Source organism: Microtus oregoni, unplaced genomic scaffold (genome assembly GCF_018167655.1).
Source record: "Microtus oregoni isolate MIOR12 unplaced genomic scaffold, Mior012 000028F_ref0000031, whole genome shotgun sequence".
NCBI classification, from domain to species: Eukaryota; Metazoa; Chordata; class Mammalia; order Rodentia; family Cricetidae; genus Microtus; species Microtus oregoni.
In genome coordinates, this window is record NW_024543087.1 from 27,255,273 (window position 1) to 27,326,002 (window position 70,730).

General features: G+C 46.2%; 2 protein-coding genes across 3 annotated transcripts; both read left to right on the forward strand.

Annotated features, from left to right (window-relative positions):
* Positions 1-1,215: 1,215 nt before the first annotated feature.
* On the forward strand, positions 1,216-28,577 carry LOC121464209. Its single transcript, XM_041676933.1, has 9 exons — positions 1,216-1,395; positions 3,059-3,211; positions 8,717-8,865; positions 10,474-10,614; positions 11,617-11,762; positions 14,530-14,625; positions 21,074-21,206; positions 25,732-25,838; positions 28,402-28,577. The coding sequence occupies exons 1-9, from the start codon at positions 1,216-1,218 to the stop codon at positions 28,575-28,577; spliced, it is 1,281 nt and encodes a 426-aa protein (XP_041532867.1).
* A 12,745-nt stretch (positions 28,578-41,322) lies between these two features.
* On the forward strand, positions 41,323-48,524 carry Rnf7 (ring finger protein 7). 2 transcript variants are annotated; one of them, XM_041677317.1, is made up of 3 exons: positions 41,323-41,571; positions 45,400-45,447; positions 47,996-48,052. In XM_041677317.1, exons 1-3 carry the CDS (start codon positions 41,404-41,406, stop codon positions 48,050-48,052), a joined length of 273 nt encoding a protein of 90 aa, XP_041533251.1. In that variant the 5' UTR covers positions 41,323-41,403. The 2 variants fall into 2 exon arrangements, with proteins under 2 accessions (XP_041533251.1, XP_041533250.1); XM_041677316.1 differs by having other exon boundaries at positions 41,369-41,578; positions 47,996-48,524.
* The last annotated feature ends 22,206 nt before the right edge of the window (positions 48,525-70,730 follow it).

A 70,730-nucleotide genomic window follows, 5' to 3' on the forward strand; every position in this document is an offset into this window, starting at 1 on the left:
TTAACTCCGTAGCCATTGCCTACAGCAAGATTCTTTCAGTCCTCTTTGCCTTCAGCTTGTCCGGAGTCCCCGTCTCTATGGCAACAGAGGACGCAAGAAGCAGGATTGCAACACTTGGGTGGTGTTCAGCGCCTGCACCAGGCTGGAGTGGAGTGGCCAGGATTTCAAAGGTCCCCAAGAGGACACCGCTCTCACACTCCATCCCCACCCCAGGACCTGCTCTATACTCCCCCCACCTCTGGGGTAACTGGGATTCTCCGATGCTTCCTCAGGCTCTGATTGGCACCGCCTCAGACTGTGTCCTGTTTGCCTCAGACTGTGTCCTGTTTCTTGAGTGAGATACAGTTGCAGAGTGGGAGCTGCCTTCAGATAAGATGATAAAGCCTGGCTGCACAGGTAAGAGAACTCAGTAAGAGTTCACCCATGGTTGATTGTGACTGACTCTAGAGCACCCAGGCCCCAACTGTTGTAATTTATTTAAAAATACTGTGAAGAAAAGTCCTGCCATGCAACAAAGCTCACATTGGGCTTATTGTGAGTTGTCTCTGTCATTTCTAGAGTTTTGGAAGTTGCTTACTTGTTTACTTAGGTAATAGTATATCCCTCTGGAGGCTTTGATGGAGGCCACCTGACATAAATGAGCTTAGCTCTGAAGGGAGGGGGCCTTGCAGAACCATCTTCACAGTAAACTTAAATGGCATATGACAATTTACCAATATAATGTACATTCTTAATGCCTGGGGTTTTTTTTCAGTATCGAACCCAGGGCCTCATGCACACTAGACACACACTTTACAGCTACACTATATTTCCAGCTTGAAGCCCACATTCTGAACGGTGTCAGTAGGCACAGTCTGGCAGGAACTGAATCAGTAAAGAGAACTAGGCCACTTTAAAGCCAGTGTATCTGCATTGATAGATACTAAATAGTACCATGAATTAATAGTATCGCCCTCCTCATAACTGAGTCCATGGGCACTGCACTCAATATAAAGAAAGAAACAAAAATATGTACGCGTGACTATGGACATTGGAGATTGAACGACTCTGTAGTGGCTCTAACTCCACTCGCTAGGGCCGCTTAGGATAAGCGAAGCCTTTAAGGTTCTTGGAGAAGAGCGCACAACAGTGTTTTCTGGATTTCAAGGGTGAGGCACGACTTCAGCTTACGTTATTGTTTTCAGAAGCCAAGTGGAATCAATCGCTGTAAAAACAATGCCAAGAGCAAAGAAAAGAAAAGAAAAACCCCAAGGGGCTCCTCCCTCGGTGGTTCCCGTTCTTCAGCAGTTCCTGAAGACATACCAGAAGCACTGCGCGCAGTCTGGGACGTCCCTGTGTCCCACCATCCAAAGGGACCTGAAGAACAGCATTGACAGAGAGCAGATCCTCAGGAAGGTGAGTGGGGGATCGGTCCCTGGGGTTCAGTCCAAAGCTGACTCGCCACCAACTCGGCACTGCCCAACGGAGTGACGTACACAGCTTTGCTCATTGGAGACCGAGGGCCTGGCCACTGTTCTGCCCCCTCCCCCAAACCATGCACCTGCCCCTCTTTGACAGCCAGAATGTGTTTGTGGGGGGATTCAGGAGTTCCTCTTTAAGCCCCCCTCTTTCCTGACTCTGGCCCCCCTGAGGTGTACCCTCCTTCCCTCTATCCTCTCTGCCAACCTCATCGGCCCTCTGGGATTTTCTAGTCCCTTCTTTTTTTCAGCCCCTGTTCCAGTGAGGGGCTTCCCACAACCATTCTTTTAAAAATTCATGTGTACAGCTGGGTGGTGGTGGCGCAGACTAATCCCAGCACTCGGCAGGCAGAGGTAGTCGGATCTGATGGAGGAAGGTCATTGGCTAATAAAGGAACTGCCTTGGCCCATTTTATTGGTTAGAACATAGGTAGGTGGAGTAAACAGAACAGAGTGCTGGGAGGAAGAGGAAGTGAGCTCAGACTCCATAGCTCTCTTCTCGGGAGCAGACGCCTCAGAGAGACGCCATGCTCCCCGCTCCGGGGAAGATGCACGCGATGAAGCTCTAACCCAGGATGGACGTAGGCTAGAATCTTTCCGGTAAGACCAGCGCTACAGAGATGATAAGAAATGGGCTAGTCCAGGTGCAAGAGTTAGCCTAGAAGAGGCTAGATAGAAATGGGCCAAGCAGTGTTTAAAAGAATACAGTTTCCGTGTAATTATTTCGGGGCATAAGCTAGAGCTAGCCATGTGAGCGGCCGGGTGCTGGGGACACAGCCCTGCCGCTCCGTATTTCAACACGGATCTCTGAGTTCAAGGCCAGCCTGTTCTACAGAGTAAGTCCAGGACAGCCAGGGCTACACAGAGAAACCCTGTCTCAAAAACAAAACAACCTTGCTGCTTGAACAGAGTGCCAAGATTGGTTCCCAGCACCAACGTGGAGGCTCCTATTAACTCCAGTTCCAGGAAATCTGACGCCCTCTTCCAGCCTCCCAGGGCACTGCACACATGCTCACAGACACACACACACAGTCAGAACACGCAGACACATAAAATTAGAATAGATAAGTCTTAAATAAAAACCTGGGCTGGAGAGATGGTTCAGTGGTTAAGAGCACTGGCTGCTCTTCCAGAGGTCGTGAGTTCAATTCCCAGAAACCACATGGTGGCTCACAACCATCTGTAATGAGATCTGGCGCCCTCTTCTGGCCTGCAGGCATACATGGAGGCAGAATGTTGTATACATAATAAATAAATAAATAAATCTTTTTTAAAAATAATAAATAAATAAATACCTTATGAATCAGCCATTCTTATCCTTGCCATATAAGATGCAATCCAATGTTCCTAAGAGAAAAAGAAAAAGCTGGCTGTACAAAGCTAAATTGGTTTTGTGACCTAATAGTGGGCAGTAACGCTGACCGACAGAACCGTGAGCTTGTCCATGGCAGGAATGCCATCAGCTGGGCCACCACCGTCCCGCTACACAGGTCGTCCCTCAAGCAGTCGTCCAGTCTTCTGGTGGCGCCATTCCTTCCCCACACACCCAGATGCGCGGGTGTCTCTTGTTGACGGCCACCTGTACTGTTCTTCCACTCCAGTTTACGCTCGTGAGAGCTGGTGACGCCACAGCGAAACACCCGCCTGTTTCCTTGGAGCCTTTGCTCATGGCAATTCGGGATGAGCGCTACATGCTGGGGAGGGAACTCTGCGTCTGGGGCCTTCAGCTGACCAACCCGGAGATCGCCAGGCTCGTGAGTGTGCTTTTGAGTTTCTTCAACCCTTAAGATCAAAACCAAGCTTGCAACATCCTGTATTCCAGATGTAGTTTATTTTATTTCTGACTCATTGATATTCTGCAAGATTTTCTTTCTTAAAAACATAGTTTTAGCGAGATTCTTCAAACATTTTAAATGAGTTCCTTATCTTAAATAAGTTTTAAATAAATTTTAAGTAAGTTCCACTTGTTTTTCTTTGAGGCAGAGTTTCTCTGTGTAGCCCTGGTGGTCCTCCAACTCTGTAGACTAGACTGACCTTAAACTCAGAAATCCTCCTGCCTCTGCCTCCTGAGTGCTGAGATTAAAGGTGTTTGCCACCACCACCCAGTAAGTTTCACTTTTTAAAGAAAATATGGAAAGTGACAGAACTAATATCCATAAATCCACCTCCCAATTGTAATATACTCCTTTTAGATTAATATTTATTTATTTACTATGTATGCATTGTTCTGTCTGCATGTGTACCTGCAGGTCAGAAGAGGGCGTCAGATCTCATTATGAATGGTTGTGAGACACCACGTGGTTATTGGGAATCGAATTCAGAACCTCTGCAAGAGCAGCCAGTACTCTTAACTGCTGAGCCACATCTCCAGCCCCAGACTAATTTTTTTAAGAATTTACTTACTTAACGCTGGGGGATGGTGGCGCATGCCTTTAATCCCAGCGCTCGGGAGGCAGAGGCAGGAGGATCTTTGTGAGTTCAAGACCAGCCTGATCTACAAGAGCTAGTTCCAGGACAGGCTCCAAAGCTACAGAGAAACCCTGTCTCAAAAAGACCAAAAAAAAAAAAAAAAAAAGAATTTACTTATTTAACTTTATGTGCATGAATGTTTCACCTGCCAGCATGTATGTGCTCCACATGGACCCCTGTTGGAGCCCCTAGAACTGTAGTTACAGATGGATGAGATCTGCCATGTACGTGCTGGGAATTGAACCCAAGTTTTCTGCAAGAGCAACAAGTGCTTTTAACCACTCTGCCATCTCTCCAGCCCTATAATATACTCTTTTAAATGAATAGAATGAGCAAATACTGACCAATATAATAGCCAAAGCTTCAGTCACCTCTTTTCCCCACCTGCTTCCTAGGTGGGATCTGCCCGAGGTAGCTGTGCAACCACCATGCATACACTGACCCTTGTAGCAATATTCATGCATGTTGTCTTGTAGCAATATTCATGCATGCTGTCTTGTAGCAATATGCATGCATGCTGTCTTGTAGCAATATTCATGCATGCTGTCTTGTAGCAATATTCATGCATGCTGTCTTGTAGCAATATTCATGTATGTTGTCTTGTAGCAATATGCATGCATGTTGTCTTGTAGCAATATGCATGTATGTTGTCTTGTAGCAATATGCATGCATGCTGTCTTGTAGCAATATGCATGCATGTTGTCTTGTAGCAATATGCATGCATGCTGTCTTGTAGCAATGTGCATGCATGCTGTCTTGTAGCAATGTGCATGCATGCTGTCTTGTAGCAATGTGCATGCATGCTGTCTTGTAGCAATGTGCATGCATGCTGTCTTGTAGCAATATGCATGCATGCTGTCTTGTAGCAATATGCATGCATGCTGTCTTGTAGCAATATGCATGCATGCTGTCTTGTAGCAATATTCATGCATGCTGTCTTGTAGCAATATGCATGCATGCTGTCTTGTAGCAATGTGCATGCATGCTGTCTTGTAGCAATATGCATGCATGCTGTCTTGTAGCAATATGCATGCATGCTGTCTTGTAGCAATATGCATGCATGCTGTCTTGTAGCAATGTGCATGCATGCTGTCTTGTAGCAATGTGCATGCATGCTGTCTTGTAGCAATGTGCATGCATGCTGTCTTGTAGCAAGGTGCATGCATGCTGTCTTGTAGCAATGTGCATGCATGCTGTCTTGTAGCAATATGCATGCATGCTGTCTTGTAGCAATATGCATGCATGCTGTCTTGTAGCAATATGCATGCATGCTGTCTTGTAGTAGTGTGCATGCATGTTGCCTACATAAGTATGATTCTGTAAATCAGACTTTCACTCTCATTCTGTTGCCAAGAATCACCCATGTTCAATCATTTTAACCGTCATTCTACATATAAACAATTTTTGATTAACCTGCATTAGAAATTGAACTTCCTTTATTGCAAATAAGAAGATTTTCACTTCCGGAAAAGGCGAATCAGATAATTAAGATGAACTCTCGCTGAGAACTAGATAAGCTAAACACACATGTGCACATGCGTACATGCACAACCTCACACGATTCAAAGAAGGGCAGAGGTGGAGGTGCCCCTGCGATATTTCATTTAAAAGAGGGTAGTTGAGGAACTTAGAAACATGATCAAGAAGCTGGGTGTCATGGCACACACCTTCAATCCCAGTACTTAGGAGGCAGAGGCAGGAAGTTCCCTGTGACTTCCAGGTCAGTCTGGTTTACATAACAAGTTCCAGGCTATCCCGAGCTATATAGCGTGACCCTGTGTCAACAAAGCAAAACCCAGAAAGAAAATTGAAAAGTTTGCCATTGGGCAAGGGAGAGATGAAGGAAAGAAGAAAGGGAGGGAGGGAGGGAGGGAGGGAGGGAGGGAGGGAGGGAGGAAAAAACTCTAGCAGCACCTTTAGGAAAGAAGTCCCTCATGTTCGTTTCCCTGCACTGAGGAGGAAGCGAGGGGGAGAAAGAATCAAAGCCGGTGAGAAGGAAGATGATTGACAACACGAAGTCAGAGGGAATGCAGACAGAACAACACAACAGCTACCACCGCAAGGCCACAGAAACAGTGAAATAGACGCCCATTACCAAGTCAGAGAGGATATGAAGCCGCTGAACTTCCCACACTGAGAGAGGGTCCATACACAACAGCTACGTTGGAAGACTATATTGCAGTATCTCGATTCCAACGTTTATTCTCCCTCTCTCTTGTTTTGTTTGTGCTGTTGGTGGTGGTGGGTAGCAGTTTTTTGCTTTTTATTTTTAAGACAGGATCTCTCTCCAGCACCCCGACCATTCCAGAACTTACTATGTAGACCAGGCTGGCTTCAAATCCAAAGGCATCTACCTGCCTCTGCCTCTCCAAGTGCTGGTTTTAAAGGTGTGAGCCGCCACACCTGGCTAGGGCCTCCAAATTGAGAGGTTCACATCTCTAAGCCTTGAGAACTAGGGACCTATGGCTCCACCTTTCAAAGCTAGAGGCCGACTGCTCTGGACGCTAATGGCAGAGACTACTGCTCTGGGCTTCCAGGGCATCACTGAGCCGCCAGTTACAGCCTCCGACTTTCAGCATCAGACTGTGAGCTCACTCAGACTCTGGCTTCTGCCCTCGGCTCCCACCTGTGGCTTCTCACAGCTTCTCCTCTCCCACTCTTAGCGTCTCTCCATCCTAACAGCTCACTTTTTGTAGATGTGGCTTGTTTTAGATTTACACGGGGGCTCTGAAGCTTCACCACCACCTGCTAGGAGTATAGCTCTGAGTTTTGGATGTTGGAGCCCTCAGCTCCTGGTAGCTTTCTGGAACTCTCAGCTCCCTTCTCACCACCACTTTCAGCCTATGCTGACTAATTTTATGTCAACTTGACACAGGCTGGAATCCCCTGAAAGGAAGAAACCTCAATTCAAAAACTGCCTCATAAGATGGGGCTGTAGGCAAACCTGTAAGACATTTTCTTAAATAGTGGTTGATGGTCCAGCCCATTGTGGGAGGTGGCATCCCTGGGCTTCTGGTCTATAAGAAAGCAGGTTAAGCATGCCATGAGGAGCAAGGCAGGAGGCAGCAGCTCTCCAGATTCCTGCCCTGACTTCCGTCACTGATGGACTGTGAGGTAGAAACATAAGCCAAGTAAATCTTCTCTCCCAAGTTGCTTTCGGTCAAGGTGTTTCAGCACAGCCCTAGTAACCGTAACTAGGACACAGGCTGGAAGCTCAGCCCACTCTAGCTAGCAGGTGGGGGAGATCGCACGTCATGCAGAGTTAGCACTGGCCCTGTGGCTATGGCTCAGCTTTGCAATCTCAGCCAAGACATAGTTGGAAACCCTAGATCTGATCCATATGTCACTACCTTAAAAGGCCCTTAGCCTTCCGAATCCACCCAAGCCCTCTCAAGGTTTCTGTTCTGAGCTGAACGAGTGTTCTCTGCTGGTTGTAATGGCTGAAAAGCAGCTCATGCAAGCCTCATGACTGGAGGCTTTAAATGCTCTTTTCTTTCAGGCAGGGATTTAACCATCACTGGTATCCTTGGCTACCACAAAATGACCTGTCTGTGGACCTCTCCACTCTGGAGCAGATGCTGTGGGGACCGTAGACGCTTGTGTACAGCCCAGTCCAGCAGCAGCTCCCATAGCAGCTGCACAGTCCACTTCTGAGCAGGCCTTGGAATGAGGACGCCTGGGCCTGGGAACGACAAAGACATTCTTAGGGTTTTTATCTCATGCCAGGGGGGCAGGGTCACACACCATACCTCTATTGAAAAGAGCACAGGCACAGGAGGCTGTGTTTCCTCGTTAAGAAATCAACATCTCGGGCTGGAGAGATGGCTCAGAGGTTAAGGGAACTGACTGCTGTTCCGGAGGTCCTGAGTTCAATTCCCAGCAACCACATGATGACACACACCCATCTATAATGAGATCTGGTGCCCAGAACACTATATACATAAGAAATTAAAAAAAAAAAGAAATCAACATCTCTGGCCAGTGAGATGCCTTGGCAGGTAAAGCACTTGCTGCTTAAGCTACATAAAGAAGGGAGGAGAGCACCAACTCCAACATACACGCCAACAAGTTAAAAAAAAAAAAATTCTTTTGACAAATCCAGACCTGGCAAGCTGGCTCAGTGGGGTAAAGGCACTCGCTGGGCAAGCCTGCGTTCCAGTCCCAGGACCTATGCAAAAATGAAAAGAGAATCCACTCCACCACGTCATTTTCTGACCTCCACATCCACAGCATAGCAGGCATGCGTCCCTCCCTCACTGAGAGTAACTAGTTTTTAAAAACTGACATCCGCCGTCATCTGAAGAGGCTGTCAGCATCATCGGCTGTGTGGCTGAAGCAACTGCTACTTCTGGAAGTTGAAGTCTAAAATCCAGGGGTCAGCAAGGTTTTCTTCCTGTGTCTTCTTAGGGTCCTCTTCTTGTGAGGACACTAGTCAAATCAAGTTAGGGATCATCTCAAGATCTCATCATAACACAGGCGCCTAAATCCATGATGCAGCCTTCCGAGAGGCCTGGGTTAGCACTTCAGTATACAATGGGGCAGTAATAGTCAAGTACTGTTTAGCCCACAACACGAGCAGTGTATCTCATCACAGGGCTTCGTGTTTCTCATAGGATTCCTCAATGAAGCTTTGTTTTTTAAAATGGAAAACTCCTTATTTTCATGCTACAAGATGTAGAAAAACATCTTGGAGGCAAAAATGTTGAGGTCCTTCATAGGCTTGGCTTGGGAATACATGAGACCGCGGAGCACACCGGTTGTCCTGATGGAAGTGTTTTTCAATCTCCCAGGCTTTGTTTCTGGAGTCGAAGGGGCACACCGCCTGCCCGGTTACCACCTTGGAGATCATTAACTGCAAGATGGATCTGTGGTCCCTGGGGCGACTGGGGAAAGCTTTGCAGTTCAGCAGTTTGTATTTCCTGGCCCTCGATTACTGCAAGTAAGGCTGAAGGTGGAGCTGTGGCAGGCTGGGCTGGAGACGGTGACAGCTGGAGGATGGGGGGTGGGGTAGGACCTCACACCCAGGTTCTTGAGCCTCCTCGAGACAAGAAAGAGAATCCTCCTCCTCCTGTGCCCAAGTGAATGGTAGTGTTCCCCTTTGTTCCTTTAGCAAATGTTTGTTGAAGGTGACCGTGTGTAGGATACAGAGCTAGGTGCTAAGGAAGATATAAAAATAAAGATGCTGTGCAGGCCAGTTTTGTCACCTTGACGCAGACAGGGTCATTTGGGAAGAGAATCTTAACTGAGGAAATGCCTGTAGTGCTCTTTATCAGTGATTGATGTGGGAGGGCCCAGTCTCCACATCAGTCATGAATGACACCATTCCTGAGAAAGTGGTCTTGGGTATTAATCCCAGCACTCGGGAGACAGAGGCAGGCAGATCTCTGTGAGTTCGAGGCCAGCCTAGTCTACAGGCTCCAAAACTACAGAGAAACCCTGTCTTGAAAAAAACTAAGGAAAGAAAGAAAGAAAGAGAGAAAGAAAGAAAGAGAGAAAGAAAGAAAGAAAGAAAGAAAGAAAGAAAGAAAGCTGAGCAAGCCATGAGGAACAAGCCAGGAAGCAGTGTTTCTCCACAGCCTCTGGATTAGTTCCTACCCTAACTTCCCTGGATGATGGACTATGGGCTGTTAAGATTAAACGAGTCCTTTTCTCCCCAAGTTGCTTTGGTCATGGTATTTTATTACAGCAATAGAAGAAACCCTAAGACAGATACCAAAAAAGATATCAATAAGAAAGATACCAACATGACCCACAGAATCAACTACCCGGAGCCCATAGGGGCTCACAGAGATGGAACAACAATCAGGGAGCCTGTATGGGTGTGACATATGTTCTCAGCATATATGTTACGGTTGTGTAGCTTAGTGTTCCTGTGGGACTCCTAACCGTGGGAGCAGGAACTGTCGCTCTGTTGCCTGCTTTGGGGACCCTTTTCCTCCTACTAGGTTGCCTCATCCAGCCTTAATATGAGAGTAAATTCCTAGTTTTATTATAACTTGATATGCCAAGTTTAGTTAATATCCCTGGGAGGCCTGTCCTCTTCTGAAGAGAAAGGAGGAGGAGGAGTGGATCTTGGAGAGAGGGGATATGGTGGATGGAGGAACTGGGAGGAGAGAAAAGGACGTAATATAAAAGAGAAGAAGAAAGAAGAAAAGAAGAAGAGGAGGAGGAGGAGAGATGCAAACAAGGTGATGCTGGCATTCAAAGCGTCTTCAGAGTGGTAGAGCAGACAGGCTCTTCACTATACACAGTGCAAGGTAGAAACTCTGAATGTCATAGAAGATGCCCCAGACATGGTCCGTGTTCAGTCAGGGAAAGCATGGCTCCTTGGGTGACAGGCCAGTCTTCACTGAGGTGCAAGGAAGGGACGAAGCAACTTCTGAGAGCAGGAGTTTAAGCACCTTCACTGACAGTCAGGGTGGGAATAACAACACCAGCAAAAGGTTCACACCTCTTCGTGCTTTATTTCCCTGCCATGACTAACCACAGTGTCCCCCTTGGCCTGTGATACAGTTTAAAAACCATGTGGTCTGTTCTGTCTTTTCAGGTTTGGAAATAAAGAACTTGAGAGTATCTTCTCGGGCCTGGAAAACAACCACAGGCTCCAAGGCCTCAGTCTGCGCTACTGTGGCCTCGGGCCTCAGAGTGGGCAGAGGCTGGGCTCTGTCATCAGCCAGAGTGCCGTTTGGTGAGCTGTCCCCGGGCCCTTGCTCACCTGCCTCATTGCACCCTGCATCCTAGTGGCTGGATTTGCTCCCCGCCCCCAACCTACGTGTGTATGTTTGTGAAGGTGCACACACATGTGCACATGGAGCCCAGAGGTCAGCTTCGTCAGCTGCCGTTCGTTCCTCAAGCGCTCTCCTCTGGTTTTCGAATCGGGGTCTCTCACCGGCTTGAAGCTCACCAAATAGGCTGAACGCAGAGAGCTCCAGGGATGCGCCTGTCCCTCCCCTTTCAACCCTGGGATAACAACCACACCACCATGTCCTGTGCTGTTGTTTTTCTCTAAATTTCATTAGAAATTTATCTCTATTTTGTTTGTATCGTGTGTGTGTGTGTGTGTGTGTGTGTGCATGCACGCACACACAGGCACATCTGGAGGTCAGAGTCCATCAAAGGATTCCTCTCTCCCACTCTCTACTTTTTGAGACAAGGTCTCTCACTTAACAGAAAGTTCCAGGGACCCAATGGTCTCTAACCTCCACCCCCCAATGCTGGGATCACAAGTATTTGGGGTATGCCTGGCTTTTAAGGGAGTGCTGGGGATTTGAACTCAGGCCCTCTTGGTTTCATAGCAAGCGCTTTACCCACTCGGTCATCCCACGGCCCAGTGTCCAGTGTTTTTCTCTGGGTTCTAGAGACTGAACGTGGGTCCTCACGCTCGCTTGGCAAGCACTTCACTTACTAAGCTATTTCCCTAGCACACCCCCCCCCCCACACACACACCCTTTATTTTTCTTACCCTGAGGAGAAAAGGCCTTTGAGAACCAAGGGTATCTGCTGAGGGCATGGTTTGTGACACTGGCATGGCCAGCTTTGGTGACATGGTGTAGTGTATGTTTACTGTGAGTATCCACTGACTATGTTATGTCATTTATGGCTTGTTATGTCCTGTCGGAGAAGGATTTTAAATTCAAAGTTGAAGTGAGCCTGACAGCCAAGGAGCAATGCTTTCTGCCCTCTTCCCCAGCGAGTTGCATCTGGATGGAAATGATCTGCAGTGTTCTGGGACCCTGGCCCTCCTCAGACCCATAGCAGAATATGCAGAGATACAGGGGAAGGACCAGCCCGCCTCGGCATCACCTCACACTGGAAATCTCCCTCTGCTTCCCCAAGGTGAGCCCTGGGTACCACTTCTAGGCTGCCCCTGTTGGTTCCTGAAGAGAGGATTCTGCTTTGTAAGCCGGTGGCTTCTTAGTGCTCACTGGAGACCTTCTGGAGGTGTCTCTGTCCTGACCTTCAGCACCTGCAATTTAATATTGAAAGTCTTAGGGGCCAGCAAGGTGGCTCGGCAGTAATGGCACCTGCTGCAGAGCCTGGAACATGGTGTAAAGAGACTGGCAAGTTGTCTTCTGACTGACAGAACTCACACATACCACACGCACATGCATGCATGGATTCACACGCATGCACACATGCGTTCATGCACACACTCGCAGACATAGACACTAGATAAACAAACAAAACATGATTTTAAAAAGAATAGCTATACATGGTGGCACACGCCTTTAATCCTAGTCCTTAGGAGGCAGCGGCAAGCAGATGTCTGTAAGTTCAAGGCCTACCTAGTTTATATAATGAGTTCCAGGCCAGCCAGGGCTATATAGTAAAACCCTATCTTTAAATAAATAAGTGAAATCTACATACACCGGCAACAACAACAAAAAAAGCAATTTTAAAAAATCAGATAAAAGTTCTGGAACTGTTTTGCCAAAGAGGCAAAAAACTAAAATAAAACAGAAACAAAAACAAAAAACCCCAGGTCAGAGAAGGTGGCAGACAGTGTCTGCAGCTGCTGTCCTCCCAGCAGCTCAGGATGGCCCGGAAATGCAACACATGTCTTGTATTCAGGATCTCAGCAACAACAACAGAACCACCACCACCACCCCCCCACCACCACCCCCACCACCCCCACCCCCGCACACGCTCAAGGGCTTTTCTAGGCCCCCTCCTCCCCTAGGCTGCCACTTCCGTTCTCCTGAGCCTTGCTCTTCATCCAGCTCAACCTGTTGCTTCAGCCACTCTCCATTCCTCTGCGTTAGTTTGCTCAGGTGGCCATAGCAAAATCCCACAGGCTTGCTGGCTAAACAAGAGAAAATTAATCATTAATCTCTCACAGTTCTAGAGGGTAAAATCCAAGATCAAGGTGTCAGCCAAGGGCTAGAGAGGCAGCTCCTCTAGTAGGATGCTAACTGAGCACACACAAAGTCCTGGGTCCACCCAAAACTACGGAAGAGTTTGAGTCTAGCCTAGAGTACGTGAAATCATGTGTGACTCTGTGTGTGTGTGTGTGTGTGTGCACGCGCCTGTGTATAAGAAGGGGGGTAGAGTTTGCCTGGCATGTGTGAGGCCTAGGTTCTAACCCCAGGACCGGCATGAGAGAGGAAGAATAAAGGAAAGCCCTTGACTGCAAGAGCTTATGCTGGCTTGCACTTGCAGAGAGTTTCGTGAGTGGTCCGGGCAGCAGACTGCTGGGAGTTTGGATCTGACCCACTGAAGGGAACGACATAACAGACTTCATTTTATTTCCTGGCATATTTGCCATATGCTGGGAGTCTCTACTTTTGAAAAAAATCTTAAAGTTATATTGAAAATTTTAAATATTAACTTTAAAATGTACCTGACAGGCCGGGCAGTGGTGGTGCACGCCTTTAATCTCAGCACTCGGGAGGCAGAGGCAGGCAGATCTCTGGGAGTTCGAGGCCAGCCTGGTCTACAAGAGCTAGTTCCGGGAAAGGCACCAAAGCTACAGAGAAACCCTGTCTCGAAAAACCAAAAAAAAAAATATACCTGACATCAGCACTGGGAAGGCAGAGGCAGGCGAATCTCTGTGAGTGAGTTTGAGGCCAGCCTGGTCTACAGAGTGAGTTCCAAAACATCCAGGGCTACACAGAAAAAACCCTGTCTCATAAAAACAACAACAATAAATAAACAAAACGTACTTTACAGTATAATAAGTTTTCAATATTCATATAGGCAGTCATGAGAGGATGTGTGTGCATGCCCTTACTGTTCTGGAACTCACTCTGTAGACCAGCTTGGCCTTCCTTGAACTCACAGATCCACCTGCCTCTAACTCCCAAGGGCTGGGATTAGAGGTGTGTGCCACCACCTTTTGCCAGCTTTTTTTTTTTTTTTTCTTTAAAGCTTTTACTTTGAGACATCATGGAAACCATACAGGGACACATGGAAAAGACATGATCACAAAACAATGGTAACATGAAAGCATCAATGACTGTCAGCTGGCGTTGAAGCTGAAGTTCTGGGAGTTGGACATGATTCAGGGGCTGAAAGAACAGATTAGTATTCCTCTCCTTCTTCCTCACCCTCTCCTTCAACAGAATCCACACCAACCTCCTCATAATCCTTCTCCAGGGCAGCCATGTCTTCACGGGCTTTTGAGTAAGCGTTTCTCTGTAGACCAGCCTGGCCTGGAACGCAGCGATTCACCTGCCTCTGCCTCCCGCGTGTGGCCTTTAAAGGCATGGGCCACCACAGCCCAACTCCTACACAGTTCTTAATGCATGCCAACAAAATGTATGCCTCCATAACTGTCCTTAGCAATCTCAGGAAGGTGGGGCCACGGTTATCGAAAGCAGCTGTGGCTGAGGGAGTCACCAGCAACCGCAGGATGACTCTGGGAGCCCCACTTGGCTCTCCTGGGTTGCATGTTAACCTCTAGCTTTGCAGCAGGGAAATACAAACAACAGAACCTAAGCGATTCTGATGCTGTTCTGCTAATTCTCTCCCAAGAGAAATACCCTTGCAGGAAGTGTCCATAAAACAAACCCAAACAATCACCAATATCAGAAGATGCTGAAAATCATTTCCTTGACTCTGACCCTGCACCATTGTTTTGTCTTTTTTTCTTTTTTATAACCAGTGTGTGGAGGCGGAAGCTTGACTTTGAGCCAGATTGCAAAATCTTCCGAAGCTATAACAATGAAAAGTACCTCCCGGAGGAAAAAAGGGGAAAGAGGTATTTTGGTTGTCGTTTCAATTATTCTTTCCACTCCCTTCACCTTCTAACTCACTCCCTGTGTGTTCCTGGTGCATAATTATCCCAAACAAAGACTTCAAATCCAATGGAGAACAAGCAGATTCAATGTCTTGTGACCTCACACAAAACACCCATCAACAGTTTTGCCATGCCTGCCAGAGAAATTCATTATGGCACAGTCAACATTCCAGAGGAGCATGGTTTGGAACAGTTCTTCTAGGAGCTGCCAGCAAGGCCTCAGAATCCTGGTTACTCAGAGTTAGAACCAGGGTAACGGTGAAGGGGCTTTGGGAGAGATGGGAAGTGGCAGAAATAGGGCGAAGGAGGGGGAAGGGGATCAAGGGGGAGGGAGACAGAAAGAGAAAGAAACGGAACTCGAGTGGGATTTACTACCCCAGGAGCCTCCCAAGGACTGAAGTTCACCATGTTGCTGCAGCCCCTGCTCCTGCGCTCCTACCCTGCCTAGCTCTCAGCATCCCACCCTGCAGAGGGCAGATTGGGCCCTACAGGCTCCTCTGCAGGCACTAATGCATTAAAGTTCTAAGGACGCAGAGCAGGGGAGCTGCTGGGTGTGTCATGAAACAGCCTTTGGGAAGTTCTCGTGGTGCAGCCTGTACTGCTGTGGTTTGAGCATTCGGTGGTTTGTGTTTTGCCTTTGTGGGGAAAACAACCAGCTGTTTAAGAGGAACCTAATCTCCTTGGCCTCTTTCCTTCTTCAATTTTAATCTGTTCTTGTGTGGTCGTTTTTTTTCTGCCCTTGAATTATCGTTAAGCCTTTTCTGTGAAATACGGCTACATTAGAAAATTACAGACTCTTGTTGTCCAAAAGCCGCATGAAAATGTAAAGCCGGGTACATGCCCCTCTTCTCATTGGCTGGAAGGACAGAAGGAGGATGATTGAGGAGGTCAAGGTTATCTTCAGCTACAAAACAAAGTTTGAGGCAAACCCGGGCTATAGGAGACCTTGGGGTAAGAGAGAGAAGTGGGGGAGATTATAAAGCATGAAGGCATTTCAGGCCCTGTTCTACTGTGTGTCTTGGATGCCGTTTTCCCATTTGGTAATGCTAATAGAGAAGGCAGTCAACGTTTCCAAGTCTAAAGAAGTGGCCTTTGGTGTGTTCTCTGGAGCAGCAGAAGGGCATTCTGCTCCAGAGTTGGGATCAGAGAAAAAGCTTTGGGGGCAAGATGACCTAGGGTGGGAACAAGAAAGAACTCGGACAAGGAAGGACGTAAGTAGGAAAGGCCTTCCCAGTACCATCCAGGAGCCCACAAGTTTGGCCAAGACAAGAGGACGCAGGCAGGAGACTGGCCCTTCTGAGGGAATGGACTACATTAAGGGACCTACAAGCCAAGACAAGGGTTTGGATTTGACCCAGGAGACAATTGAGGCCATTAATCTCCTCAGCCTGAACTCAATGGAACAATTTTCATTGTGTGTGTGTGTGTGTGTGTGTGTGTGTGTGTGTGTGTGTGTGTTTTCAGGGATAACAAAACTTCAAAACACCTTTCCAAAGGCAGGACATAATGCCACAAGTCTCATGAGGCACAGGGGAATTGAGTTATATGAGTTCAAGGTTAGCCTGGTCTGTATAGAGGGTCATAGGTTAGCCAAGGCTACATCTAAAAAGAAAACCTTCTCTTCTCACATTGGACAACTGCTTAACAGTCATGGGGGTTGGGGGAGAGAATCTGGTCTTTCGTAGGACTCTACCTGTTTCAAAGTGAGGGGCTGAGAGGAGCTGATTGTGCCCTGCTCCTGGGTGAGGAGGACAGGTGGTTTCCATTTGGTCCTGATTGGAAACAGCCAAAATATTTTCATGCACACCCATTGTGGAAGGAAGTTTTTGGCCTGCTGCTTGGATAGCCATCCCCACAGTACCTTCTGAGGCCAAGCGCCACTCAGAAGCCTGGTCCTTCCCCCGACTCTCCTCTTATTTGGAGTCCTGAGAACATTTACAGTGATAACCACAAAAACGAGACAACTGACATTGGGTGGCTGTCTATAGTTTGATGGCGGAGCTCAGTATCCTATGTGGCTACCTGCAGTTGTACACAGTATCCTATGTGGCTACCTGCAATTATACACATGCCTGTCCCGGCCATTCTGCATTGGTTGCACCACTGAACACAGAATCATTAAACCAGTGCTGTTCGATCCTGAGAGTTTGGGCACCATCCTGTGGGTGCCATCCTGTGGGACCCTGAGGAAAGGCTGAGGCTGCTGGTCCAGAGAGATCACTGGGAACCAATTCTTTAAACATGAAAACATTGACTGCCTCTCTTGGTTTATTTTGCTCAGTGAAGAAGATGAGAGAGCAGAGTGGGGCTCTCTGATGCCCCTTCTGTGCCTTGGGAACCTCAGAACAAGCAGGCCAAGCCCATCCTGCTGGGCTGCTCAGGTTCATCCAGCCTCTGTGGATCCAGCTCTGAGACCCAGGCTCTGTCTACACGAGGTTGTGTACAAGAGTTTAGAGGTTGGTCAGCCTTCAAACAGGTGACGCCCAGCTTTTCTACAGCCCGGTCACCAACTATGCAGCAGCAGGGGATGGTAAAGGCCAGGAGTCACAAAATGGTCGTGAGGAATAGCCACCTGAAGATAGCAAGGTTCTCCTGAGCCATTCTGCTGGTCCTGCCTTGTCACCTCAACACCCCTCACAGTCCCAGAAGATACAGTGGGAAGCAAGGAGTGTCTTGGAGCCTATTCTTTCCCCAGCTGAAGCTACACAGTATAGCCAGTGTAGCAGTCCTCAGGGCTGTTTAAATTCTGGAGGACTGAGGATGAGAAGGGTCAGCCTGTGACTTAGCTGTATGAACAGGGGCAATAGTCCTTCCTCCATCCTGATGAGATCAGAACTTGACTCCAGTAGCAAGCTGGCCAAGTCAGGTTCAGTTCTCCAAATAAGGCACTATTGTTGATATCAAAGCCACAGCCCACAGAAATACCAGTGGCAGTAAGGAATGCAAGAGCCCACTTTAAGAGTCAAGATGTAATCTTCAAAAGCTGTATTAATTCAAAAACAGGAAGCTACCAGTTACAATCTTGAAGTCACTGTACTCGTGATTTCATGCTAGAGACAGCTGATCATAGACTGGAAACCTCTACAGAAGGGATCAGGACCCTCGGTGTGAACCAGCCAACTCTCTTCACATTCTGTTTTCTGGAGTCCCAGGACCCTCGGTGTGAACCAGCCAACTCTCTTCACATTCTGTTTTCTGGAGTCCCAGGACCCTCGGTGTGAACCAGCCAGCTCTCTTCACATTCTGTTTTCTGGAGTCCCATCATCGAGCAGATGAAGTTCACTTTCATAAAATGGGGTGGTACATGGGAAATTGCATGTGTCCGTTATCAGTGGGAGGATGTTATATCTAAACAACTTTAAAAGAATTGTAGCCAGGCGGTGGTGGCACAGGCCTTTAATCCCAGCACTCAGGAGGCAGGGGCAGGCGGATCTCTGTGAGTTCGAGGCTAGCCTGGTCTACAGAGCTAGTTCCAGGATAGCTAGGATTGTTAAACAGAGAAAACCTGTCTCAACCAGGAAAAAAAAAAAATTCTACCTCAAGGAAGGCCTGGTGTCTACAGATAAGCACTGCAGGCTCTGGTGTCTACAGAATGTGTGGTGCCACCTGTCCTGCTGGACCAAAGGAGACCAGAGGGTGAGGGAGAAGATGAAGCTGTCTCAGCCCCCCACACACACCCCACCCATGAGAAATAGGCCCCTGCCTCATTGCTATGACAACATCTGACAGAAGCCATTCACGGAGGAAGGGCTTATTCTGACTCAAGTTTCAGAGAGGTCACAGTCCATCCTAGTGGGAAACACACAGCCGAAGGAGTGTGGGGCATATTTTCACACACAGCAGCCAGACAGGGAGCAGAGAACACAGGCCAGAACCGAAGTGGGAACAGCACTCAAGGCTGGCTTCTAGTGACAGGCGATTGCCAGGTGGTTTTGAGTATTTGTTTGTTTGGAGTTTCAGGGATTTTGTTTTTGAGTCTTGTTGTTGTTTGCTTTGTTGTTTATTTGTTTGGTTGATTTGTATTTGGTTTTTTGAGACAATTCTTAAGTATCCCAGGAGAGCCTTGAACTCATTATTAACTGAGGATGGCCTTGAACTCCTGATTCTCCTGTTCTGCTTCCTGAATGCCGAGGTTATGGTTTCAGAGTGGGACAGGAGCACAGTGGAACTGAGCTGTTGATCTTGGGCAGTTCTCCAAGACAGAGAGAATGGGCCACCAGGAAGACGGAAACTCATTCGGCTGGGTAGACCTGGATCCATCTGCAGAGTGGCTTCCAGGTTAGGTGTGCCAATGTCTGAAATAAATGTCAGACCCTTTGGTAGGGGGACACTTGTTAATAAGTTACCAGGTTGCTTGCATGCAGTGTTTTAGGAATTCAGGGAAGTCAAAAATGACACCAGGAAGCAAGGCACCACTGTGTGCCATGCACTATGGTCTTTCACAACTGGTCATTGAAAATGCTACTTGTCGCCCCTCAGAACGATGCCAGGAGATGGGTTAACGGCCTCTCTTATAATGAGGCTCAGAGATGTTTAGGTACTTTATAGGCGCCACAGGTCATTTTGTTTGTTTGGTTGGTTGGTTGGTTGGTTTTGGTTTTTTGAGACAGGGTTTCTCTGTGTAGTTTTGGACCCAGGTTCTCCATGACAGAAAAGTGCGTTCAGACAGTTATTGTTAGAGAACCCGTCTGTTTATTTTTTTGTGTGTGTATATGGGTATTTTTGTCTATGCTCCATGTGGATGCTTGGTGCCCAGAAGGGCCAGAAAAAAAGTATTGGATCCCCTGGAGCTGGAACTGTAGATATTTGTGATGAAAATGGAACCCAGGGCCTCTGGAACAACAGCGAGTGATCTCAACTGCTGAGTCATCTCTTCATCCCACACCTGGCTTGGTTTTAAACTAATAATAATTTTTTTAAAAAAAGGAGTAAAAATAGATTAGAGTGAGTGCAGCTGGGGCAGATCAAGGATGACCAGGGGCTGAGCGTGTCCTCATCTGTATCCTCAGGACTTGTTTTCCTCCCTGAAAGAAGAGCTTGGTGTTGCTTTGGTTAAAGCCCCAGACCAGCACCTGAGCGGCCGCTGTCTTCCTGCCTTCTTTGCAAGTTTATGAATCTCATGAGAGGTCCATCTTCCAATCTGGTCCATTTGTTGTGGGCAAAAAGTGATGTTTTCATTACTCCTTGATGCCAGTTTGGGAGCAGTTGAGACAGTTTGCCCATGGGGATGCCAGCTATACCCAGTCAATCACAGGCCGAGCAGGCTCCCTCTCCAAAGGCACAATTTACACCGAGCTGATACAGCAGGGTGCTGGATGCCTGACAGTGACTCTCCTTGCAAAGCTGAGCATCTATATAGGAATTTGGCCTTTAGTCCTCATCCCTGGCTGAGGATGGCTCAGGTTTTACCATTTGCTACTTTCTGGTGTGTGGAAATTAGGAGAAAGAAATGAGAACCGGTGTGGTCAGTGTCCACCTCGTCAGGGCAGGTACTCCACTCTCAAAGGCATTTTAGATTTGTGAAAAATTTTTATAAATGAAAAATCATACTCCATTCATGTTCATGAGTGGAATCAAGGCATTATAGTCAAAACCAATAGTGCATGGTATTAAGTTTGGCAATAAGTGCCTTTGCCTTCTGAGTCACCCCGCTGGCTCTTCCCTGCTTTAAATCAAGCCATTTACCCTTCAGTCCAGTCCCATCTGAAGCAGTTCACGGAATACTGAGCTCGGGAAGGCCTCAGGGAGCACTCTAGCTTGGGGAGCAGTGGTTCCGGTTTCCCACCTCTCCTGGCTGAGTGGATGAGCCTGACTTTTGCTGATGGCTGTTTTCTCTTCATGTTTTCTTCTTTCTCAAACTCCTAAGATTGAACTGGGGTGAATTAAATGTGTATGCTGTGCCCCTTGGTGGCCCTGACGGTGAACTCTGAGAGACCTCAGCAGGCCAATAATGAGGGTGAACCAGACGCAGGACTCCGGCCCTCAGTGATGCCGTCGCGAGTCACTGAGGCAGGCGGTCTTTTCTCCTTCTGATGTTTCCTAGAACCCAAAGCTTGAAAATGACTGCTTCTCAGACCTCTATAATGAGCTAAGCCCCTTCCAATAAAAACTGTTGACTCCCCAGGGTTAGCAGATAATTTTCCTCTTTAGGAGATTAACAGTGACGATCTGATTCCGAGATGGGATTGTCTGTCATGCAGTCTGGGGCCTCTGTTGTAAAGGATGACATGGAACAAATACAAAACCAGGACTCCCAAAATCACATATATTCTATTCATTGACTGTGTTGTGAAATAAGTCTATTCAGAAATCCAGTATGTGCAAACTCTGTTGGAAAATTGGCTTAGCTGGTAATAAATAGGGGAGCTATCATCTAAAAATAATACAGGTGTTCTGATTTTTCTTACAGGAATCAGGAAAAAAGTTAACCGCCTGATGGAAGCTGGTCCTTGGGTAGTGATGCTGCATCTGGCAGATAACAGCATCGACGGGACAGGAGTAGAGGGAGAGCAATTGCTGGAACTCACTAGAACTTTAACACGGTGGGGAGCAGTAAGAGCTTTGAATTCATTCACTCTCTAAAACTAAAGGGACGAAGCCAAACCAGACAGCTTATCACAGCTTTTCAGCAATTCTTGTGTGGCTTCTCAGCTCGGAGAGGGGCACTTACCAGTCCTGGTCTCAGTACTTGTGCCCCTCAGGAACCTCACAAGGAGCCTCATATGAAAAGCGTGGCAGTTGGGGCAATAGAGGAGGCAAGACTTAGACCATCCTCTACTGCTAAGGTCAGGATATAACTCAAACCCTGACTGATGTCATGAGGAGGAAGGGCAGCTTGCTTGGAGCACACATTCCTATATTTGGTTAGGAAGCTACCCACCCTGGACTCTTAAAGCAAAAGATGGAACTAAAATTCTCAGAAGCTTCTAGAAAGCACTGTTTCCTTGTCTTGCTTATTTTGACAACCCGAGGCATTCTCCCATCCATCTCTACTGAACCCACACCTTAAGCTGACCAATCATTGGCAGGGCTTGCAACCACTGCAGGAACTGCAGGGTAAAAAAGGGCTCTGGGCAGCACTGTCTCATGGCCACAGCACCACTGGCGGCCAAGATCGCTGGGCACGGCTGACGTCAGAACCTGAAGGCTGATGGGTAGCAGTTTTTATCTCGGCAGAAAGAGGTTCCTCCTTCCTTACTCAAGAAGGATGGCAAGGCTTCCCAGCTGGCGATCAGCGCTGCCCTTTCCCAGATAACTACATCAATAATTTCTATTTCGGTATCTTTTTGAACTTAATATATTGCTGAGGTAAACTGCTGAAGACGTGTTCAGGATTTTTGTGTTTACATCCATGAGCTTCGCGGATTCACACTCTCATTCTATATAATACATTTGCCTGCTTGGGATCAGAAGCCCTTGACGCCTGGCGCTTTCTCAGCAGGGGGTTTTGTGATTTTTTATACAAGTCTCACTATGCTGCCTGTGCTGGCCTCAAATTCATGGCCTTTCTGCCTCAGCCTCCTGAACACTGGGGTTACAGGCATCTGCCACCACACTTAGTTCAACCAAAACTCATTTTTCAAAGCAGTATATGTTAGGTTAAACCCAGGGTCTTGTGTGCCTCGATTTAACTCCCTACACTGAACCAACCAACCAACCAAACATTTAGTATAAGGCTCTTCTGGCTTTGAGGGATTTTGCCCGACATATTCTAGTTTGTTTCTTTCAAAGAATGTATTTATATACATTGTCAAATATATTAGAATAAAGTTATTCATATTTCTTTATTGTCCTTTTAGAAACTGTAGGTACAGCCGGGCAGTGGTGGCGCACGCCTTTAATCCCAGCACTCGGGAGGCAGAGGCAGGCGGATCTCTGTGAGTTCGAGGCCAGCCTGGTCTACAGAGCTAGTTTCAGGACAGGCTCCAAAGCCACAGAGAAACCCTGTCTCGAAAAAAAAAACCAAAAAAAAAAAAAAGAAAGAAAGAAAGAAAAGAAAAGAAACTGTAGGTGCTGTGGAAACATCTTTTTTATTGACATTGGTCATTGTGTTTTCTCTTTCTTCTTATATATTTGGTTAGAAACTTATCAATGTTACTGATCTCAGAGAATCGGCTCTTGGTTTTCTTTAATTTTTGTTTGTTTCGTTTTCTTTTTGTTTTTTGTTGTTGTTTGTTTGTTTGTTTTGTTTTTTGAGACAGGCTTTCTCTGTGTAGCTCTAACTGTTCAGGAGCTTGCTTTGTAGACCAGGCTAGCCTCAAACTCACAGAGATCCACCTGCCTCCCGAGTGCTGGGATTAAAGGCGTGCGCCACCACTACCTGGCCTAAGTTTTCTTTACTCTTACTGCTCTTAGGTTCACTTTTCTCCCTTCTTACCCCCTTTGTCTGCTTATCGTGGATTCCAGGGCTTTGATTCCCTCCTGTGGAATGTTAGTAGTGTCTAACACAGGAGACAGAAGTTAAATAAATCATTTATGCAAAGAGCTAAGCCGCGTTCAGGGATCTCGCTCCTCCTTTGTCCAAATAGGAGGGAAGGAGGCAGCGCCTCTGGCCAGTTGAGCAAATGAAGTCCCCTCTACGTCCAGGCTTCTGGGTTCAGCACTGGGCAGGAAACTGAAGCCTCTGGGGGGCAATTCTGTAGGGCAGAAGCCTTCAAGTCTGGGGATGGCCCTGGTGGTGGCCAAGGCACAGCAACACCAGTGAGGCTCAGCTCCCCAAACGTCACAGACACAGAACTGAGTTATCAAGTCGGTCTTCGGCATCCCTTCCTCTCCCGTAGGTCTCCTTTCCCTGGCAGCACCCCTTCCTTTACCTTTTAGTTCTTTTTAGATTCGTTTATTTTTATGTGTACAGATGTTTTACCTGCACGTATATGCACCACATATGACCCGGTATCCTTGGAGACCAGAGGAAGGATTAGATTACCCAGAACAAGTCTATGTGAGCTACCATGTGGGAGCTGGGAACTGAACCTGGGTCCTCGGCAAGAGCAAAAAGTGCTCTAACCACTGAGCCATCCCTCCAGCTGTGGTTCCCTGTTCTTACCCATCTTGTCTGAGGAACATGGACAGATCTGGGAGCTGAAACTGTTCAACTCCTAGGCAGATGCTTCCTTGAGATCTTTGATAAGCATAGGCCGACGGCTTCAGCTCTGGCTGCTGAATCAGTGGAAAGTGTGGGCATTGAGCAGCAGAGCCAATGAGACCACAAAGCCAGCAGTGACCTACGTGAAAGTTCAAGCCCCTCTATGTGATGATGATGTGGGACTGATCTCTTGATAATCACATCATAATTTACTTCTGAGCCAGAGACCATGAATTAACTTTCCTTGAGTCCCTGCTGTGCTGAGACTAACATGTACTCAGGAAAGAATCATTCTGTCTTCACTGCAACCTCATAAAAAAGACCACAAAGCCCCTTTCTGGCTAGTTTTGCAGATATGGAAAGTGAGACCCATGAGGGCACATGCCTTGCCCATGGTCAACGAAAGGGCAGAGCTGACCAGAAGTCCAGGTCTTTGCCTCAATGCCACCTCCACAAAACCAGCCAGCAGAACACTGCCAGGCCAAGAATTCTCAATAACCAACCAAGAGATAAGGAAAATGCACTGGTCACACCACCCTGAACATTCCTGGTCTCTACCGGTCTTATAAGTTGGGCCTAGAGTCCTTAGGCAGGACCAAAGTACAGTGGTTTTGTTCTCATAAAGCTAATTCATCTGATTTTAAAATTGTTATTCTAAAGCTGGCCTTTTTAAAATAATTTATTTGTATTTAATGTTCGTTAGTGTTTTGCATGCATGTATGTCTGTGTGAGGGTGTCAGATGCCCTGGAAGTGGAGTTACAGACGGCTGTGAGCTGCTATGCAGTTACTGGGAACTGAACCAAGGTCCTTTAGAAAAGCAGTCAGTGCTCTTACCCGCTGAGCCATCTCTCCAGACCCAAGGCTTGCTGTAGTTGGGTTTTTCTTTGGTCTGCCAGCTCACAAATAATGACACAGAGACTTATTATTAATTATGAAAACTCAGCCTATAGCTTGGGCTTATTCCTAACTAGCTCTTATAACTTAAATTAACCCATTTATATGAATCTATATGAATTCTATTATGTGGTGTTACCTCTCTTCCATCTTGCACCTCCCGTTTCCTCTCCGTGTCTCCTGGCATCTCCCATGTGCCTAAATTCCTCCTCCTCTTCCTTTCTCTCCCCAGAAATTCCGCTATACCTTCTGCCTAGCTATTAGCTGTTTATATTTTTATTACACCAAATCACAGCAAAATATCTTCATAGAGTATACAAATATCCCACAACAGCTTGCCTTTCTTAATTTTATGTGAAATTAATCCCAGTACTTGGGAGGCAGAGGCAGGTAAATTTCTGTGAGTTTGAGGCCAGCCTGGTCTACATGGCAAGTTCTAGGCAAGCCAGGGCTACACAGAGAGACCCTATCCAAAATAAATAAATTAAATTACATTAAAAAATCACCAGGTAAGAGTTATTATTTATTTGACATTCTAAAAGTCATCAAGCCATGGTCAATCTCTCAAATATTTTGATATTTTTCTGGTATATAATATATAAATGACTAAGAAGTCTTACATGGAAGCTTTTTGTTTGTTTGTTTTTCAAGACAGAGTTTCTCTATGTACCTTTTGAGCCTGTCCTGGAACTCACTCTGTAGACCATGCTGGTCTCGAACTCACGGAGATCCACCTGCCTCTGCCTCCAGAGTGCTGGGATTAAAGACATGCACCACCACTGCCCGGCACATGGAGCCTTTTTAAAGTAAATGAATAAAAGAAAGATTTATGGTGGGAAAAGCTTGCATTGGCTTTCCTAAGAGAAGCAGACTCTTCCAAAGTAGAGAGGCTCATCCAGGTTCAACAAGCGGGCTCAACACCTCTCCAGTCTCAAGCAGGGCCATCACATCAACTTGGAAAGGGGCAGGGAGGCTGAGGAGCCTGAAGAGAAGGGGTGTTCTCTGAAATTCTGAACTGACTTTCTCTGAGAGACCGTGAGCCACACAAGGTGCGAAGCCGTTTTGTTTCATTGTTTTCTCTATGCAGCCTGATCAAATACTCCCCTCACTTAAGGGAACTCGACCTTGGAAACAATGTCCTGGGAGAAACGGCTGCAGCGGACATCCTGGGAGCCCTGAGAGCCAGGAAGACAGGTCGGGTTTCATCTCCCCGGCCCCGAACTAGTCGCAACTGCCCCATTGTTTAAGACAAATCTGAACTGTGCAATGAGTCGTGTGTGTGTGTGTGTGTGTGTGTGTGTGTGTGTTGAATGAAGGCTAGCCTCCATTGGGTCAACATGCCAAGAGACTTGTGCAAACCTCAAGAACTTTTACAATGTTGTGTGTCCCCTGTGAGCCTCTGAGTGATGGTTTTCCTTTGTCTTTCTAGGCCAGTGTCGAGATAATTCTGTCTCTGAAGTAGCTTATGCTTGCAGCATATTCCCAGCCTGGATGGTTTTTTTTTTTAATTGTTGTTGTTGTTTGTTTGTTTAATATCTTTTTCTCTATCACTTTTGCTTTTTCTGTCTTCTCTTTCCTTCCTTTTTTTAAAAAAGGATTTATTTATTATGTATACAGTATTCTGTCTGCACACCAGAAGAGGGCACCAGATCTCGTTACAGGTGGTTGTGAGCCACCATGCAGTTGCTGGGAACTGAACTCAGCACCTCTGGAAGAGCAGCCAGTGCTCTTAACCTCTGAGCCATCTCTCTAGCCCTTCTTTTTCCTTTCTTACTCACCAAGAAAGTTTCTCCTGTTCTCTGTTCTCCTCTCAGCTCAACCTAATGTGGTTTGTACAGAAACTGACTGTAGAACTGAAGTAGCCACTGCCCTAAGACACAGCTGAGCCAGCCAGACACGGGACCCTTTCAAGTCCGAGGTCAGCCTGGGCTACATAATGATACCTTGGAGACACAGAAAGAGAAGAGGGAGAGAGAGAACAAGGAACGCAGTGTACTTATTAGTCATTCAAGAGGGGTTTGGCTCTAACTGGCAGGCAGCCCTGAGTGACTTGTGGTCCTGTAACCTTTGGAGTGAAGTGAGAGAAGAGAGGTCAATTAATGGTGACTATCCCTGGCCTCTCCTTTTTTTTTTCTTTTTCTTTTTCTTTCTTTTTTTTTTTGGCTCTTGTTATTTTTATTGATATTTAAAATACTTTTCTTAAATCTTAGAGAATTTCTTTTTTTATTATTTATTTATTTATTAAAGATTTCTGTCTCTTCCCCGCCACCGCCTCCCATATCCCTCCTCCTCCCCCAATCAACTCCCCCTCTCTCCTCGGACCGGGTTCCCTGCCCTGTGGGGAGTCCAAGGACCTCCCACCTCCTTCCAGGTCTATTAGTTTATTTGTTCTTACTGCTCTTACGGGGAGAGCAAGAAATGCCATTTGAAATGTTGCTCGATGTAAACCATGAGGAGATATTAGTATGAACGTTAGTGTTGCAGAGAGTGACGGTAGGCTGAGTGGGGAGAGCTCCCTGGCAGCGGCTTCCTGTCTTCATCAGGTCTTTAGTAAGACTCGGAGGCTGCATTTTTCCTTCGCTGGCAGTGATTTAAAAAGAATCACAGGGCTGTCGTAGTCTGCTGCATTGCCCCATTTCCAACTAAAGTCATGCATGTTTAATGACCAATTAAATGATTCTAAGATTTTTCTTTTCAATTATCCTTTTCTTTTAGAGAAACAGAACACCCACTTCGTGTTCCATTAGAGCTGAGATGAAGTTCAGCAGGATTATTCTGTTAAACCTCACTTTAAGTGCACTAAGCAGAAGGCAGGTCACGACTGCGCTTTGATTTTCCTGGTGCCACTTCCCACTCTACCTGGCAGAGACCATTACTGAGCTGCAGGCGGTCTCCCCCATTACTGCAGGGAGCGTGATGAGAGACAGCCCCCGGCGACTTGATGGGAAATGATTTCCACCCAGTAGCTCTCTGGAATGGAAAATGTCTCGCTTGCTTAGCAAATGGCTCAATTTACATAAATGAGAGGCTGATTATGGAATGCCCACCTGAAATGCAAGTAGTCGTTTAAATGGCATTAGAAGGCAATCTACGCTCAAGGAATCAGCGATTTTGAAGTTTCGTCTAAGTGTTCATCATGAACAGCCTGAATGCATTTGTTTCATGAGCCGGACTCCTTATGCGCTGTTTCTAACAAAGCACTTTAATTAGGTTGTTAGTTTGAGCACAGTGAAGAGTCCTCAAAAAAGGGTTAGCCGCTTGGATTTCACAGAGCGAATCACTAGTCATTTAGCCCTGAAGACACTGCTTTAAAACCTAAAACAACACTTGATTATAAAACTAACGTTCTTTCTGTTAGTGTCTTCCGCGTTGATGTCGTTTGCAAACCAACAAGGGAATTTCAAATTCTCCTTTGATGAAACCATACTAACTTTCTTATCTGCTAAAGAGGGAGTTTCTTTTGCCATTATCTCTCCCCCATCTTCTTCTCTTCCTCTGGTTCTGATTTTTTTTTTTTTTTTTTTTTTTTTTTTTTTTTTGGAGACTGGGTCTCTGTAGCCCGGGGCGACCTTGAGCTGGCTACATCACCAGGACTGGTCCTCCGGCCTCTGGAGTCCTAGGATTGCAGAGTTCCACCATGCTCTGTCAGGGAGTTCTGCAGATGCCAACCGTAATGACGAATCTCCTGCCGGGCTCTTAGGCACCCTACACAGTGTGAGCCATTCTGCTCACTTACGCTTCTCCTCTCTTTGCTCAGGTAAACTACCACCCTTAAAAATTACGGTCACTCCTCGGATCTCCTCAGACACCTTCACAGCTATTTGGAAACATAGCAAGAAATCTAATAGGACCAGAAAAAGGAAGAAAAAGGTAAATTCTTTACTGTCTGGGTGGTTGAGTAGTAGCCACCAGGGGACGCTAGACGAGGCGTGAACCTCGGTGGACATAGATGGAGCCTTCGATGCCAGAGTTCAGGGTCTTCTAGGTCACCCTCCCCTAAACTATCGTCAGATGGTCGGTGGTTACGCGAAGAGATGAGCAGTAAGACAACAACATCATCTCTCAGAGATTAGTGGAAACTGCCTCCGGCTTCACCCCCTCTTCCCTGCCAAATGCGCGTGTTCCCACAGGCCTGTTGCAGATCTGCGAGGGGTTTGTCTCCACTCTTAGATGCCTGTGCTGTCTTTTGGGCAATAATGATTTATATACCTTCATTCTAACCACTGTGCAAAATCGAATTCTTTCTTAATAGGGCAAATATTTAATGGCACGGGGTGGGGGGGGGGGGATGTTACAAAACTAGCTGGTTTTAAGGAATAGGTAGAAGACGATTTTTGAAACGAGAATTTAAAAATATACACATGCATTTAAAAACCTAGATTGCTGTATACCAAATTATCAGCACCGTTTCTACCATCCAGTGAGTAAATACTCTCCCCTGTGTGAGTTTGTATGTGTGTGTTATAATTTTTTGTTTACTTGTTTGTATATTTATTGAGACTGGGTTTTACTCTGTACATCAGACTGGTCTTGAACTTGTGGCAATCCTTCTGTCTATTCCCGAATGCTGAGAACACAGGCATGAGCTACCATGCCTGTTTGTGGCTGTCATTGTTTTGTTTGTTTCCTTCTTTATGTATTTTTAAAACACAGCTATTTCTGACCCGAACATGTTGTGCATGGTGGCCCATAGTGTCATCCTAATTAACACTTGAGAGACTAAGGCAAGGAAATTGTCACAGGTTCAAGACCAGCTCGGGCTATTTGGTGAGGTCCAAGCCAGTCTGGTATACAGTATTAGACTGTCTCAAAAACTAAAACAAAAAAATCAACAGTCAAAAGAGAAAGGGAGGGAGAGGGAGACTTTGAGAAATGCTAGATGCAAGGAATGGAAATCAATAAGCCAAACCACAGACCAGCAGTCAGGTCAGAAAGTGAAAAACAGTGTGGGTGGGTGTCAGCGGTCAAGTTTGGGACGGAATGCGGCTGGCACGGCTTTCTCTGCATTTGGAGTCCTCTAAGTGATCACATCTATGGGGCCTAAACAAACAGCTGGCACAATAGTAAAGCGTTGCTCACAACCCTGGCTTTGGGGCGCTGCAGAGAATAACTGTCTGCCAGCTGGCTCCCGCAAGCAGCTCGCTGGAAACTGCAATCTTACAATTTATGGCTATGGTGTTTGACCTCTGGTCATTTTAAAGTCATTATATATGTATTTTGTCTCATGGATCCAGATCTGGATAGGGAAGGAGAATGGATCTGAAAGGAGTTTGAATATGACCAAAATGTATTGTATAAAATTCTCCAAGAACTTAAAAAAAAGGTATATGGCTCCTGGGAATTACAACTGAGGTTGGCCTCTGGCCGTCATACATGTGCACATGTGTATACCTGTACATACTTGAATATGTACATAATTGAATATGAGATAAATAAATGAATAAAACCAGACATATACAAAAGTGCCACCTTGATCATTTCTCAAAGGTCTTTGCCCTTTTACGATACAGTGTTTTCCGTGGAGTAGGGGGAGCTGTTAGCCACTACTGAAGTCTAAGGCATAAACCCCAAAAGCAAACCAAAGCATTTTTCTACATTCTGCCGCCTGTCCGGTATACTGTCACTTTTAGTAGCAAGTTAGCACAGCAATCTATACCATAAAAGTCTCCACATATCTGAAAGGAAAACTACAGCGAGAGTTGTATTATCTGGGTGTTATACAGGTGTTGGTGCATACCTGGTATTAAAGCCTTTGGGAGATGGAAGCAGAGGAACCAGGAATTCAAAGCCAGTCGCAGCTAACACAGCGAGTTTGAGGTTAGCCTGGCCACATGAGACCCTGGCAAGGTGGAAGAAAGCATGCCTCCAGGAAGAAAGCTACTTGCTGTCGCTTTTGGGGTTTTTTTTGTTGTTGTTGTTGTTTTGTTTGTTTGTTTTTTTCGAGACAGGGTTTCTCTGTTTTTTTTTTTTTTGGAGCCTGTCCTGAAACTAGCTCTTGTAGACCAGGCTGGTCTTGAACTCAGAGATCCTCCTGCCTCTGCCTCCCAAGTGCTGGGATAAAAGGCATGCGCCACCACCGCCCGGCTAGTCGCTTTTGTTTTTACATTCATTTTAATTAATTAATTTTAAGACAGGTCACACTATATAGCCCTAGCTGGCCTGGATTTACTATGTAGAGCAGTCTGACCTCAAGCTCACAGAGATTGCCCGCCTTTACCTCCCAAATTCTAGAATTAAAGGTGGGGTTCACCATATCCAGCCAATAAAAGTTTCTTAACTCATGGTTTCTTGTTCATTATTTCACAGGTAAAAAACTGAATACAGATGGCGTATTTGCAGATGGATGTCACCTACCTCCATGGCTGGACAGACATATCTAGAAAGATACTGCTCATTGTACATAAACATTGTTCATTGCTATCAACCCCCCTTTCAGGTTCTAAAGTTCATCAAGACCACTTAGCAGTGCCTATCCTGCCACACAAATTAAGTTATTTTTTTCCTTTTGGTTTTTTTTTTTTTTTTTTTTTTGGTTTTTGGTTTTTCGAGACAGGGTTTCTCTGTAGCTTTGGAGCCTGTGCTGGAACTCCCTTTGTAGACCAGGCTGGCCTCGAACTCACAGAGATCCTGCTGCCTCTGCCTCCCAAGTGCTGGGATTAAAGGTGTGCGCCACCACCGCCTGGCTCCTTTTAGTTTTTTGAGATAGGGTTTTTTACATAGCCCTGGCTGTTCTGGAACTAGTTCTGCAGACCAAATTGTCCTCAAACTCACAATGATCCACCTGCCTCTGCCTCCTGAGTGCTGAGACTAAAGGAGTGTGCCACCACCGCCCTGCACAATCAGTTTCTAAACTGTGGGTTTCATTCTGTCCCTGCGGCCACTAAGTCACCAGGAGGAGGCCGAGGCTTCACTGGTAACACATCATGACTAACATCAGTGACTAAGCCATTGCTGCTGGAGATCCCCTTATCCAAAATGGCCTAGCACGGAGAAAGAGCTAGCATACCCATCGTTCTCAGTAACATTCAGCTGTGATGAGCCTCCTGAGTGCTGAGACTAAAGGAGTGTGCCACCACCGCCCTGCACAATCAGTTTCTAAACTGTGGGTTTCATTCTGTCCCTGCGGCCACTAAGTCACCAGGAGGAGGCCGAGGCTTCACTGGTAACACATCATGACTAACATCAGTGACTAAGCCATTGCTGCTGGAGATCCCCTTATCCAAAATGGCCTAGCACGGAGAAAGAGCTAGCATACCCATCGTTCTCAGTAACATTCAGCTGTGATGAGCCTATGCGTGCCAAGGTGGTGGAGGCCCCTTGTGCTGGCACCGACTTGATTGAAGGTTGACAGCACCAAGAGGCAGAGACGGGATGGGCATCTGCAGAACCGATGAATGGGGAAATGCAAAGAGTGGTTGGTTATGATGGACCCTAAAGCATTTTGAACCCAGTGTGGTGCTACAGGCCTGTAATCCCAGCATTAGGAGATGGAATAAGTTTACAGTCAACCCCAGCTATATAGGGAGTTCAAGGCCATCCTGGGCTACGTGAGACCCCGTCTCAACAAAACAGAAAAAAAAAAAAGAAGAAGAAGAAGAAGAAGAAAGTTGAGCCTCTTTGGGTTTAGCAGCAGAAGCAAGATGGATGACAAGGGAATGTTCTGGTTTAAAAAAACAAAACAAGTCAGGGCAGTGGTGGTGCACACCTTTACTTCCAGCACTTGGGAGGCAAAGGCAGGAGGATCTCAGTGAGTTCCAGGCCAGCCAGAACTGTTACACAGAGTAACCCTGCCATGAAATAACAATAAAATAAACAAACAAAAACAAAGACACAAGCTGAATATGATAGCACATTCCTGGAGAGGCAGAAGCAGGAGGATGGCTGCAAGTCCAAAACCAGCCTGCTCTGTAGTGGACCCAGGTCAAGCAGACTGCACACCAAGACCCCATCTCAACGGCGAGCCCTCACAGGAAGAGAAACAGAGCTAAAATTGGCCCCGGAAACTGTGCTGGGGAGGGTGATGGGCTTGCCTGGTGCTGGGAAGGAGGCTGCCACACAGTAAGCCTTCACAGGACCCACTGAGTCACCAGTGTCTACACTTCCTGACCTCTGCTACAGAAAGGGCCCAGGAAAACCAGCAAGCTCTTCTCTCCCCCAGTTCGGTCAAACAGTAAATAAACCCATTTTCCTTTGCCAGTTTCTGTTTCAAATTTTCTTTTGGAAAATTAGGTAGCAGATTTCTGGGCCTAAGCACCCAGCAACACATGACAGCCCCATGCCAAAGGTGTTAATGCATATCACAGGTTCAAAAATTAAAAATGACTGTCAGGCAGTGGTTGCACACACCTTTAATCCCAGCACTCTCTGCAAGTTCAAGGTCAGCCTGGTCACAGAACTCGTACCTGGACAGCCAGGGCTGCGCAGAGAAACCCTGTCTTGACAAAAGCAAGAACAAAAGACTCATTTCTATATCGATAAATGAATAAATAAATCTGTCTGACAATACCAGACAGAATACTCAGGAGGCAGAGGCAGGGGGATCTCAATGAGTTTGTGGCTAGTCTCATCTGCAGAGCGATCTCCAGGCCAGCCAGAGTTACACGGTGAGACCTGATCTCAAATAAATAAACTTGAAAATGTAGATTTCATAGACAGAGCTTAGTAAGGAGAGAAACGGGGAGCGAGGGAGAGAAAAATTCTTCTTGGGTTTTTCTTGTGCATGAGAAATTTATAATGTGAAGGAAGATTTTGTTTGTTTGTTTTTTGTTTTTCTTCAAGACAGGGTTTCTCTGTAGTTTTAGAACCTGTCCTGGAACTAGCTCTTGTAGACCAGGCTGGCCTCGAACTCACAGAGATCCGCCTGCCTCTGCCTCCCAAGTGCTGGGATTAAAGGTGTGCACCACCACCGCCAGGCTTTCTGTTTTGTTTTGTTTTGTTTTTTGATTTATAGTGTGAAGGAAGTTAAAGTCTTTACTTTAACCAGACAGAAACGTGACTACAAATCTGGCCAGCAGGAGTGTTTAGAGACTGTGACCGTGTCAGGTTGTGATTACTAGTCTTTTTGTTTATTTGTTTTTCAAGACAGGATTTCTCTGTGTAACAGGCCTGGCTGTCCTGGAACTCGGTCTGTAGATCAGGCTAGCCTCAAGCTCACAGAGATCCACCTGCCTCTGCCTCCCGAGTGCTGGGATTAATTGAAAAGCATGAGCCATCGTTGCCCAACATGACTGTTATTCTTAATTGTCAATTTGCTGGAATTTGAAACCATGGGGGAGACACAACAATGGACCGACTCTACATGGGTGTTTCCAGAGAGGTTTAACTGAGACAGAAAGACCCACTAGATATCGGTGCTTCCGTCCCATGGGCTGGGGGCCCAGACTGAATGAAAGGGAGGAGGAGAGCTGCTCACAGCCTCCAACTCTACTCCCAGCTGGGGCCATGGTGACCAGCTGACCTCCTGCTCCGGCTGCCATGCGCCCCCACCTTTCCTTCCTTTCATTGCTCTTGTTAGTCATTTTGTCAGAATGACAAGAAAAATAGCTGGTACAGCTTCCTAAAGGAGACCACCCTAGGAATTAGGGTCTTTTCCAAATGAGGAAGCTTTGAATCACTGGACTCCCCCGACCCCCAAGACACCGGACAGTTCCCTATGACTGATGGTTTATGCATGATAATTAGGGTTAGGTAAGTTTTCTGTGTTGCCACAGTATGGTACAGCCAAGAAGATTATTAGGCACCAGATTTATGTATTATGAAAAGCTTGCTGGTTTTCAGCTGTGTCAAGCTCACCGCAACTCAATTCGCCCTTCTGTAAAATACAGATAAGAAATAACTGGGCCTGGTGACTGTTAGACTCCTAAGACAGTGTAAAGAGACGAAAGGAAGAAAGGGACTACCACCTGACTTTCAACAGATGAACGTGCCATGTTGAAAGAAGGTACTGTCAGTGGCAGAATGTAGATTAATAGAAATGAGTTATGTTGTAAGAGCTAGTTAATAATAAGCCTGAGCTATGAGCTGAGTGTTTATAATTAATATTAAGTTTCCATGTTGGCTATCTGGGAACTGGCGTGTGGGAAAGAAAAGTCTGTCTACACAGATAACTTAGATGCTGGGGCCTGTTGTTCACTTACGTAAGCAAAATTAGTTGCCTCAACTGCACAGAATGTCCTTGATCATATGTAGGTGGGATATGTGTATGCAGGAAATGCATGAAGATGTTTCCCAGTTGGACAAAAGCGGGAAAGTATGTAGCCTTGTGGGTTTTGCTTTATGAGCACCTGACTAACCTAATTCAGTGCCGTTCTCTGGGAATCCCAGGTGTGGACCTGGCCAGTGTCCACTGTCCTGGCCAGTATTAAATAAAGCTTGATTTAATTAGACAATCATAGGTTTGGTCTTCCATAATTTTCAGATTTAACAAATGGCCATAAGTCATTTTCCTAGGATTTTAAAATCTAGGGACTATCGACCCCAATTGCCAGAAAAAAACAACACAAACAACACAAACATTGTCACAAAATTTTCATTTCTCACATCTATTCTGTTTTCAGGATGAATGAGAAAATGACATAAAAGGAAGAGAATAGTTAGATTTTGGGTTGTTGTTGTTGTTTTTTTTTTTTTTTTTTTTTGTCAACTTGACACAAGGGTCACATCTTGGAGCAGGGAACCTCAATTGAGAAAATGCCCCCACTAATCGGTAGGCAAGTCTATGGGGCAATTTCTTGAACTGGGAGAGGCCAGACCACTGTGGCTGGTGCTGCCCCTGGGCAGGTGGTCCTAATTTGTATAACAAATCAGGCTAAACAATCCTTGGGTGTAAGCCAGTAAGCAGCATTCCTTCACGGTCTCTGCTTCAATTCCTGCCTCCAGATTCCTTCCCATCCTGAGTTTTTTCCTGTGTTGACTTCCCTCAGTGATGGACTGTGATCTAGAAGTATACATATAAGCCAAACAAACCATTCCTCCCAAAGTTGCTTTTCATCATGGCCCTCATTACAGAAAAAGAAAGAGAACTAAGACACGCACACCCCTTTCTTTTAAACTTCCCTTTCCCTTATTCGGCTGGTATACAAACTCTAAATCCAGGCTGCCGTTTTTTTCTTTTCTTCTGTGACTTCTACTTCTACAAATCAAAACCTGCCTTTTCTCTTGCTAACCTTGTCTGTGTAAGTCACAAGATGCCAAGAACTGAATTTAAGAGGGCCTGGAGAGTTTTTCCTCTTTAACCACAGGAAAGATTGTTTTCATAAAAATGAATGGCATGAAGGAATGGTAAAATAAGGACCAAAGAATAAACAGTGGAAACATTCACTTGTGATGGGAATAGGGTTTTTCCTGAAGGGCTTAAACATGTTTGAGCTAAAGGAAAGTCTCTGAAGCAAAACCCAACCTCTCTTCAACATTCTGAACAAAGGAATAGAGACTCTCCCACTGAGGGGGATAAGGCCATGGTAGAGCCATCTTGTCCTGACTCTGTATTTGCTTAGACAGTTCTCAGCCCTCTACCCAACCCCACTCCCACAGTGGTCACATCTACCCTGCCGACACATTTGAGATTTCCATGGCCTCACCAGGGGCAAGATGTATTAACCAAAATAACTGATGTAACCAAAATAACTGGAGAAGAGCCAAGTCAAAAATAATTTTCATGTTATGTCTGAAATAATCAAGATGTTGTGCCAGGAAGGAACATTTCAAGGATGCCTTGCCATGTGAGTTATGTCATTGATTTTTACACTTAAAAATGCTGTACCCCGCCCTAAGCATCAAGAGACGCTGAGGTATGAACCCAGTCTTGGTTGTAATAGGGCCCCAGACCTTAGTAGGCCCCAAGATCTTAGCACAACTGACTCCATGATTGAAGTATCATTCAGGCTGTAAAATTCAGCATTTACTCAGAACCACCTGCTAAAACTAAAGACCTAATCTACCAAAATTCGTAGTTCCGGAAGAAGTCTCTAAATGTACTAACCTTGCTTTTTGGTTTCTATAATTCCACTCCTGGGTAACTCTTTTTGTTAACAGAAGTATGTCAACCCAGAAAATAGTTTTTGTGCTTAAAATCTCAGCCTGAGAAAGGCTCAGGTGTTGCGGAATATTATTTTAAGATGTGTTACATTTGTTTATGCTGTGGAACATTTGTTGAATGATGCACAGATATGTTGCATTCTTTTATTTTGCAGTTGTTTAATGCTGTAAAGCTGTGTTACTTTGCCTGTCTAAAATATCTGATTGGTCTAATAAAGAACTGAAGGGCCAATAGCTAGACAGAAGAGAGAATAGGTGGGGCTAGAAGGTAGAGAGAATAAATAGGAGGAGACATCTAGGCTAGAGAAGAAGAATGGGACGAGGAAGGATGGAGAAAAGGAGGGAGGAGGACACCAGGGCCTGGTCACCCAGACACACAGCCAGCCACGGACTAAGAAGGGAAGAAAGATATAACGAAAGGTAAAAAAATCATAGTTAAAGAAAAATGGGATAATTTAAGTTAGAAAAGCTGCCTAGAAACAAGCCAAGCTAAGACGGGGCATTCATAAGTAAGAATAAGTCCCTGTGTCTTTATTTGAGAGCTGGGTGGCAGGCCTCCAAACAGTAAAAAGAAAACAACTACACTCAGGGCTACACTGGGATCCCAAACACTCAGTGTGGTTGCCTGCCAGGTTTACTTTTGCTTTTTGTTTTTTTCAAGACACGGTTTTTCTGTGTATCTCTGGCTATCCTGGAATTTGCCCCATAGACCTGGTTGACCTCAAACTCACAGAAATCTGCCTGCCTCTGCCTCTTGAGTGCTGGGATTTAAGGGGTGTGCTACCATGCCTGGCTTAATAAAGACGCTTTATTGACTTAAACCCATGTCTGGGCAGTCTTCTCTTGTGACTACCCCACAACAATGGTCATAGAACAATAAAGGACTTATATGCTTTTTTAAAATGTGCATCGGTGTTTTGCCTGCATGTATGTCTGTCCGAGGGTGTCAGATCTTAGAATTACAGACAGTCGTGAGTTGCCGTGTGTGTGTGCTGGGAATCGAACCTGGGTCCTCTAGAAGAACAGTCAGTGCTCTTGACCACTGAGGACTCATAGACTTTCAATGGACTGAGCAAAGTGGTTGTCTGTACCTTTCTCCAGTGGGGCATTACAGAAGCAGGTATATGAGGTCCAGAGCTTGCATGGGAGCATCCGCAATACTCTCCAGCTGGTAAGAGGAACCTGAAGGATGGTGGCCAGCATGAGCTGAGCAAGGCAGGAGGCAGGCACCTTTTGCTTTTTCCAAGTCCAAGCTCTCTTGTTGTCCTTGCCCTCTGACTGCCTTTGATCTGAGACAAAACCTGTTGGCAGGGGCATAAAAGCGGATCACAAGGGCCCCTTCCGGGTGGCTTAAGTTATGCCTGAACTAACTGCACAGCCTGGGCCTTCCTTGGCTGTCCCTGCTCTGCCATTTCCCCGGAGCACATTTGCTTATACATGGTGCTCTTGCCCATCTCTTTGCCTAGTCTCCGTCATTTGGAAGGCCTTCCTGAGAGAGCGCCAGATGTCTGCACTGCAGACTTCCCCTGTTCTCCCTCCTGTCTGGTCTCACAGTCCTCTGCTGGGCCAGCCATGGGCACGGCCCACCCTCATGCTCTCCCAGCCGTCATTCTTTCAACTACGCATATACAGGCGTCCCTCCTTCCCTGACTGCTGGGCTCTCCCCCGGGTGTGGTTTATCTCCATCTGCCTTCTTCCTTCTTCATTAACCGTCTATCACATACAGCCATCAGCTTCAGATTAGGGGTCTTCTTGCATAAGCAGAAGATGTGTTTGGAGCAGGTAACTCAGGCTTGTTCATAGGCATCATAAAGTGTGGGCAGATCCCTGTCTCCCTTCACTATTGCTCTGCTCTGGCCAACAGATGAGATACACAGGCCAGCTGTCCACTCTACCTCCTGTCTCCCCAGTTCCTATTGTTGTTACGGAGCAAGTGGGACCCTGATAGGTCCCAAAGTGGGTGAGCAGCCTGTGAGAGACCTTTGCAACAGGTCCCGTGGTGGGCAGGTCCAAACCACAGCTGGTGACAGAATACACCATGCAAGCAGAGCTTAAGTGAAGAGTTTTATTTGAGATAAGTGTTATGGTTTTCATCTCTTTAAGAGGCAAGCCACGCCCACTCCCGGCAACCCCTGCGCTTCCCCTGCCATCTTAGATTCTGTCTGTCCCCTCTTCGCATGCACGTGTCTCTCTCAGGCCCGTTTATGTCTCTCTCCTTTCTTTCCCCCTTCTTTAAGTAATAAATATTCAATTCTATTCTGTATATGATGTGTCTGCTCATGTCCCTTCTTTCTGTCTCCTGCACACCTGCTTGCTGCATGGCGGGACCAGCCCGCCTGGCATGAATCAACGCTCGGGAACCACCTGGGGATCTTTTTTTGTTTGTTTGGTTTTGTTTTTGTTTTTCGAGACAGGGTTTCTCTGTGGCTTTGGAGCCTGTCCTGGAACTAGCTCTGTAGACCAGGCTGGCCTCGAACTCACAGTGCCTCCCCGAGTGCTGGGATTAAAGGCGTGCGCCACCACCGCAGGGCCTGCCTGGGGATCTTGTAGCATTTTTAAGCCCAGCCCGCAAGCCGCTCTCCTGGGACCCGCCGCCAGCTGCTCAGGACCCGCCAGCATTTCTAAAAAATCATAAAAATAAGGAAAGGAAGGAAAGAATGGGGGAGGGGGACAGACAGAGAAATGAGACAGGAAAAGTCCTCCCTGCTCCTTTAGAGGAAGAGCAGGAAAGAGAGCTGATGTGGGCGGAGCTTGTCTCTTAAAGGGACCTTGGCACCTGTGTATAGACTAGGACTTCCTGCCAGATGACAGGGCAGGCTAGGATAATGCCTAAATCCTAACACCAACCTCACCTCTTACATACAGATCCACCAAGCAGGACTCTGCAGCCACACTCAGTGCTCTATATATTAATGTGTTCTCGGTCTTCTAGCCCCTCTCCAGGGGCCAGGTAGGGATGTTGGGGACTAGCAGATCATGAGAGGCCAGTGACCGGAGCAAGGCTCTGAGTCCCTACACTTGACACCACAGGGTGTAGTGGATTTAAACACCCCTCCAGACTCTACACCTCAGCTTCTGATCTTTATGGGAGACATCTACTTTGCTTGGAAAAACAGATGACTTTGGGTTTCAAGACTGGCACCTTCATATGACAGTTCTATGATAGTTGCCACTTTCCTAGTTTTCCATTATGTGGTTTTTTTGTTTTGTTGTTTTTTTAAAAGAGGAACTTAGGGCCCTCCTACAGGGTTTCTGGGATTATTTTTCTTTGTGTAACAATATTTTGTAACAATTTCCGTTTTCCACTCTTATTTATACATAGCAATCATATGACTGAGGCTTTCGAGGCAGGGGAATTATGAGTTCCAGGGCAGCCTGGGCTACCTAAGGAGTCCTAGGCCAGCTCGATTTAAAAGGGGAAACTGCCTCAAGGAAGCTAGCAAATAAACTAAATCTATCTTTTACATGAATAAAAGCCTTTGCAGATCCTAATAGCGCTCCAGAAGCAGAGGCAGGTGAATACCAAGTCAGCCTGGTTCAACAGTGATTTCCAGGCCGGATGGAGCTGTGTAGTGAGACCCAGAAACAGAAGCCTGGAGCAGTGGCCCAGGCCTTTAATCCTAGTTTTTGGGAGGCAGAGGCAGGCAGATCTATAGAGCTAGTTCCAGGACAGGCTCCAAGGCCCTAATAAATTTTAAGTGTAAAGAAATCCAAGATGCTGGGTGTGGTGATTCACGCCCTTAATCCCAGCATTCGGGAGGTGGAGACGACTCAATCTGAATTCAAGACCAACCTGATCTTGATAGGTTCCAGGACAAATCAGGGCTACACAGTGAGAAAAACCTTGTCTTTTTTTTTTTTTTTTTGGCTTTTCAAGACAGGGTTTCTCTGTAGCTTTGGTGCCCGTCCTGGAACTAGCTCTTGTAGACCAGGCTGGCCTCGAACTCACAGACATTCGCCTGCCTCTGCCTCCCGAGTGCTGGGATTAAAGGCGTGCGCCACCACCGCCCGGCGTGGAAACCTTGTCTTTAAAAAAAAAAAAAAAAAAAAAAAAAAAAAAAAAAAAAAGAGGGAGGAAGGAAGGAAAGAAAGAAAAGAAATCCAAGACTCCCACTCCCAAATTAAAACCCACTGAACCAGATTCCTGGATCTCTTGCTTTCTACAGGCCTCCTACGGTCAGGCATTTTGTAAGATACAGTGATGGGGAGACTTTTCTTTTTTTTTTTTTCTTTTTTTGGTTTTTCGAGACAGGGTTTCTCTATGGCTTTGGATCCTGTCCTGGAACTAGCTCTGTAGACCAGGCTGGTCTCGAACTCACAGAGATCCGCTGCCTCTGCCTCCCGAGTGCTGGGATTAAAGGCATGCGCCACCACCGCCCAGCGACACTTTTCTCCCTACTCTGATAGTTCACATTTGGGAGAGACGACAAATGAAAACGGAAGCAAGGTGATGTCCGAGAGATCCGGGTGTAATAAAGGAAGACGCAAGACAGCGCTCGCTCTGCAATAAATGCCCATGGCCCGTGCAAAGCAGCAGCAGGCGCAGAGGGTCCCAGTGCAGGCCTCGTGGCGTCACCGAGCCGGGCCAGCCAATCAGCACCGCCTACCTCCGGCGGCGCGGCGTACCTGCGGGAGGCGCCGCGGCACGCGTTTGGGCCCTACTGAGCCGCCATACCTCCCGCCTCCGCGCCCGACGTCCGCGTCGCCGTTCTGCGCCGCCGCCATGGCCGACGTGGAGGACGGCGAGGAACCGTGCGTGTTGTCCTCGCACTCCGGGACTGCAGGCTCCAGGCCGGGGGGCGACAAGATGTTCTCCCTCAAGAAGTGGAACGCGGTAGCCATGTGGAGCTGGGACGTTGAGTGCGACACCTGCGCCATCTGCAGGGTCCAGGTGATGGGTAAGCGAAGCGCTCGCGGCACGCGAGCCTGGGGCTGCTGGGCGGGCTCCGCCGGCGAGCACTGGGCCGAGCCGCCCGTGCGGGGTGATTCCCGCGAGTGGTGGGCGTGACCGAGGGAACACAACCGGGTGATCCCCGGGAACCAGTGTGTGGGTTGCCCAGCGGCCAGCAAACCTCACAGCGGAGCCCGAGACGTGGATCTGAGGGTTGGGGTGTTTGTTTTTGAGAGACTCGCGTGTTCCCCAGGCTGGCTTGGAAGTTGCCCAACTAGCCGGGGTCGGCCTTGAACCCCCGGTGCTCCTGCCAGCACCTCCCAAATTCTAGGGAATTATGAGCCCGCGCCATCGTGTGGATTTCACTTCACGGCTCTTGTCAATCCCGAAATGATACGCAGTCATTTGCGTAGATTCGTTGTTGCAGCCGCTCTTTGGCTGGTTTTTAAAATTCAGATCGACAAGACGAGTCAGAGCTCGCTTGTCTTGAATCGAGGGCCAAGAGGATTTAAATCCATGGGAATCCAAGGATAGAAAAGTCCTTGCTTGGTACAGAAACATGAAACTTCATCATGTCCACTTCCCATAAATGGTACCATTTCTTAGAGAAAATACTGATCTGCCCTTTTGTGCCCTTTCAAAGAACCTTTCATAGTCAGTTTTATTTTGAACGAAAATATTGGGCCAAGTGAAACGTATGAAACCAGCGTAATCTAGTTGAGTTTTTTTGTTTTTTGTTTGTTTGGTTGGTTTGGTTTTTTTGAGACAGGGTTTCCCTGTAGCTTTGGAGCCTGTCCTGGAACTCGCTCTGTAGACCAGACTGGACTCAAACTCACAGAGATCCGCCCGCCTCTGCCTCCCTAGTGCTGGGATTAAAGGCGTGCGCCACCACCGCCCGGCCTCTAGTTGAGTTTTACATAGTTTAAGAGCCCAGTCCAGGCCGGGCAGTGGCGGCGCTCGCCTTTAATAACTAGTACTCGGGAGGCAGAGACAAGTCAAATCTCTGTGAGTTTGAGGCCAGCCTGGTCTGCAGAGCGAGTTCCTGGAAGGCTCTGCTTGTTAATTCAAAGGCATATATAGGAAATCCAGCCCAGCCAAGATGTCAACAGCAGAAAGACAAAAAAAAATTTTTTTAGAGAGGTAGACCTTTTTATTTATAAAATTACATTTATTTATTGTGTGTGTGTCTGTGTGTGTGTGTGTGCGCGCGCGCGTGTGTGTGTGTGCGCGTGCTGTTTGTTAGTTTTGTGCTGGGCAAGGTGGCGCACAGTTTTTAATCCCAGTACTTGGGAGGCAGAAGCAGGTGGATCTCTTTGATTTTAAGGTCAGTGAGCTCCAAGACAAGCCAGGTATGTGTAGAGACACACTGTCTCAACCCAACCTTCCCCCCACCCCCACACATTTTTTTCTTTAATTTGTAATTATATATTTTGTTTTTGGATTTTCCAGACAGGGTTTCTCTGTGTAACAGTCCTAGCTGTCCTGGAACTTGCTTTCTAGACCAGGCTGGTCTCAAACTCTCTAAGATCCGGCCATCTCTGCCTCCCACCGCCGTCTGGCTGTATGTTTTGGTTTTTTGGTAATCATGTATCTGTATGGAGGATATGTGCATCTGAGTGCAGGTGCCTGTGATCCCTGTGGAGATGGAGTTACATCAGTCATGAGCTCCTTTAGATGGGCATTGGGACTGAACTCGTCCTGTTTGAGACTCTTAACCACTGAGCCATCTTTTCAGCCCTGGATTTTTGATAATCTTAAAGTGACTTTCTTGCCTTCTTACTCTAAGGTTGGCCCATCCATCCCATTGCAGTGCAGGTAGTGCTCTCCTTTGGGTTCCATCCACAACCCACTTCCTCCTGAAAGGAGCAGGTGGCATAAAGAGGAGGCCAGGCCATCTGTACAGCCAGGGTGAGGGTACCTGACTCTGTTAGTTTAGACATTTAACACGGGTTTTGTGGAGCCTTAGGTTCCTCCTTTAGAAAAAGAGGTAGTGGCGCCAGGTGATGGTGGCACAAATCTTTAATCCCAGCACTTGGGAGGCAGAGGTAGGTGGATCTCTGAGAGTTTGGGTCCAGCCCAAACTCACTACAGAGTGAGTTCCAGGACAGCCAAAGATACACAGAGAAACCCTGTCTCGAAAAACAAAAAAAGTAGTGACTCACTGATTCTCCACCATATGACATACTTGAGCCAGGGCCCAAGTATATCATATGCGTGAGCCAGTGTAAGGAGAGGCAGGAAGCCGTCTTCAACTCCAGGCTGGGTGTTCTTTTACAGAATTTTCTTTTTTTACCTTTCGAAGTCATTCTAGCCCTGACGTTAGCAGCACACTGTGTAACAAAGCAGTCCTGAACTCAGAGCAGTCTGCTGGATCTGGAGAAATGGCGCGGTGGTAAAGAGCACAGACTGCACCGATGTGGGGCAACTCACAGAGTGCCTGTAGCCCCGGCCCCAGCCGTGTCCAGCGCATCTGGCCTCCGGACACCTGCGTGCACATGCCCACAGTTAGCACACACACATAATTAACACCAAGCATTTTCTGTCAGCTTGAGCCTCCTTTTACCAAATTTGGACTGTTTATACAGTTAAAGAATGAACCAGTTTCACTGGTCCCTAAAGTATTGTGTTGATTGAATTATTAAGTTTCCATTTCTGGTATTTACTTAATTTCTTCAAGTACTTTGCCGTTGTTGGGTGAGTGCATTGAGGACTGGGGGTTGGGCCATCCTAGGCCATATAGTTGTTTTTTTTTTTTTTTTTTTTTTTTTTTTTTTTTGGTTTTTCGAGACAGGGTTTCTCTGTGGCTTTGTAGCCTATCCTGGAATTAGCTCTGTAGACCAGGCTGGTCTCGAACTCACATAGATCCGCCTGCCCCTGCCTCCCGAGTGCTGGGATTAAAGGCGTGCGCCACCATCGCCCGGCTTAGGCCATATAGTTTTAAGCCAGCCTGAGCAACATAAAACCCAGTCTCAAAAACAAAGGAAAGGAATTTTGCTTATGGAAAATTAGGAAAAAAGTTGTTAACTTTCAACTAGGTTGTATAGTCACATGGCTTAAAAATTCGGGGTTAGCCGGGAGGTGGTGGCGCATGTCTTTAATCCCAGCACTTGGGAGGCAGAGGCAGGCGGATCTCTGTGAGTTCGAGACCAGCCTGGTCTACAGGAGCTAGTTCCAGGACAGGCTCCAAAGCCACAGAGAAACCCTGTCTTGAAAAACCCAAAAAAAAAAAAAAATCAGGGGGTTTATGTGAAAATTTCTTCCTGGTCTATCCTACACTTTATTGTTGGGCAGGGCTGGGGGCACATGCTTGTAATTCCAAATCATTAAGGCAGGATTTTAAGGTTGTCATCCACAGTATGTTCAGGTTAGAGACTAAGGGCTATGTGAGACCCTCTCTCAACAAAAATCTTTACTGGTTCCTTGAAGATAATAACTAAGGAATACATGGGCATGGCTTATTTACACTGGTGTCTTGAAAATAACCCTGAGGTTGGTCCTTGTGAGTGAACAAGCCAGTGGCCTTAAAATAATTTGTTATGGTATAGTTGGCATCTTTGTCTTGAAGGACTTTCCCTAATGCCACTGCCAAGTTCTCTTGTCATATGAACTTGTAAGATCATCGTTAGCCCTGGTCAAATATTGGTCACAAGTGAACTAATAGAATGCCATGTATTTTATTTCTCTTTAAATAGTTATTTTTAGATGAGAAATTAATATGAAATGCTTATCTCCATCTCTGATCCTCAGGGCTTTTGTTTGACTTTGAAGGTCTGGGTTTCCAGTATTCCTCCTGAACCTCAGATGAGATTTGCTTTTGTTTGCTTTTAGATGCCTGCCTTAGATGTCAAGCTGAAAACAAACAAGAGGACTGTGTTGGTATGTGTTAATTCTCCTTTCTGCCTTTTCAGTTGGAGGTTTTCTTCTGTCTCTGTGGGAATGTTTGAGTTTGCAATTCAAATTGACTTTATTGAACTATCTTTGGTAACCTAGGCCTGTAAATCCATGACTAAGAGGTTGAGGCTAGCTTTCGCTACATAGTGAGACCTGTTTCCCAAAGAAAGAAATGGCTTTGTCAGTACATAAAAAAATTAAGCCATAAAGCAATAATTAATTACTAGTGTAAATATTCAGAGCACTTAGGCGCTGGTGAGATGGCTCAGGTAAAAGCACTTAACCTCTCAAACCTGACCACTCCACAAGGTCCTCTGCCATCCACGGGGAGCAGTGGCATGCATGCCCCTCATCCTATACACACAATTAGAAATAAGAGCAAGCAAAATCAGAATTAAAACTAAAAGGGAAAGAATAAATAGTAAAATGTTTTAGTTCTTTAAAAAAAAAAACCTTATTGAGATAAATTTATGAGTTCTTCTATTTTAGTTAATAATTGAGTATATATTCCATTCATGGTCTTGATAAACATTTTGCTAAGCAGAAAGAAATACATTTTCTGCTAAGAAAACTAGAGGCCAGGACTGGTGGCACACACTCGTACTCCCAGCAGAGGCAGGAGGTACACTGTAGGTTGGATACCAGCCTGCTCTATCAGCAAATTCCAGGCCAGTCAGGACTATGGAGTGAGACCCTGTCTCCAAAGGAAAAGGAAGTAGGACAGAGGGGAGGGAAAGAAGAAAGGAAAGACAGACAGATTTTTAAGACCTGAGCATGTTGGCCTACGTCTGTAATCCCAGCACCTTGCAAGCCTGAGACAGGGCAGTTACCATAGTGTACATAGTGAATTCCAGGCCAGGCTGGGCTTATAGCAAGGCCCATCTCAGCAAAGAACCCTGGTCGCAGAGACATGCCTCTCCAGCCGCTCTGCAGATCTGATAGGTGAGGAGCTGCACTGCCTGCTGACATGGTAACTTTCTGGTTTTGGTCTCAATGTGTGGCTCTTACTTGACACTTGCTATGTAGACCAGGCTGGCCTTTCAGTGATCTCTCACCCTGCAGGGACTGGCCTTCATGACCTTACCAACTGGTCAGTACCATAATTCAAAACTTCACAGCTTCACAAAAACAGCTCAGTAGATAGACAGCTGGTGATGTTCCCGGACTACCATCTGTTTGTAATAGCCAGCTGTAAGCCCAGGGCCTGTAAAACATTGTATCTGGGTAAATAAAAACCAGGAGGATGTTATAAGGAAAGTGCAAATGATCCCTAAGGTCGCCTCTTGGCCGAGGAGGTCTGGGCTCTATGACAGATTCAAGGCCTTTAATCTCCTAATTTAAGAAGACACCAAATAGATTTGTTTAGTAGCATGGGATTAAGTTTACCCTGAAAAGAAGTGACATGTTTCTTTTTTCTTCTTTCTTTTCTTTTCTTTGGCGGAGAGGGTCGAGACAATTTATCTGTATAACAGCCCTGGCTGTCCTAGAACCAGGCTGGCCTCGAACTCTCAGAGATCCACCTGCCTCTCCTGAGTGCTGGGATTAAAGGAGAATGCCACCATGCCCAGCCTGTCGCAAATTTCTTTCTTTTGTTTATTTGTATCTTTCACATCGTGCCTCCCGATTACACACACACACACACACACACACACACACACACACACAAAGTTTTTTTAAGAATAAAGGAAGAAAGGAAAAAATCTCATCATGGAAGCTGCAGTGTGATACAGTGGGCCGTGCAGTAAACCCTTTAGCCATACATTTTACATGCAGGCGTTCATCCCAAAGAATAACTGGTCTGGTGCCCCAGGTCTCTCTACTGTCAGTGCTGGGCTCTCACGGGACTCTTCCTGGACATCCCGTTGCTGCCCTGGGTCCACAGGACCAGCACACACAAATACACACACACCCGTGCTCCAGCAGCTCATGGGTGCGGTGGATGCTGGGGTGCAACATGTAATCCTGCTTCTGGGCCTGGTTGTTGGAGGATTGGTCAGACCCCCAGCCTCTCCACCGCCAGGCTGAGCTCTGCATTCAGTGCATATTTCTTAAGGTAACTTATATTTGTAAATTTTTTTGTAGATAGAAAAAACCAATTTGACCATTTATCCAGCTTTTTTCAGGATTTTGAGCCATTACTATTTTCTTGACCTTTTTTTAATCTAATTTTGAACTTAGTAATTTAATTTTTTTAGAATATTTAAAAATTATGCTTTGATTATTTCATACAGTCATACAATGTATATTGATTATGTCCACCACTGGTCGTCCCTCCTGCTCCCCTGAACTCTCCCTCCATGTGGTCCCCTCCTACGGTCATGTCCTCCTGGGATTAGCTATTTTAATTGAACTATGTCATGTCAGTTTTTGGGTGGGTTGATTGTTTGTTTAATTGATTGGCTGTTTCTGAGGCAAGGTCTTGCTTTGTAACCACATTGGCCTAGAACTGGAGGCACTCCTCCTGCCTCAGTACTCAGATGACAGGTACGTACTGCATACCCACCTACTCAGCTGTTCTTTTTTTTTCTTCCAGTGGTCTGGGGAGAATGTAATCATTCCTTTCACAACTGCTGCATGTCCCTGTGGGTGAAACAGAACAATCGCTGCCCTCTCTGCCAGCAGGACTGGGTGGTCCAAAGAATCGGCAAGTGAGATGTGGTAGAAGACTCGGGTGAGGTTGGCGACCCTGGATGATCTTGCTGTCAAGTTACTGGACAAAGACTAGACACTCCAGTGGATTAAGTCTTCAGATAGAAAGACTGGTGTGCAGTCTTGAGATTCATCCAGGGCATGGTTTAGCATGTTTAATTTTGAGAAAATCTGTACAATTAAGATAATTTATTAAAATGGCCTTTCCTACCTCTGGTGTGTGTCATACATACTGCTTAGGAGAGCTAATAGAGGGACTGGAGAGATGGCTCAGAGGTTACGAGCATAGGCTGCTCTTCCAGAGGTCCTGAGTTCAATTCCCAGTACCCACATGGTGGCTCCATGCCAGAACACTATGTATAATAAATAAATCTTTAAAAAAGAAGAAGAGCTATAAGAAAGAATGCCAAAAACAGAACAATCCTTACCATTTCTCGGTTGGTACGTGGGGCTGTGAGAACATTTCATTCACAGAAGAGCATTTTTGTGTTAATGCCGGATTGTTTTTTTGTTTAAAGAATGTTATAGTAACAAATAAAATTCATTTTGAAAACCCAGCTCCTAACCTCTGCTCCCAGTTTTTTTGTTGTTGGGAGAGGGTAACCCACTGTATCTTTATTTGCTGTAAGTGAGGATTTTGACTTTAGGTCAGTGAAGAGGGTAAGTAAAATGGAACTCAGTGAATGGGACTTCGGCCAGGTTCTCCATCCTTGGCTCATCAAGGAAGCCTGAATCTGCTCACCTCACTTTTCAATCACGTGGGGTTTTGTTTTGTTTTTTTCCCTTTGAAGCAGAGTTTCTCTTTGTTACAACTCTGACTGTCCTGGAACCCTCTCTATAAAGCAGATTGTTCTCAAGCTCAGAGATCCGTCTGCTGGGATTAAAGGCGTGCACCACCACTACCCAATATTAGCGGGAAATGCTTACCAGTATAACACTGGAGTTCATTATACAATATTTAATAAGTGAAATATTGTTTTGAATTATTAATTTTATCAATACCCTTAAACTTATTACACTAATTTGTTAAATAGAAAAAAAATAATATACTCTTTATTTTGTAGTAAAACTTAATTACTTGGAAACACACAAACATGTAAATTTTATCAAACTCATCTAGTGGGGTTGGGAAGATGGCCCAGTCTGGGAAGTGTTTGCTGTGTGAGCCTGAGGACCAAACTTCTGTTCCCTAGAGCTCATGAAAACACTGGGTGTGGCAGCCCTGCCCTGTAACCAGGAGATGGAGACAGGTGGCCCTTGGGCCTTCTAGCCAGCTAAATAGATGAGCTCCAGGTTCAGTGAGAGACCTTGTCTCAAAAAGATAAGATGAGTTCCAGGACAGGCTCCAAAACCACAGAGAAACCCTGTCTCGAAAAACCAAAAAAAAAAAGATGAAAAACAATTGAAGGCGTCTCCCTCTGGCCTGTGAACACTCTGCACACACAAACATGTATAAGGTTTTATTTGGGGCCATAATCTTATTCTGAAGTGGAGGTTGTTTACAGGAATTTCAAAGAAAAAAAGTCAGGCTGGAGAGGTTTTAGTGGCTAAGAGCATTTGCCGCTCTTAGAGAACCCAGATTTCAGTCCTAACATCCATGTTGCAGCTCATGAGGAATCCAGCATCCTCATCTGGGCCTCTGGGGAACTACAGTGCACATATAAACATACGGATATACATACTTGCAGGCAAACTCTCGTGCTCTAAAAAGTTTTTTTTAAAAAATGTGTTTAGTGAAAGCCCAGAATTAATGGGTGACAGTTTGAGGTAGGGTCTCACTGTAGCCCAGGCTAGACTGGAAGTGAGCAGAGACAGTTTGAGGTAGGGTCTCCTCACTATAGCCCAGGCTGGACTGGAAGTGGAGACAGTTTGAGGTAGGGTCTCACTGTAGCCCAGGCTGGACTGGAAGTGAGCAGAGACAGTTTGAGGTAGGGTCTCCTCACAATAGCCCAGGCTGGACTGGAAGTGAGCAGAGACAGTTTGAGGTAGGGTCTCACTGTAGCCCAGGCTAGACTGGAAATAAGTGGAGGTTGGCCTTGGGCTGTAGCCAGCTCCCTTCCTCTGCCCCCGAGTACTAGGATTCACCTCTATACCTGGCTGAGTTATGTTTTCTTTCATACTGGCTCTGGTTTTCTGAAATTTTAGGGCCCTAAAAGCATGGGTAAAAATTTTCTAAGATTTCTAGGTACTAAAAGCATACACATTTTTGGTCATTAGTAGCTTTTTGACACTTTCAAAGCTTGAAGTGTGGAGCAGCTGTGGAGAAGGGAGTAGCCTGTCGCGGTTGCTTTGACAGTTGGTAAGAAATCAGAAGGGCAGTGGTAATGACTTGGTGTTCACCCAGCAAAACTAACAAAGCCCTATTTATGCTGCAGTTCAGCATCTGAGGGCAGCGAGGAGGAGGGAGCGGAACAAAGCTTCGCTCTGACTCTGCACCCCGCTGCCCTGTGACCACTCAGCATCCGTACAAACTGTCTCATCAGAAAAACATGCAGAGGCATTTTAGTTGTGAGATCCAAAACCATGAAGCAGGGTTTTCTCTCCAAATGATTAAATGGTATTAATTGCATATTAGTAAACATTTTAAAACCACACAAAAAAAATTATAGGTAACAGGTTCTTCAGCTCAAGTTATTTTGAACAGTTTCGGACCATAGGGTGGTATATAAAGTCTGCGGTATTGGCCCCTATGTACCATCTCAACATCATAAGCCACCCCCGGCCCCATCTGTCTCCACTGTGTTCAACCTCAAAAACGTCAGTTTCTAAAACTTCTCTTTGGAGGCAGGACTGCCTTTCTTGGAACATCTCGGGTGCTCGGCAGATGGGGCTGTTTGGATTTTGCTGCCACAGCCTCTCAAGCTATCGGTACAGGAATGAAAATTTCTTTAAAAGGTAAGGTTCACTGTGTACTGGGGATTGAATCCAAGGCCTTGCATTTTCTACCTTTTCCCAAGTGCCCATCATCCTCTAAGAGCCAAGGGCTGCTTGCTTTCTGTGAAGTCCAGACAGTGAGCAGCTTCTGCCACTGCTCAAGCCCAATGTGACCCAGCGCTGGTAAACCCCACAGGCTTTTAGGCCTGAGTAATAAAGTTGCTCTTGTTTTTTTATCTGAAAAAGGGATAGAGATGCTTTGTCTTTTTTGTTTGTTTGTTTTTGAAGACAAGATTTCTCTGTGCAGCCCCTGACTGTCCAGGTACTAGTTCTTTTTTTTTTTTTTTTTTTTTTTGGTTTTTCGAGACAGGGTTTCTTTGTGGCTTTGGAGCCTGTTCTGGAACTAGCTCTGTAGACCAGGCTGTTCTCGAACTCACAGAGATCCGCCTGCCTCTGCCTCCCGAGTGCTGGGATTAAAGGCGTGCGCCACCATCGCCCGGCTCAGGTACTAGTTCTGTAAACCAGATCTGCCTGCCTCAGCCTCCCGAGTGCTGGGATTAAAGGGGTATTTTCTTTAAAGTTATTTTGAAAAAAGAAGTAATCCTGTGCTTCTTAAATGACAAGTCTCTAGTGTTTAGTAAGACCAGGTATAAATAATGTCTAAGGAAATTGTGTGTGATGGCACATACCTGTATCCACAGTGACTGGGAGGCTGGGAGGAGGATCACAAGCGTGGGCTATAAAGACTTTTTTTTTTTTTTTTTTGGTTTTTTGAGACAGGGTTTCTCTGTAGCTTTGGAGCCTGTCCTAGAACTTGCTCTGTGGACCAGGCTGCCCTCGAACTCACAGAGATCCTCCTGCCTCTGCCTTTCAAGTGCTGTGATTAAAGGCGTGTGCCACCATCACCCGGTTTATAGAGAGACTCTTAAACCAAGAAAATAGGTTACAGTCCCCAGTTAGTTCCTTGGGCAGCTGAGGATAGGGAACCTGAAATGACCCTATCCTAGAGCAATAATGACGAATATCTTGCATATCATCATAGAACCTTCATCTGGTGATGGATGGAGATAGAGACAGAGACCCTCACTGGAGCACTGGACTGAGCTCCCAAGGTCCCAATGAGGAGCAGAAGGAGGGAGAACATGAGCAAAGAAGTCGGGACCACGAGGGGTGCACCCACCCACTGAGACAGTGGAGCTGATCTATTGGGAGCTCACCAAGGCCAGCTGGACTGTGACTGAAAAAGCATGGGATAAAACTGGACTCTCTGAACATGGCGAACAATGAGGGCTGATGAGACGCAAAGGACAATGGCACGGGGTTTTGATCCTGTTTAATGTGCTGGCTTTGTGGGAGCATAGCCAGTTTGGATGTTCACCTTCCTAGATATGGATGGAGGGGGGAGGACATAGGACTTACCACAGGGCAGAAAACCCTGATGGCTCTTTGGACTGGAGAGGGAGGGGAAAAGGAGTAGGGGGAGGGGGAGAAGGGTGGGAGGAGGGGGAAAAAAAAAATAGCACTGGACCAGGCAGTGGTAGCTCAGCACCTTTAATCCCAGCGCTTGGGAGGCAGAGGATCTCTGTGAGTTAAGGACAGTCAATGCTACACACACGCACGCACACACACAAACACACACACACTCGGGGGAAAAAAAAACCTGTCTTAGGGGAAAAAGAAAAAAAAGTATAAATGTTTGTATTCTAAATTACTCTGTATTGAACATTTCTTTTTGAAGATTTATTATGTGTAGTGTTCTGCCTGTATGTATGCCTGCAGGCCAGAAGAGGGCACCAGATCCCATTACAGATGATTGTGAGCCACCATGTGGTTGCTGGGAATTGAACTCAGGACCTCTGGAAGAGCAGCTCGTACTCTTAGTCTCTGAGCCATCTCTCCAGTCCCCTGTAGTCAACATTTTAATGGCATACCAAAATACCAAATGTTTAATGTTTGCATGAAGTTACTCTTAGCTCAGACTAAGCCCGAAGTCTTGACACCCCCACCCCACATCCTACCCCCGTCTTGAAGCCTCACATCACACACCCGTTATACTGTAACCTTCATATCATCCTGTTCTATTGTGGGCAGGTTTTGTTCAGCATATGTACTCCAAAGGAAAGATTTTTGTATTTTGATATTCACAATTGCTGTGGAATATTATTTTAACTATGTAAAGATGTGTTACGTTTGTTTATGCTGCATTTTTTAATTAGGCATTTGTTTTCACCTTGCCTGCCTAAAGCACCTGATTGATCTTATAAACTGAGCAGCTAATAACTAGGCAAGAGGAAAGATAGGTGGGGCTGGCAGGCAGAAAGAATAAAGAGGAGAAATATAGGCACGAGAGGAAGAGGAGAGAACAAGGGAACTGCTCAGGGCCACATGCCAGGCAGCCACCAGCCACCCAGACACAAGAAGCAGTGAAGGACACAGAGAAAGAAAGAAGGTAATAAGCTCTGAGGCAAAAGGTAGATAAAGAGAAACAGGTTAAGTTGAAAGCTACCCAAAAATGAACCTAAGCTAGGCCAAGCATTCAAAACTGGTAAGTCTCCATGTCATGATTTGGGAGCTGGTTAGTGGCCGGTACACATAACAGCTGACTTTAGCTAGTTAGTTCTGCCACCTTCCTATACCTCAGTTCTCATGTGTATTGTAATCCTAGCCTCACTAGGTTATTCGGGGACCCAGAACTGTTACTTTTCTCCTGGGTGTGATTAAATACTCGGCAGAGCAGGAATGAAGGAAGGGTTGGCTTTGGCTCACAGTCTGAGGAGGTAGTTCATTGTGGCAGACAGGGGAGGCAGCCCGAAGCCGGGAGCGGAGCTGGATGCCGCTGCCCAGATGCTTAGTGCTCCGTGTGCAGTCCAGAGCCCCAGCACGTGAGTGGTACCTGCTACAGTTAGGGGGGTCCTTCCCCCTCAGTTTACCCTGTCTAGAAACTCCTTGAGCAAGCCCCACAGCAGGGCTCTTAGGGGATTCTAGAACCTGTCAGGTGGACAGTATAAACACCACAGGGATTAAGCAGGTAAACGAAGGAGTGTCTGGTGCTGGTAAGGGCTGCCGATCCTTGGCATCTGTGAAAGCTTTAGTAGAAGTGTGTTCCGTTATGGGGTAAAGCCCTCCTAACTCTTTTCATTACAAAAAAAAAAAGAGGCAGAAGGCAGAGGAGCAAGTACACAGTGTGGATGCAACAAGGAGCTGGGCCTTCACTACTCTCCAAATAGTTAACATGATTTTCAGATTTATATAAAGAAAAGGTTCTGTAAATACTGAGGTTTAGTTTTAGCTGGGTGCACGCCTGTAGTTGCAGCCCTGTCTCAAAAACCAAAAGTTTAGCTTTAGATTTTCCATCTCGGTAGAGCTTTAAGTCTTTTTTGTTTGTTTTGATTGAGATGGGGTCTTGTGTACACCAGCCCGGCCTTGAACTTGCTGTCTTCCTGTCCCCACTCCCCAAGGGCTGCCTTGTCATCCGGTCATCTTGGCACGGGGGCTACCTGTCTGCTGGCTGCGGTGCTCTTGCTGGATGGAAACCATGGTGGCTAAGGATTTTCAATGCTGGTCCTCGCAGTGTTTGTCACTCAGTGTTTGTCACTCAGTGTTGGACAGCAGCAGCAGGGGGTGCCCTCTGCTGTCCCAGCTCAAGCAAGCCTCTCCTATTGGAACCCTTAGCTTTACAAGTGATTGCAGCTCTTCTGTAGGCCTAGCAAGTCGGGATTCCTTAACTCTTGGCAGCTGCCAGCATTGCTGCTTCCAGGCAGGCCTAGAACCCAAGACAGCTCCAGCCCTGAACCCTCTGCCAGCAGCCAACCTTACGATTCCTAGGTGTCAGGCGTCCCTTTGCCCTGTAGGCCTGAAGCTCTCAGGACCTCACCCAGCAACTGGTGCCCGCAGTTTCCTTCCTTGGCTCTTTATGGCCTCCATCCTTCAGCCTGGGGTGCCTCCTCTCTACTTCCACCTTCCCTCTCTGGCTGCGCTGGCTCCAACTGGGGCTGCCATTGTCGCCTCTGCCTGTGCTGCTGCTTTGTGTTACCAGCGTGGCCCGTACTGCAGGAGTAGGCAAGGAAAGACCAGTTGAGAAAAACAGCCTTTTATTAATAGAACTAGTGACAGTACCCAAGGGACAGCACAGGGACATGCCTTCCAGCCAACTCACTGAGCAGGACAAGCGGCTTAGCCGGCTAGAGAAAGGGAGTTCCCACCAGTCACACACATCCCAGGCGGATGTGGAGGTTTGTGTTTGCACCGACCACATCTGTCTGCTAGGCCACCCCTGTGGCGTAGGTAGAAATGGTTGTAGGATCAGCTGTGTTTCACTGAGATACATGACAGCAAAAACATCTGGAACTGACTTTTCTTTTTTGTTGTTTTTTGTTTTAATATATTTTTATTAATTTTTCTTGAGCTCTACATTTTTTTTCTGTTCCCCTCCCTGCCTCTCCCAAGGTCCCCATACTCCCATTTTACTCAGGAGATCTTGTCTTTTTCTACTTCTCATGTAGATTAGATCCATGTATGTCTCTCTTAGAGTCCTCATTGTTGTCTAGGTTCTCTGGGATTGTGATTTGTAGGCTGGTTTTCTTTTCTTCATGTCTAAAAACCACTTATGAGTGAGTACATATGATAATTGTCTTTCTGGGTCTGGGTTACCTCACTCAAAATGATGTTTTCTAGCTCCATCCATTTGCCTGCAGATTTCAAGATGTTGTTATTTTTTTCTGCTGTGTAGCACTCCATTGTGTAAATATACCACATTTTCCTTATTCATTCTTGGGTCAAGGGGCATTTAGGTTGTTTCCAGGTTCTGGCTATCAAAAATAATGCTACTATGAACATAGTTGAGCACATGTCCTTGTGGTACTACTGAGCACCCTTTGGGTATATATCCAAAAGTGGTATTGCTGGGTCTTGAGGAAGGTTGTGTCCTAATTTTCTGAGAAATCACCACACTGATATCCAAAGGGGCTGTACCAGCTTGCACTCCCACCAGCAATGCAGGAGTGTTCCCTTTACCCCACAACCTTTCCAGCATAAGTTGTCATCAGTGTTTTTAATCTTGGCCATTCTTACAGATGTAAGATGGAATCTCAGAGTTGTTTTGATTTGCATTTCTTTGATGACTAAGGATGTTGAATATTTCTTTGAGCCATTTTAGATTCCTCTGTTTAGGTCTGTTCTCCATTTTTTTTATTGGATTATTTGTTCTTTTGATGACCAATTTCTTGAGTTCTTTGTATATTTTGGAAATCAGACCTGTCTACTGTGGAGATGGTGAAGATCTTTTCCTATTCTGTAGGCTGTTGTTTTGTCTTGTTGACTGTGTCCTTTGCTTTACAAAAGCTTTTCAGTTTCACGAGGTCCCATTTATTGTTTCTCTCAGTGTCTGTGCTTCTGGGGTTATATTTAGGAAATGACCTCTTGTGTCAAGGCATTCAAGTGTACTTCCCACTTTCTCTGCTATGAGGTTCAGTGTAACTGGCTTTATGTTGAGGTCTCTGATCCATTTAGACTTAAGTTTTGTACATGGTGATAGATATGGATCTATTCTCATTTTCTACATGTTGATATCCAGTTATGCCACCACTATTTGTTAAATATGCTTTCTTTTTTCCATTTGATATTTTTTGCTTTTTTGTCAAAAATCAGGTGTTCAAAGATGTGTGGATTAATATCCAGGTCTTCTAATCGGTTCTATTGGTCCTCCTGTCTGTTCTTATGCCAGTACCAGGCTGTTTTCAGTACTGTAACTCTGTAGTAGAGTTTGAAGTCAGTGATTATGATGCCTCCAGAAATTCTTTTATTGTACAGGATTGTTTTGGCTATCCTGGGTTTTTTGCTTTTCCAAATGAAGTTGAGTACCATTCTTTCGAGGTCTGTGAAGAACTTTGCTGGGATTTTGATGGGCATTGCATTGAATCTGTAGATTGCTTTTGGTAAGAATGCCATTTTTACTATGTTAATTCTACCTACCTAAGAGCTTGGGAGATCTTTCCATTTTCTAGTGTCTTCTATTTCTTTCTTCAAAGATTTAAAGTTCTTCTCATGCAAGTCTTCCACTTGTTTGGTTAGAGTTACTCTGAGATATTTTATGCTATTTGTGGCTATTGTGAAGGGTGATGTTTCTCTGATTTCTTTCTCAGCCCATTTATCATCTGTGTACAGGAGGGCCACTGATTTTTTTTAATCTTATATCCTGCTACATTACTGAAAGTGTTTGTGAATTATAGAAGTTCTTTGGTAGAATTTTTGGGATCGCTTATGTAAACTATCATATCATCAGCAAACCGTGAGGGTTTGGCTTCTTCTTTTCCAATTTGTATCCTCTTGACCCCCCTTTTGTTGTCTTATTGCTTTAACTAGAACCTCAAGAACTATACTGAAGGGGGCAGGAGAGATGGCTCAGAGGTTAAGAGCACTGATTGTTTTTCCAGAGGTCCTGAGTTCAATTCCCAGCAACTACATGGTGGCTCACAACCATCTGTAATGAAATCTGGTGCCCTCTTCTGGCCTACAGGCATACAAGCAGACAGAATACTGTAAAACAAAATAAATAAATAAATCTTAAAAAAAAAAAGAACTATATTGAATAGATATGGAGAGGGTAGACAGCCTTGTCTTGTTCCTGATTTCAGTGGGATCGCTGTGAGTTTCTCTCCATTTAGTTTGATGTTGGCTGTTGGCTTGCTGTATATTGCCTTTATTATGTTTAGGTATGTTCCTTGTACCCCTGCTCTCTCCAAGACCTTTATTATGAAGACATGTTGTATTTTGTCGAAAGTTTTTTCATCATCTAATGAGATGATCATGTGGTTTTTATGTTTCAGTTTGTTTATACGGTGGATTACGTTGACAGATTTTTGTATGTTGAACCATCCCTGCATCTCTGGGATGAAGCCAGCTTGATCATGGTGGATGATGGTTCTGATGTGTTCTTGAATTCAATTTGCCAGTATTTTATTTAGTATTTTTGCATCAATGTTCATGAGTGAGATTGGTCTGTAATTCTCTTTCTTAGTAATGTCTTTGTGTGGTTTGGGTATCAGGGTAATTGTAGCTTCATAAAAAGAGTTTGGCAATGTTCCTTCTGTTTCTATTGTGTGGAACAATTTGAGGAGTATTAGTATTAGTTCTTCTTTGAAAATCTTGTAAAATTCTGAGCTGAAACCATCTGGTCCTGGGCTTTTTTTGGTTGTGAGACTTTTGATGACTGTTTCTATTTCTTCATCAGTTATAGATCTGTTTAATTTGCTTATCTGGTCTTGACTTCATTTTGGTAAGTGATACTTATCCAGAAAGTTGTCCATTTCTCTTAAGTTTTCCAATTTTGTGGAGTACATGTTTTCGAAATACGACCTGATGATTCTCTGGATTTCCTCCGTGTCTGTTGTTATCTCCCCCTTTTCATTTCTGATTTTGTTAATTTGGATATTCTCTCTCTGCCTTTTGGTTAGTTTGGATAAAGGTTTGTCTATTTTGTTGATTTTCTCAAAGAACCAACTCTTTGTCTCATTGATTCTTTGTATTGTTTTCTGTTTCTATTTTGTTGATTTCAGCTCTCAAATTGATTACTTCCTGCTGTCTAGTTCTCTTGGGTGAGTTTACTTGATGGATTTTCTGGAATTGATTTTTCAAAGGCTCTGGTTGAGGCTAAGCCTTGAGCTAGAACAATCAACTACAATTCTCGAGTTCCTCACGGTGTCTGCAGGGTGCAAACAGTGGATGCTGGCAGGCGGGTAGACCAGGTGGCTGTTGACTACCAATCCTTGACTCAAGGCAGCCAGGGAAGTAACAGAGTCCAGCCACTGCCAATTACAGAGCCAAACTGCCCACCATCCAAGTCTGCTTACATGAAAGGGGGCATCGAGTGTTTACAATAAGACTTTAAGGAACTCACATCAATAGTGAGAGTTTGTCTAACAAACTTTAACCTGGTTTAGTGCCTGCTGGGAGCCATAAGAAGTATGTATTCTGCGTCTCTGTTTCATAGAGCTGTCTACAGCTGTACAAATTGTATTGAGTCTTAAATTCTCATGTTAATGATATGCATTCATGTGTGTCTATGAGTGAATATGTTCACCTGAGTTCAGGTGCCTGAAAAGGCCAGAAGGTGTCGGATCCCAAAGGTATGGGTGCTAGAATCGAATTCAGGTTCTCTGGGAGCCACCTCAGCTCCTGAACTTACTGTGCTTCTCCTCCAGTAACTCTAACTCTGCCCTTTCTACTATTATAGACACTCGTAATGTGGATCTATTGCAGCCTAATGCATACTAGGCTCTGCCATTCTAATAGAATGTTAATAAGAAGTCTTATCTTCAGCGAACACAGGTATGTTAGGGAGTGCTGCCTTCCCGACACGGTTATAAAGTGTGGTATGCTGGGAATCAAACTGGGAACTGAGATAGCATATTTGCTTAAAGTGTGTACAGTATTGACAACCACTTGCGTGTGAGCGTGTGTGTCTGTTATGAAAACCTGTTCCTAAATCCAGTGTGGTGGTGGATACCTGTAAGCCCATCACTTGGGAGGCTGAGGCAGGAGAATTGCTACCAGTTCAAGTCCAACCTGAATTAAATAGTTCCAGACTAGCTTGTGTTCCAGAGTAAAACTGCATGAAAAGAAGAAAAAGAAAAAACAAAAACAAAACCAGCTGGGTGATGGTGGTGGTGGCAGCAGCAAACTCTTTTAATCCCAGTAGAGGCAGGCTATCTCTGTGAGTTCAGAGCCAGCCTGGTCTACAGAGTGAGTTCCAGGACAGCCAGGGATACACAGAGGAATACTGTTTCAGGGGGGAAAAAAAGGAGGAGGAGGAGGAGGAGGAGGAGGAGGAGGAGGAGGAGGAGGAGATAAAAGTAGAAGGGAGGAGGTGGGGACCAGAGGGGGGGAAGATGGAAGGAGGAGGAAACTCGCTAAAATACCGTCAGTAATTATCAAGTCTGTGCAGCGTCTTTTGGGTCAGGTTCTCTCCTGAGAGCTTTGCACAGTAACTCACTTGATCTTTATAAAACCCTTTTAGGACCTGGCTTGGCCCAGTCGGTAAAAGACTTGCCTTGCAAGCATAAGTACCTCAGTTTGATCCCCAGAACCCACATAACTAACCTATATGGTTGTCTGTGTTCTTCTCAGAGCTGTGGAGACAGAGACAAGGTGCCCAAGCTGACCTCTGGCCTACACATGCATGCATTTCTACATACCACTCTTCTGTAAACAACTATTTTTACAGCTTAAAAAAATGTAGGCCCTGAAACCAAGCACTCAGGAGGCTGAAGCGAGAAGATTGCCACAAGTTTAGCAACAGCCTGGCATGCATGGGCAGCCCATACATGGTGCTTCTGTTGAACTTGTCTATATTGGGTTTCATGGTCTAAGTTGATGAGGACGACCGACCAGGTCTCTTCCTCAAGAGGGCACCAGATCTCATTATAGATGGTTTCGAGCCACCATGTAGTTGCTGGGAATTGAACTCAGGACCTTTGGAAGAGCAAGCAGTGCTCTTAACTGCTGAGCCATCTGAGACCCTGTTACACACACACACACACACACACACACACACACACACACACACACACACACGAGAGGCCAGAGAGATAAAGGCCCCTGTTGCCAAGTCTGCCAATGGCAATCTGAGTTCAATCCTGGGACCCACATGGTGGAAGGAGAGAACTGACTTCCACATATGTGCCAGCTCATGCATACCTGCTCACACACACAACAAATACAATTAACTAAAAAAAATGAAAATACAAGGTCCCGACTGTTTACCACAGTTGCTACATGGACGAAACTCTTGCATTGAGCTCTGACCCAGGTGGGGTAGTTGGGAATCTTAAGAAAAGGACACATCCCAGACAGCCCCACCAAATCACTGAGAAGCAGCCTGCTGGGACCCATGAAGCAGATCCTCACCAGAGACCCACCCGCCTGCACACTCACCTTAGACTTGGTCCCTAGAATGGTCAGAAGGTAAACGAGCTGTTGAAGCGCCCAGCCCGTGGGCATTTGCTCTACCTGGCCAAGGCGGGCAGCCCCAGCCTGGGATCATACAACCAGGACCAGAGGGCGAGAGTGGGAGTAGGCAGTCTGGCTTAGGACGCATGCTCCTTTCCACTCGCCTGCACCGCCCCCTGGAAGGCTTCTCTAAAGGCCTTCCTCCGGAATAGCCTCTCTGACGTTTGTAAGCGGAGGCAGAGCTTTTTTGTTCCGACCACCCAGTCTCAAATAATCACACAAAAGCTTATATTAATTACGGAATGTTTGGCTTATAGCTCAGCCTTATTATTAACTAGCTCTTACAACGTAAACTAACCCATTTCTATTCATCTGTATTTTGCCACGTGGCTTTGTGACTGGTCCTCTTACACATCTTGTTCCTCTGGCGGCTGGCTCACAGCTCCCTCTGACTCTGCCCTTCCCTCTGTATTTCCAGCTTGGTTTTCCTGATTGACCTCATTCTGCTTTGCTATAGGCCAAAGCGGCCTCTTTATTAGCCAATGAGAGCAACACATATTCACAGCATACAGAAGGATTAGCCTACAGCAGACGTTTATTCGCTCTATTTCAACTTGTTGGGGACTGCGGACCACCAGACCCTGAGTTTCTTGTAAAAAACTTGTTTTCCTCTGCTCTGAGCTGCCTGCAGCTGCTCTGAGCACAAGACCCTGATGGCAGGGGAGCGGGTTCTGATGAGTCCTGAGAGCTGGGGCGTGGCCAGAGCCCTATATAAGCTGCCCTGAGCACAATAAAGGGGCAGTCTTGGCACTCTTGTCTCAAGGATGATCCGTGTCCCCCCCGTGTCTCTGTCTGTGTACATGTGTTTTTAAGTCTCCAGCTTAGATCCCGTCCCATGGTGCAGGCCCTACGCACTGTAAAGCCAGTGCGTGGGAAGCTGAGGCAACAGGAACGTGGAATCAATGCCATCCTCGGGGACACAGGATACAGAAACAGCAGATCTCTTCATTCATATGTCTGCTTGAGAGCCGAGGCTTCCTTGTGTTCTATGCCACCTGTACCCATTAGCTTTGTGTTACCATAAAGTTTAGGAGATTGTTAACCTTAAAGGGGAAGAATACAGGCCAGCAGGATGGCTCGGTGGGTAAAGGCACGTGCGGGCAAGCCTGATGACCTGAGTTCAAACCCCTTATCCTGCCCACCTCCCTACCCAGCACAAAACAGTGGAAGGAGAATCAATGGCAGGAGGATTGTCAGAAATTCAAGGCCAGCCTGGTCTGTATATCAAGCTCCTAGCCAGCCAGGGCTACATAAAAAAGCCCTGCCTCACAATTAATTAATTAGTTAATTAAAATATCTGGTTCAGCCGGGCGGTGGTGGCGCACGCCTTTAATCCCAGCACTCGGGAGGCAGAAGCAGGCGGATCTCTGGGAGTTCGAGGCCAGCCTGGTCTACAAGAGCTAGTTCCAGGACGGGCACCAAAGCTACAGAGAAACCCTGTCTCGAAAAACCAAATATATATATCTGGTTCATTTTTTCATAACTGCTAAAACAGTATTAAAGCAGGCAATCTTAGCATCGATATTTTTAACTTGGTTCCTAAGATAATTCCCTGAACGGCTAACGTGTGACTGTCTCAGGAGTTCCTTTAAGCCCAGCGTGTCCTTGCTGAAGCAGGCTGAAGAGAGAGGATGGTGGCATGTGATAGAAGCGGCTGACTTCATGGCATCATTCAGACACGAGTCAATCAGCTGACGCATGCTTGGCAGCAAAGCTCAGAGCCAACTCCGCTGCCACAGATGCGGCTTTATTGTCCCACACAATGAGGAGTGGGGTGGGAAGTCCAGGGCTGGTCCGGCAGGTCAGCAGTGCCATCCTCAACCAGGCTCCCGGCTCCTGCTCTGGACATGGTCAGCATGAGGCCTTACTCTTGGGTCCTCTTTCCCAGCCTCAGGTAATACCATTCCCGAACAGGCCTTGTGTTCTCCATCTCAGAGAAATGGAGGACTGGCCCAGACTGTGACTTGAGTGGGGGCCTCCTTATTGCCTTGAGTCTACCTGATTGCCCAGATCTGTCACAATGCTAATTTGGAACGTAAAGGTAAACCAGAAATGGAGATTTTGTTTCATTAAAATCAATTTTTAGCCAGGCATGGTGGCACATACCTTTAATCCCAACACTTGGGAGGAGAAGCGAGAGGATCTCTGTGAGTTCAGGGCCAGCCTGGTCTATATAGAGAGTTCCAGGTCAGCCAGGACTACATAGATCCTGTCTCAAAATTAATAATAGTTGTTGTTGATATTTGATTGTCTTGAGAGATCGCTCAGTGGTTAAGCGTATTTACTGCTCTTCCAGAGGACCTGAGTTCAGTTCCCAGCTCCCACATCAAGCAGCTCACAACCACCTGTAAGCCCAGCTCCAGGGAGAACTAACAATTCCTCTGGCCACTGCAGGCACATGTATTCATACACACACACACACACACATGCACACTCTCTCATCTATATAATTAACAATTCCACTGCAGGCACATGTACTCATACACACACACACACACATGCACACTCTCTCTCATCTATATGACTAACATAGTTATTTGTTTTAGGGGAGTGAGATTGGGCAGGACTGTGCCACAGCACGTGGAGGTCCCAGGACATTTTCTGGAGCTGCTTTTCACTGTCCATCTTATTGTTAAGGCAGGGTCTCTTCCTGCCATGCTGGCTGCTCCAGGCTAGCTTCCTGACTCTGCCTGCCATCTTGCCCTAGGAGGGCTAGGATCACAGACACACTCCATTAGTCCAGGTTCTGGGATGGAACTGAGATCATCAGGCTTACAACAGGCTCACCTACAGTGCCTTAGCCCTGTTTTGTTTGAGACAGTGTTTTTTTTTTAAAAGATTTATTCATTTATTATGTATACAACATTCTGCCTCCATGTATGCCCAAACGCCAGAAGAGGGCGCCGATCTCATTACAGATGGTTGTGAGCCACCATGTGGTTGCTGGGAATTGAACTCACGACCTCTGGAAGAGCAGCCAGTGCTCTTAACCACTGAGCCCAGCTCTCCAGCCCCGACACAGTGTTTCTTGAAGTCCAGGATGGCCTGGAACTCATTCTGTCCTCAAGGATGACCTTGAACTCCTGATTCTCCTGCTTTTACACCCCAAGTGTTAGGATTACAGATGTGCACAACTATACCTGGCTTCAGAGATGGAAGTTTGCTTGTCTATTTTGGTTTAATAAATAGGGAAAAACACAGAGCATGGGTAAGTAGGGGATAAAGAGTGAAAGCAATCGGGAATGGATGTCAGATGAACCAACTGGCTTAACCGCTGTGATCAGCATTAACAATTAAGTTATGGGCTGCACGCGTGGTTTAATGGTAGAGCACTTCCGTAGCCTATTGAAGGCCTGAGTAAGATTCCCGGTACCACAGGCGACAGTCTAAACACAAAACCAATTAATAACCACTAATACTTTGTCGATGTTGCCATGTGGACTTTGTTCTCCCTGACAGAGAATCCAGAAGATCTATAGAGATCATTTTTTTTTTCTCTCACAGTGTCTTTATGTTTTGAATGTACTAGCTTATAAAGGGAAAATAAATGTAGTAGACCCTCAGAACATGCCTGTTATAGAAGCTTGGATAACCCTTGAATAAAATGTCATGCTTGAAAACATAACTCCATAGTAGAGAAATTTGTGGTGTGGTGAGGTGTGGTGGCACAGACCTTTAATCCCAGCACTCGGGAGGCAGAGGCAGGCGGATCTCTGTGAGTTCGAAGCCAGCCTATTCTACAGGACAGCTAAGGCTACACAGAGAAACCATGTTTCAGAAAAAAAGAAAAAGAAACATGCCATGTAGACTGTGATAACTGCCTTTAGATCTTTTCCCAGACCTTGGTTTTATACAGTTTCAAAACTACAACTTTTTAAATTCTTGCCTTTGTTTTTATGTACTTTGCCTGTGTGTACTATCTATCTAAGCGCCCTGGGCATGCTTGGTTCCTTGAGGTCCAAAGAGAATATCAGATCCCTGAGATTGGAGTTACAGATGGTTATGAAATGTCGTGTGGGTGCTGGGGATTGAACCTGGGTCCTCTGGAAGAGCATCTCATGCTCTTACCCCCTGTCACCTCTCTAGTCATAAAAGTACAGTCATTTTTGAAGCTTCAAACTGAGCTAATACATGGGTGTTCAGTTGGAACCTCCAGCTCACTTCTGCTCAATCCAGAAAACCCCATTCCCATCTCTCTCTTCAAACTCTGCCCTCTCAGAGAATCTCCAACAAAGAAAAGGCCCCCAAAACCTAGTCCACATTCTTGGCACTTGCCATCAAAACTGGCAAGCTGAGTTTGGTCCCTAAGACCTACATAATGGGAGAAGAGAATCAACTCCCATTTTCTGTCTAACCTCATGGCAGGAATCTCCGCACATGCAATAGTGCAAGAAAAAAAATAGTTTAGTCCACACATATGCTATGACCCAGAAATTCTTTCCCAGGTGTGTGCCAAAAAACAAACAAGACTTGTGACCACAAAAGACTTCTTAAAACTTATTTCTCTTCTATATGCATTGATGTTTTGCCTGCATGTATGTCTGTGTGAGGGTGTTGAAGTTACAGACCATTGTGAGCTGCCATGTAGGTGCTAGGAATTGAACCCAGGTCCTTTGGAAGAACAGTCAGTGTTCTTATCCACTGAGCTATCTCTCCAGCCGCTATCTCTCCAGCCCCCACAAAAAGACTTTTAAGGGATTATTTAAAACTGTACTTTCATGCTTATATTAGTAATAATAGCCCTGTCCTGGTTAGCTTCAGCTCTCAACTAGACCAAGTTCCAAATCAGAAACAGCACAAATGTCAAAAACAGAATGGTATAAGATACAGGTGAGTCCGGAGAAGGGAAGACCAATCAACAGCTAAAAGCAAAAGACAGCAGCAGATGGCAGGGAAGCGTTAGGTGTGTAATAGAAACGTTGTCTTCATTCGGGCAACAGTTTCAGGAGTATATACATTTGCCCAAATGCATCGCCCTGCATTTGAGGTTTTTGTATCTCTCTCTACAGGAAACAGACTTGAGTTGGGCGTGTAGCTCAGTACAGGGCACTTGGTCTAGCAAGCACGTAGGTTCAATGCCTCGCACCAGCGGGGAAAAGAAGTAGTAAACCAGAATGCTTTTAAACTTAGAAGTGCTTACTTACGAGAGTCATCAGCAAGCACTCTTGTAAGTTTGCTAAGTGCGAGTGTGGGAAACTGTTAATGGTGTTCCATTTGTCTTAATACTCAACTCTTCAAGGAAGCACTTGAATCAGAATAATTGCATTGCTCTCCTTGTTCTGGTCCCCTGTGGAGGCAATCTGAGAGAGCTCCGTGGAGTTCATTAGAAGCTCTGCACTTTCAGACGCTTATCAAAATGGACAAGAAATAAGAGATGGAAGAGGTACTTCTTGGGGGAAAATATTTTATTCATGCCATGTGACTTTGGGAATGTGTCTCAGGGACTTAAGTGAGACTAGTGTTGGTGTGGCCTAAAGTTTTCCCCTGGCCTCTCAAACAAGAGAGGCATCTTCGACTTTGAGTTTTAAGTCTTTTGGGGGAGGACAGAGTCTGACTCAGCCACCCAGGCTGGCCTCTTTGTCAGCTCCCAAGTGATGGGATTACAGGTGTGAACCAATATGTACAGTTCTCTCTCTCTCTCTCTCTCTCTCTCTCTCTCTCTCTCTCTTCCTTTTTGTTCAGTCTGGGGCCCTAATCTGTGGAATGGAGCCACTCACAGTCAGTATAAAATGTCCCTCCTTGGTTAAACCTTTTTAAAAAACACCTGCACAGATGTTTCCGAAGGTGTGTGTTTCCTAGGTGATGCTAAATCTCGTCAGGCTGGCAATGAAGATTGCCCATAACACTGCCTACCCCCCAATTCCCCATGTTTTCTACTTAAGATGGTTTTCCTGGTCCTCCTGAGGCTGTAGTGCTAGATTTCTGTGAATCCATATCTAAGGTCGTGTAAGTGCATACAGTCATCCCAATGATGTCATCCCAGGACTGCTGGGGTCCTCCCAAATCCTACTATTAGGTCACACAGTGAGACAGTGTCTCAAATAAATAAGTAAATAAATATATTCATGCCCCAGAACGTTTCTGCCCTGCTTTCTCTCCCCACCTGAGCACTTACAGTCTATAGTGGGGCTACAATGTTGCATAGCGACTCTTAGCACTCTAACTAAGATGGCTTTGTCCTGACCAAGGGAACGTGGCAGAAGTGATGCCCTGGCGCCCAGACCTCAGGACACTCAGTCTCTGCCTTGGTCCTTTTGGAAAGCAGCCCTGAAGCCATTATGCTTTTTGGATGCCTGGGAAGAGAGACCACAAGAGTCAGCTAGCTGAGCTACCCACCCACACCCTCGTGCTGCACGCAGCCGGGACTGAGCCTTACACAGAACCAGAAACGGCTTCACTGAAAGCAAACCATTGCCAAGCCAAAGCGAATATATATGTGCAGCCATGTACAGTTTTGTGAGATGGATGCAGATATTCAATAGATAAAAGCAAGCATGGGGTAAAGGGATGTTGTCTGGTATGGACCTGACATGATTACACGGTCACTAACAATGGATCAGAGATAACGCTGGCCCAAGAGCGGTAACAAGGAAATAAGCAGAACACAGTGATAGCTGGGTCTGTGGTGGGGTGATGAATGTTCACACTCCCTAGTTGTGGGAAGAAGGGCAGGGGGACTGGGGGAACAGATCCCGCTCTCTCTTGCTTCTGAGCTGCAGGCGCACCTAGGTACAGCATAGAAGACGCAGAAAGTTAGCGGAGAGACTCCATGCTGAAGGCGCCGTGAGAAATCACCCATGATGGGGTAGGACTTTCGGTGATTCATCTGTCTGGGGTGTCACCCACAGTCTTGTAAGCAGCCCCTCACCCACCCACACTTTTAGAAAGCCCAGTAATCACACTGGCTTCCCAAGCTGGGCTTGGATGGCATTCTCTATCTGTCACGGTACCCTGTGCAGTAAACAGATGTTTGTTCACGCGCCCCAGGAAGAGTACCGCAACAAGTGGGCTCCAGTTGCCCCGCCATAGAGATACCCACACTACCCATCTCTTCTTCTGTATCACCAGCATCCCCAAAAATACAATGTGCCGCTGAGTTGGGTGCTGCATGCCAGGAGTCCAGTTTTCTGTCCTGGCCACTGCCTAGGGACATAAAGACTCTACGGTGACTTTGTTTACGATGCTTGGGTTTGACGTATTTTTTTTTTTAACATAACTCCTCCCCCAGCCTTGTGGTCCAAATGCTCAAAAATTTCACCCTTTTCTTATAATATCTTCATTCTTGCAATTCTCAAGTATTTTAATTTTCCACTGGCTGGAGGAGGGAGACCTTTACGGAGCTGACCCTTCCCATCTCTCGATTCCAGAATACAAAGTGTTTTATATTCTGCTAAAAATAAACTGAACTCCGGTGCCCTTGTTCCATTCTTATAACCACAAAGCTTTTTCCTCCACAGTTCCCATGGATTTCCCCACAGAGAAATAAATGTCCTGTGGAATTGGTTTTTTCTGCGCTTGCTTACATGGCGGTGTTCAGTTTCTTCTCCTCTCTTCCTTCCAGAAGGTCACAGAACTCCGAATCTCACTGTGTGAATCTTCACCATCTGTCTGAGATTTCGCAATTATCATTACTCGCCCCTCAGCTGCCTCTCTGTCAGGATGATGTGTCGTTTCCTTCCAGTAGACGATTTCCTCTCTCGGCTTTTAGTTTTATTTCAGTTCTGTAGACGGGGCCTCCTGATGTAGCCGTAACTGACCTCAGATGCACAGAAGTCTGCCTGCCTCTGGCACCCAAGTGCTGTCCCCCCCCCTCCTGATGTAGCCGTAACCGACCTCAGATGCACAGAAGTCTGCCTGCCTCTGGCACCCAAGTGCTGTCCCCCCCCCTCCTGATGTAGCCGTAACTGACCTCAGATGCACAGAAGTCTGCCTGCCTCTGGCACCCAAGTGCTGTCCCCCCCCTCCTGATGTAGCCGTAACTGACCTCAGATGCACAGAAGTCTGCCTGCCTCTGGCACCCAAGTGCTGTCCCCCCCCCCTCCTGATGTAGCCGTAACTGACCTCAGATGCACAGAAGTCTGCCTGCCTCTGGCACCCAAGTGCTGTCCCCCCCCCCTCCTGATGTAGCCGTAACTGACCTCAGATGCACAGAAGTCTGCCTGCCTCTGGCACCCAAGTGCTGTCCCCCCCCCTCCTGATGTAGCCGTAACTGACCTCAGATGCACAGAAGTCTGCCTGCCTCTGGCACCCAAGTGCTGTCCCCCCCCCCCCCCAGTTTCTCTCTGCTTCTGTGGCTCTTTGTGTTAGGAAACACACTCCTAACTGGGTGTTGTAGCCTGTGCCTTTAATCCCAGCACTAGGGAGTCAAAGGCGGGTCCATCTCTGTGAGTTCAAGACCAGCCTGGTCTACATAGTAAAGACAGCCAGGACTATGTAGAGAGACCTTGTCTTTAAAGAAAAAAAAATGTGGTTTTTTTTTTTTAAAGGACACTCTTTGTTATGGGTGTGTGACCATTGTTTAAATAGAGTCTCATTCAGAAAGAAGAATGTTTAGGTTCTACCAGGCCGTAGAGCCTGGTCAACGTTTATGCTATCGATGTAGTTTGTGGTAGAAATAAACTTTGAGCAGGGCTACAGCTTCATTCTTTCTCTTAGAGCTTGTGAGGCTTCTATGTGAAGCAGCTTCAAGAGCACAGCCTCTCACTCCCTGTTCTCGGTATGAACTGTGCAGCCCGTCAGTCCTCCTGTGGAAGGGGGTTTTATCTACAGACACACAGAACTGGGGGAGTCAGGGACTCAGCTGTTAACTCGATACCACAGTATCATTGCACCCTGAGGCCACGAGTGAACGTCCTGCCGTTTTCATGGGAGCCAGCATCCCGTACCATTTGTAAATACAACCCCAGCTTGCTTCTTGCCATCAGACTGTGTTTATCTCAAGCTGCTCTCTGCCAGGGAGGGTGCACTGTGAAATGAGCCCGGATTGGAAAGTGACATCCCAAGTTCCAAGTTCCTAGTCCAAGTCTAAGGCTAATTTTTTTTTTCTGGTATCAATTTTTGTCACATGTGGTAAGACCTCAGACCGGGTCCATGCTAGAGCCACCAGATTTGACAAGACAGTGTGTAGTCAGCAGACAATGATTGTAGTTAATAGGAAAACACTTGGGACTTTTTATTTGGTTGTTTGGTTTGTTTGTTTTTAGATAGCGTTTCTCTGTGTAGCCCTGACTGTCCTGGTACTCACTCTATAGACCAGGCTGGCCTAGATTATCTGTCTGCCTGAGATTAAAGGCACATGCCACCACCACCAGGCTGAAAACACTTGGTTTTAAACTGACATTCCCTGCAGACTGGAGCATTAATTGCTCTCTCCCTTATTACACTTGGTGCCTGCCTGCATAATAGCTTTTAGGCACACTGTATTGTGGTTTTTACGTAATTGAGTTCCCAGTCATCAAGACTTTACGCCAGACTCCCTCCTCTTCTCTCCAAGTGGCTGCACAGGAGCCTCCTGGGCTTCCAAAGCTCCCTGCCAACTTCCCAGGAAACTTGAGCAATTTTCCTTATAGTTCAACCTTGTTTCGCTATCAGTTACCAGCATTCGGCTGTAGTAGGAAGCGCCATGTGTTTTTCTCCTCTCCGCCACATCTCTCTGCCTTCCGCCTCCACCCACAAGGGTCTGCTGCAGCTGCAGCTTGGCTCCCCTCCACCTGCAAGGGTCTGCTGCAGCTGCAGCTTAG

Coding starts and splice junctions, on each gene's coding strand:
- Rnf7 (XM_041677316.1), top strand. CDS start 41,404: ATGGCCGACGTGGAGGACGGCGAGGAACCGTGCGTGTTGTCCTCGCAC. Junction 41,579..45,399: donor CTGCAGGGTCCAGGTGATGG/GTAAGCGAAGCG, acceptor GTTTGCTTTTAG/ATGCCTGCCTTAGATGTCAA. Junction 45,448..47,995: donor CAAACAAGAGGACTGTGTTG/GTATGTGTTAAT, acceptor TTTTTCTTCCAG/TGGTCTGGGGAGAATGTAAT.
- LOC121464209 (XM_041676933.1), top strand. CDS start 1,216: ATGCCAAGAGCAAAGAAAAGAAAAGAAAAACCCCAAGGGGCTCCTCCC. Junction 8,866..10,473: donor CTGGCCCTCGATTACTGCAA/GTAAGGCTGAAG, acceptor CTGTCTTTTCAG/GTTTGGAAATAAAGAACTTG. Junction 25,839..28,401: donor CCTGAGAGCCAGGAAGACAG/GTCGGGTTTCAT, acceptor CTCTTTGCTCAG/GTAAACTACCACCCTTAAAA.